Source organism: Daldinia caldariorum, assembly GCF_022478825.1.
Source record: "Daldinia caldariorum strain CBS 122874 unplaced genomic scaffold F4812scaffold_15, whole genome shotgun sequence".
Taxonomy (NCBI): Eukaryota; Fungi; Ascomycota; class Sordariomycetes; order Xylariales; family Hypoxylaceae; genus Daldinia; species Daldinia caldariorum.
The window spans coordinates 3,342-73,935 of NW_025953051.1; the positions used below are offsets into that span (position 1 = coordinate 3,342).

At 34.1% G+C, this 70,594-nt stretch overlaps 10 protein-coding genes and 1 non-coding gene across 11 annotated transcripts; 5 read left to right on the plus strand and 6 right to left on the minus strand.

The window, feature by feature from the left end:
* Positions 1 to 4,048: 4,048 nt before the first annotated feature.
* Positions 4,049 to 5,916, minus strand: F4812DRAFT_116537 (cyclin). The gene is made up of 2 exons (XM_047929409.1): positions 5,460 to 5,916; positions 4,049 to 5,347 (listed from the first exon to the last, which is right to left on the minus strand). Exons 1-2 carry the CDS (start codon positions 5,649 to 5,651, stop codon positions 4,319 to 4,321), a joined length of 1,221 nt encoding a protein of 406 aa, XP_047787602.1. The 5' UTR covers positions 5,652 to 5,916; the 3' UTR covers positions 4,049 to 4,318.
* A 10,799-nt stretch (positions 5,917 to 16,715) lies between these two features.
* On the minus strand, positions 16,716 to 19,632 carry F4812DRAFT_116725 (uncharacterized protein). The gene is made up of 2 exons (XM_047929412.1): positions 18,811 to 19,632; positions 16,716 to 18,747 (listed from the first exon to the last, which is right to left on the minus strand). The coding sequence occupies exons 1-2, from the start codon at positions 19,326 to 19,328 to the stop codon at positions 17,421 to 17,423; spliced, it is 1,845 nt and encodes a 614-aa protein (XP_047787603.1). The 5' UTR covers positions 19,329 to 19,632; the 3' UTR covers positions 16,716 to 17,420.
* A 305-nt stretch (positions 19,633 to 19,937) lies between these two features.
* F4812DRAFT_461595 (uncharacterized protein) lies at positions 19,938 to 24,845 on the plus strand (the record flags this gene model as incomplete). Its single annotated transcript, XM_047937898.1, has 3 exons — positions 19,938 to 21,688; positions 21,743 to 23,532; positions 23,629 to 24,845. The coding sequence occupies 3 exons, from the start codon at positions 19,938 to 19,940 to the stop codon at positions 24,843 to 24,845; spliced, it is 4,758 nt and encodes a 1,585-aa protein (XP_047787604.1).
* A 386-nt stretch (positions 24,846 to 25,231) lies between these two features.
* On the minus strand, positions 25,232 to 26,654 carry F4812DRAFT_116681 (GroES-like protein). The gene is made up of 2 exons (XM_047929410.1): positions 26,342 to 26,654; positions 25,232 to 26,265 (listed from the first exon to the last, which is right to left on the minus strand). The coding sequence occupies exons 1-2, from the start codon at positions 26,539 to 26,541 to the stop codon at positions 25,353 to 25,355; spliced, it is 1,113 nt and encodes a 370-aa protein (XP_047787605.1). The 5' UTR covers positions 26,542 to 26,654; the 3' UTR covers positions 25,232 to 25,352.
* A 363-nt stretch (positions 26,655 to 27,017) lies between these two features.
* Positions 27,018 to 32,853, minus strand: F4812DRAFT_438195 (uncharacterized protein). The gene is made up of 2 exons (XM_047934967.1): positions 27,722 to 32,853; positions 27,018 to 27,666 (listed from the first exon to the last, which is right to left on the minus strand). Exons 1-2 carry the CDS (start codon positions 32,347 to 32,349, stop codon positions 27,276 to 27,278), a joined length of 5,019 nt encoding a protein of 1,672 aa, XP_047787606.1. The 5' UTR covers positions 32,350 to 32,853; the 3' UTR covers positions 27,018 to 27,275.
* A 297-nt stretch (positions 32,854 to 33,150) lies between these two features.
* On the plus strand, positions 33,151 to 35,348 carry F4812DRAFT_116751 (IMP dehydrogenase). The gene is made up of 2 exons (XM_047929413.1): positions 33,151 to 33,820; positions 34,074 to 35,348. The coding sequence occupies exons 1-2, from the start codon at positions 33,328 to 33,330 to the stop codon at positions 35,210 to 35,212; spliced, it is 1,632 nt and encodes a 543-aa protein (XP_047787607.1). The 5' UTR covers positions 33,151 to 33,327; the 3' UTR covers positions 35,213 to 35,348.
* Positions 35,349 to 35,826: 478 nt separating this feature from the next.
* F4812DRAFT_116799 (MFS general substrate transporter) lies at positions 35,827 to 38,193 on the minus strand. The gene is made up of 2 exons (XM_047929414.1): positions 37,398 to 38,193; positions 35,827 to 37,344 (listed from the first exon to the last, which is right to left on the minus strand). Exons 1-2 carry the CDS (start codon positions 37,723 to 37,725, stop codon positions 35,978 to 35,980), a joined length of 1,695 nt encoding a protein of 564 aa, XP_047787608.1. The 5' UTR covers positions 37,726 to 38,193; the 3' UTR covers positions 35,827 to 35,977.
* A 1,071-nt stretch (positions 38,194 to 39,264) lies between these two features.
* On the plus strand, positions 39,265 to 41,696 carry F4812DRAFT_452278 (Zn-dependent exopeptidase; the record flags this gene model as incomplete). The annotated part of the gene is made up of 2 exons (XM_047936330.1): positions 39,265 to 39,585; positions 39,645 to 41,696. The coding sequence occupies 2 exons, from the start codon at positions 39,265 to 39,267 to the stop codon at positions 41,694 to 41,696; spliced, it is 2,373 nt and encodes a 790-aa protein (XP_047787609.1).
* Positions 41,697 to 42,293: 597 nt separating this feature from the next.
* On the plus strand, positions 42,294 to 45,151 carry F4812DRAFT_116853 (P-loop containing nucleoside triphosphate hydrolase protein). The gene is made up of 3 exons (XM_047929416.1): positions 42,294 to 42,723; positions 42,778 to 44,390; positions 44,540 to 45,151. The coding sequence occupies exons 1-3, from the start codon at positions 42,510 to 42,512 to the stop codon at positions 45,137 to 45,139; spliced, it is 2,427 nt and encodes an 808-aa protein (XP_047787610.1). The 5' UTR covers positions 42,294 to 42,509; the 3' UTR covers positions 45,140 to 45,151.
* Positions 45,152 to 45,520: 369 nt separating this feature from the next.
* On the minus strand, positions 45,521 to 47,159 carry F4812DRAFT_116845 (uncharacterized protein). Its single transcript, XM_047929415.1, has 4 exons — positions 46,505 to 47,159; positions 46,282 to 46,454; positions 45,840 to 46,231; positions 45,521 to 45,788 (listed from the first exon to the last, which is right to left on the minus strand). The coding sequence occupies exons 1-4, from the start codon at positions 46,913 to 46,915 to the stop codon at positions 45,757 to 45,759; spliced, it is 1,008 nt and encodes a 335-aa protein (XP_047787611.1). The 5' UTR covers positions 46,916 to 47,159; the 3' UTR covers positions 45,521 to 45,756.
* A 798-nt stretch (positions 47,160 to 47,957) lies between these two features.
* On the plus strand, positions 47,958 to 48,046 carry F4812DRAFT_t121. The gene has a single exon. It is a non-coding gene; the product is annotated as a tRNA-Cys (tRNA).
* The last annotated feature ends 22,548 nt before the right edge of the window (positions 48,047 to 70,594 follow it).

The window sequence follows — 70,594 nt, forward strand, 5'->3', positions numbered from 1 at the left end:
TAATTTTATATTTAACCTTAATAATTATTAAATTATTTTAAAAGAAAATCTTATATATATTAATAATTTATTATATATTATTATTTTATATATTAATATTAAAAAATATAATAACTTTATTTTAATATTATAATTTCGAATAAATAGTAAAATAATTATATTAAAAAAACCGTATAAAATATTAAATATAAAGGAATTAAATGCCCTTTTTAATAAAAGCATATTATAATTTAAAATATATAATATAATAATATATTAAAGCGTAATAATATTTAAATTATAAATAATTTATAAAATCAAAAGTAAAAACACTTTTATACTATATAAAAAATTATGCTTAATAGTTCAAAAATATAATAATCCTAATAAAAAGTTTATAATAATATATATATTTATTATTTAAAAAACTAATTAATAATTAATATTAATATTAGCTTTTATATTTTATTATTAAAAAATAAAAATAATAATAAAAAATATTATTATAATTTATATTTAATTTAAAACGTTAATATAAAAAATAATATTTATATATTTATTAATAAAATTAAAAAATAAATACTTTAAAAAAATATTATTATATATTATTAAATTATTATATAATTTTGTAAAAATTAAATACTTATTAATTTAAAACTTATTTACATTATTATTACTAAAAATTATATATAAAATTATTAACATTTAACTTTTATTTATTAATAATAAATATAAATCCTTTTAAATTTACTGGCTTTTAAATGGATAATACTTTAAATATAAGTATAATAAAATTTTTTGTTGCTAAAAATAAAGTACTTATTAAAGCCGGAATTAAAATACGTCCTTAAAAGATTTTAAATAATAAAACTAAAAACTTTAACGGCTTTTATATTACTGTTTATAATAAAAATTACGGGATTACAATTATTTAAAAGGGATAAGCTGAAAAACTAACGTTATTAAATGTTAAATCCCCGAATATAATTAAATAATTTATAAAATAAAAGGCCTAAAAAGCGTATATCTTTTTTATATATTAACTTAAAACTGCCTTTAATTATTTAATAATAACTTAATATTTTAAACTTAATTTAAAAAAAATAAAAGCTTTTAACGTTAAAATTAAGTAGCAAATAAATAATTAATTATAAAAACTTAATTACATTAATTTAAATCTTTAAAATTTATAATTATATATTTTTATTGATAAGTTATTTGTAAATAATAAAGACCTTAATTTATAAATTAATTATATTATTATTTTAAATAATAAAAAACTTATAAATTAAAATAATAAATTTTAAATTATTAAAAATATTATTTATTAATTTTTTATTAAATATAAATATATTACTTATAACGTACTTATTAATAAAATTTATAAAATAGTATAAAATTTTAACGTAAATTTTATTATTTATTATTTTATTAATATTATTTTAAATTAATTATTAATTTTAAAAGCTTCTTTTATTTTATATATTAATTCTTTTTCTTTATATTAATATTTAATATAAATAAAAAACATTAATAAAAAAAATTAATAATTAATTTAATAACTTTATAATAATTTTACAAAAATTAAAAAATAAATAATATCTGTTAAATTTATAACACGTATAACCTAATTAATATTATAATTAAAATATTATTAAATAAAATTATAAAATTATTAATAAAAAATAATTAAATTAATTTACGTTTAAAAGAATAAGTAAAACGTAAAAAGCTTAAAAATAATTATATATTATTATAATAACGAATTATTATAATTAAATGTAAGCGTTAATTATAATAAAAAATATTATATAAAAACTTATTAGTTAACTTAAATGTAAAATAGCACAATACGAATTAATATAACTTAATATATAAAATAACCTTTAATTTAAGCTATTATACTTTTAACCTTAATTTATTATAAAAATATATAATATATTAATATAAATACGTATTATTACAAATGCGTTTTAACCTGTGTATAAGTTAGTTTATATGCATATTAGCACATATTTAAATTAACGTAAATACGTACTATCGTAAGTTTTTTTTCTTTTTTTTTTAAAGATTTTTTTTTATTATATAATTAATTTCGTAACTAATTAATTATAAAAAAAAAATAAAGTAAATAATAATTATATAATATTAACGTGTAAGTATTTTATTAAAAATAAAATGCTTTATTACTAATATTAAAAAAAGGAATAATATACCCATTATTATTATATAAAAAAATATTATATTATTAATATATTAATTTTACCCTTATTATTATTTAATTTATTTATTTATTACTTTTTACCATACGTACGTACTTATTAACAAAAATAAAATAAAAAAAGAAAAAAGTATTAATTAAAAAAAAAGTTTTTAAAGATAAAAAAGCTGGAAAAAGAAAAAGAATAATATTATAAACTAATAATAAACGCAAAAAAAAATAACTTAAAATGCCTAAAAGCGGGGTTTAAAAAACACGAGGTATTAAATAAACTTTAAAAAGCATTTTTAATATAATTAAATTAATTAAATTTATTAAATTAAACAAATTTACAAAATATTATATAAATATATATAAAAATAAAAAAGTTTATAAAAATATTTAAACCATTATATATTTAATCATTCATTTACATTTTCTTAATTATTAATTTAAATTTTATATTTAATTTATATAAAGGGAAGGACTTTAAACCTTCTTAACAAACACTTTAACATTTTATTAACACTCGACCCGTATTATTATTATTTAGCTAAAATCAAGATCCCAGTTACTACACTCTAACGGACCTAAGTGTAGGTTCGTCACACATACTAGTTGGCTATAATAATATATAATGCTTAGCTAAAGCTAGTTTCGTATGTATTTTAACATTTGGAACTCCTTGTCCCATGTTGATCTAAGACTGACCTTGGTTGCCTAACTCTAGGTACGCGCCCAAGACAAGGCGCCCAGCCTGAATCTGGAGTCAATCGCAATATACCTAGCAGTTTCTTTCATCTTCCAGTCTTTTACTTTTTTCTAGATAGTAGATACAACATGGTAGACTTCAAAGTTGAATTTACTAGGCTGGATAATTCAACAAGGGGTAAATCGCGATTTAGGTATCCAATATCCAAACTTAGCTAAAAAGGATACCAAGGTTACGACAAACGAGCCTGACTGGATGAAATGGCGGTAAGGGGGGAACCAACGGATCAAGTGCTAGATTACTATGTATATGTATTATGCGCGGTAAATCATAATCTACCTACCTTCTTGCTGCTTGATTACGGGCCAAAGCCGTCCACTTGCATTAGCTTATTGCCCCCAAGGGAAATAGGTGGGTTTCTTTCTTATGCGAAGGAATCCAAGGTGGATATCAGTCATTCGGTCATTTCGAGCCAACAGCTCGGATCATAACTCCTAGGTCATCCTAAATATCTCGAAAAAGGGGTCTAGATTTTACCAGGATACTTGAAAAAAAAAAAAAAAAAAAAAAAAAAACTATACACGTAAAATCACATCAAATTAAACCAAAAAAGAATAGCGGCAGAAATTTGTAGAGAATTTTTACTCTTTTCCGTTTTATTTACGGCCGCGGCAGGCATGCTATGTGACATAACAGTCCACGATGAGAACGAAAAGCCATCTAAGGTATCGTCCAAATGCCAAAGGGGTATTCCGCAGTAAACGTCCTCCACAAGAATTAAGATACTCCCGACGTGGGGAGTCGAACCGTGTATCGTATCGTGCGGCGTGCATGAATATTACTTTCGCTGTTCGTCCGAAGCGCGGAGCGGTTCGGAACTTCTCTTAACATCTCGAAAGTAACTGATGGATTGCCCACCCGTAGCCGCGCCACTACGCACATGCGCCCAATTTTCGTCATCCTCCCCCCATTGTTCACAAATTGCCAGTTGTTTTTTTTTTTCCTTCCACATACAGCCTCGTCTGCCTTATGTATTGCCCCGTCTCAACGCTCCGTAGCTTCTTGCGCTGCAATTTGGCGCGCCGCCTGTTGTACTCGGATCGATAGTTGAAAAAAACGCCCGAACTCACACGGAGAAATCAGATTTTTTTTGTCGACAATCGTTCGCTTTAGTGGTTGACGCAACAACGGCACGCTGAATGGGTATGACTGAGAAAAGGAAAAAAAAAATAAAGAAGTATTTTGAAATAAAAACAAGTCGCTGATGCCATGGAGATGAACCTAAACCGTCAATTATGCAACAATCTTTTTCCTTCCAACGATACGCATCCATGCGATTAGCCTCAAAACGAGTTATTCGTATGATAGAATTGATAAGGTGAATCTACTCCAAGTCTGTAGAGATGCCCTCCACGCTGTGGCGACTATTATGAGACCATTGGACCACTGTATTCCTCATATGAGTAGTTGGAGTACTTTTGTGTGGAGGGTTGCTGCTGTTGGGGATACCCCGTCGCGCTGGGAGGTTGAGGTGTGGGAGTAACTGGACACCTAGGGGGAACGTATTTATTCATTGGGTCTGTGACAACGCCAAAGTCAACACCGTCGGGGGTGATAGGTGGTGTTAGATACCCATCCGCGACACCAATGGCAGCACCGTGTCCCTTCTGAGGAGTGCTATATATGTTTGAGTGGTGCGTTGATATGCTGGGCTCCGCGGGAGGAGAGGGCGGGCCTTGCGCTCGACGAGAAATAGCTGCCTGCTGAGCAAGAAACTCGGCAAGCTTCCCGGAAACACGGGAGAGGTGGTGAGACGAGTACTTCCTTGATAACGTGACCGACGGCTGATGCAGGTGCTGAGATAGTGCAAGCACCGTAACATTCTCCACATGATCCCATTCGCCGTCATTGACTTCGGGTCGTCCAAGTATCGCACGTGCAAGGGCGAGCGAGGCACGTGCCATGATCGACGGCTTCGTGGAAACAAAGTCTCGATGGTACAATGCGATCTCGCATAGATAAGCTGCCATATGCTCAACCTCGCGGTCATCCGATTCCTCGGCAACGATGAGTTGCGTAAAGAAGTCGACAGTCGGGTGCCCGATAGTCCACTCAAGCGTGTTAAGGACGTGCATCTCCATCTGTGTAAACATTCCTGAATCGTAAAGACCACAGCACATGTTGTTCAGCTCGTTGATCTGAGGTACGCGATCTTTTTTATCACCATACTTGGCGGCAATAAGAAGGGCAGCGCATCCGACTAACTGATAGTGCTGCTTATAAACCACTCGCTTTGAACAGTACCGGTCTAACAGGTTCACGGTAAGAAACAGGGTCTCCGGCAGGAGCGCGAATGCAGCGTGGGCCTCGATTAAAAAGTCAATCAGGTAAGGTCGCATGAACCATTGGATTTCTCGCTGCATGTCAATCAGATTGGCATCCGGTAGTGTCTCGTCCTATACTAATTGTCAGCCTTAAGACAACCCAAGATCCCAACCACCATCATTCTACTTGTTTAGAAATATTTGGATGGGGAAAAAGTGGAGTTTGTAATATTAAAACACCAACCTCCATATGCCTCATGTGCTGCATGATGTCCTCGAGATACTCATCGCCGGCCAGGCGAGACAGCTCGTTGGCAATCATCTCTTGCCTATTTCGGGCTAGCATCTTCGCCGCATCCTTCATACTGATTCGAGGTTGTCGAGGCTCGTCGGACTCGACGAAGAAGCCGCAGTCAGTTGAGTTGGAGTAGGCCATGGTGATAAAATGGTCGAGTAAACTACGGGTGAGTGATATAGCCGGGTAGGTTCAATGCTGGGGTGTGGTCTTTAAAGAGTGACGATTAGGTTCTCCAGGAATCTTGATACAGTTGAAGGAGTGTGTGTGTGTGTGTGTGTGTGTATTAGGGTGTTCGTCGCAGGTGGAATTCGAAAGAGTGTATTATTCCGACTGGATGAACAAAACGATTATTACGATATTAATGAGCGTGATGAACTGTATGCAGTAAAAGACGAAAAAAATAAAGGAATGACTATGGCCGAATGGGCTGCCGAAAGACGGTGAAATGTTGAGGTGAAAGAGGGCCGGAGGTGCGGCCGTTAAAAAAGAGACGTCGAGTAAAAGGGCTCTGCAGTGGAAAAGCATTAGCGTCAGAAACCAATAACCCAATTGAGAACAAGGAGAGACATGATGGACCGAAACCAGGCCAGGCGGAACAGGGCACGGTCTTCTGGAACCACACGATCAGGGGCAGAACACCAAGCATTCTGATTCGAGGGACAATGTGTGGGGATCTGTTCCTGGCACGCAGCAAAACGTCTGGCAGGTAAATGATCCTCAATGGAGTATTTAATGCAGCATACGTGCATATACAAAATGACGTTGGTCTGTGTTATAATTTCGCTGAAGAAGGGTCTCCCTTACCGCCACGATTAATCACAGGAAATTAGGTGATTCCTCGATGAATTGGTGGGAACAGCGAGTTAACGAGTCCCACAAGGGCAAGCGTCTTCTGCTCGACAACGGATTGAAGCGTACGTGAGTGTTCGAGTACACCGTTGGAACACTGCAGGTGGACCGTCGGTATGTACCTGCGCAGGGAGGGAAACCAATATCAGAATGTGAATCTTTTCAGATTTCGAATAACAATTCTCTTTTTTTTTTTTTCCCCTTTTCCTTTCGCTTCTTCTCACTTTTGGGGGGGGATCGATGTAATTATTTGCTATCTCTCTCAAACGTACCTTTGCACTTGCACGCTTCTAATTGATTATAGTCGAGCGACCGGGTTCATGTAGGGCTCGTGGATGTGATTCTCGAATCAGTAGTAGACCCGTGCGGAGTCTAATACCGATATTCTTCTGGGGTAATTGCGATGAGCCAGAGTCAGATTCCTGGTACCGTTGGCACGAAGGAGGATTAGGAGATTCGAATTGCCTTATGTCTGCTCTGCAAGCTAGACCAAGACTACTCTCTTTGGGAATATCTAATTGGACGGAAGGGGGGGGGGAGATGAAAAGTGCTCGGTCGAGGAATGGAGAGCAGGACGGGGTAGAGGGAATCGAATCGCCTTGACGGATTAAAAGAAGGGGGGGCTGATGGACGGGATGAAGCTGAGGTAGGGAGGGTTTTTGGTGGTGGTAATTGGGGGATTCCTGGCCTAGATAAAAAAGACCTAGGAATTCGAATTCCAGAAATATCGGTTATTACCTGGAAGGATTTCTGAAGAGGACAATATTATCGAAGTTCTAAAGCAAAAAAAAAACCTAGTTCTTCTTTTTTGCTTCTCTCTTCATCTATTTGACTTGCGTCTCTCCCTCTCTCTTCTGCTAATATCTCGGCCCTACCCTGTTCGTCTTGCGCTGTCGTAAAGGCCCGGGTTTCTCTCTCCTCCTTTCCTCCTTGGAATGGAAAAGGAGACGATAGTGAGGATAAATGTCGTGGAGGAAATGAATGGATCGGATGAAGAGGACGAGGAAAGGAAGGAGAGAGTTAGGAGATGGCCTCAGTTGGAGGAGGATGGAGGAGATGAAAAAGGATTGGAAGAGAGATGGGATTTGGTTGAACAGGTACTTTTAAGACATCGGCCCCAGCGCGGGTCAGAGCATCCACGCAAAATGTACTATGTAGAAGCGGCCTGCGAAAGAGCGAGAAAAAAAAAGCACCAGTATTAAAATCCACAGGTACAGTGGTATGTACACCAAGTATACCAGGTTTTGCAGGGCCCGGGGCCTCACAGAAGGGAAAGAGGCCGGGGGGGCTAGGATAAGCATAGCAAGGTACCGCGCCCGCGACAGCCTATGAGATTCGAGAATCTACTAAGGTTGGCTACCTAGGTTAGCTGGGAGTCGGGACCGCCTTGCAGGTACAGTACAACATTGAAGTTAGGTACTTTCTTTCCCAGCTTACTCGCGTGCGCCCGAAAGCAGGCTTTTTGTACGTACAATAGTACCTCTAGTCCTTCTTTCCCTCTAGAGGTCTCTCCCCGTGTTCTTCTTACACTTTCCCTGACACGCAGCCTGCTGCAGCACCTTGCCTGCCAGCCTGCTTGCACACCCTCTTCTTTTGCACATGAGGTCCTTGTAAGTCGCAAGCAACAGGCAGCAAGCATTGAAATCTCCTACCTCAAAGTAGTGTACACACTACATACTACCTCATACTACATCCGTACACGTACGTATTGTACACACGTAAGGTTTCAACCTTATTCCTTAATCTGATAGACAGTGTACATACATAGAAACTGCGTTATTCTTACGTATATATACTTCGTGAATCGTACTTAGGTAGATAGCGCAGTCCACTTCGAAGGGGTGTATCTTGAGGTACATTGTCGTACACCTATCTGATCTAGCAGGAGCCCGGTGTTGAAGCCTGAAGCACGGCTAGTTGGCTGTTGACTGTTGACTGTTGACTGTTGATTTTTTCCCCCTCTCTATTGATTGCGAACCCCAAGCCGTCTCTTTGGGCCGCATGGGTTTGGCGGTCGATAAACAAGCTCTGCTGATTGCTGCTCGATATAGACCGCCAATTCGCAGCGCCCAATGAACTTTGTGCTGATGATTTTCGAGATGGCAGGCTGCCGTGGGTGTGTGTACGCGAAACTGAACGGTACGCCCTCTCTACGGGTGCTACCGTACGGTTGGTTGTCGGAATATGGAATTTAATAATAGACTCAGATATGCATATGGAAATTTCAATGTTTAACTACTATGCGAGTTATCTGGTTGTTAATTGGTATTTTATAATGGGTTACATATAATTAACTAAGGATCCAAAGGATCCAAAAGGACCTCGAGACAGCATAATGGGACTTGTTGGTTGGCTATTTGTCTCGTGGCACCAGCCTTACATCGCAGCATGGTACCTACATAACCTAAAGTACCTACCTAGGAAATACCTAGGTAGCGGTAGATTAGGCGTATGTATGCACTATAAATTTGATCCAACTTTGACCTGAGCCTCTGCCCTTGCTATGATAATGCTGTGTTAGACAAGCTTTAGGTATGTATGTATTCTATTAATTTCTAACTTGGTACCATCTGTGTACATTTTCACCTGCGTAAGGGGTCCAGTAAATCAAAACCTTCTCTGTCGCGACTCGCGAGTAGCCTTTGCGTATTTGTTTGTTTCGTATGGCCTCTTCGGTATAGACCGGACCATATAGCACGCATACTACATACGCCTTTGTGTGCATAATGCATTGTAACTTTTAGAATCCTGGAGTTCGAGATTTGATAGGTGTATGCACGTGGTGCCGTTCTTTTAGGGCACTTAGCCGTTTTCTCGGCCGCCTCTCTCTTTCCGTCTCTCTCTGTCTCTTCCCTTTTCTCTTTCTCGCTGACGGAAATCAGTAATGTGCGGCATTGGAAAGCTTGCCAAATATCGTCGAATTATTACAACCAGGGCATGATAGACCTATGTTGGTTAGTACCTATGCATCCGTAGAATACATCGTGCAGGGACGGCGCAACTTGCAAAAAGTTCGCATACTACAAGCGGTACAGTACTTCAAACTGTACGTACCTGCTAAGGCGCTACAGTAGAAAAATTTCAAGATGCACCGAGCGTATTCAAAATGGAAATGGTAGGTAGAATAGTGGAGACTCCTGTAATTCCAATAAGAGTCACACTGTGTTTGTGCCTTCTCCGACTGCACTGTGCTACGATTTAATAAACGGACCTTTAACGTAATAAAGGTACAATAACCTACAATACTTTCGATATGATTACTACAGATCTGCCTTCAGGAATGCGGCCAGCGAAGTCGATCCGCAATACCCTAACAGACCTGGTAGTTTCGTAAGCAGTGATGCTAATAATTCTAATGCACGCCAAAAACGTGTTGAAAATTTATGTCCGCCATGACAAAATCATCCGATGATACCTCACAATAAGGCTAATAATATCTATTACATACCTTAGGCACCTTAGGTAGGTATGTATCTAACCATAGCATGTGGTCCCGTTTCATTGCCCCTTAAACTATTTTCCAATTTTGAGGGCAAATCCTACGCCCGTTCGCATAGAGCTGCAAAGGAGACTCAAAGCAGGGATTCTTCCATTTGGGCTAGTGTCGCCATTTCAGCCCATGGAAATCTGCAAGAATACAAGGCAGATGTCGCTCCGTCCAAGCCAAATCGTCGATAGCTCCTATCCAATCAAGCTCTGTTGACGCGGTCTTACACGGCTTGAAAATCAATTTACTCTGCGTGTCGTGTGTAATGGATCCTCGCCCCTATTTACGTATTTGCGTATTTGCGTCCGCCTCTCATTATCACGTCAAAAAGTACTAAGCCTGCTGCGCTTTTGCCTTGCCTTGGCTGCCTAGATCCCTTTAGTTACGCAGAACACACCTTATCGTCCCATCCACCTATTAATCCGCCCTAGGATCAGACTCGGGGAGCTAGGTTCGTAGGCCTACATATGTTACTATTGCAATTTTGTATATCACGCATGCGCGTTCGATGGTCTGACCCGCGTCAGCTCATCGCGTTTCCGGCTTTTGTTGCGAGTAGACCGTGGAGCCGAGCAGGCTATCAACGGCCGTCGACATGCAATGGTTAAGAAGCTTCTCACAGACCAACCCAGGAACCAGAAAAACAAAACGCGACGTCGACAACCCGTAGATTTTTGTATCTTGTAAAAGATGGCCATGTTCTGTATACTCGAATAGGAAAGACACGACATGCAACTAGAGACGGCCTCCCAAAGAGCCGCCCCCCCCAAAAAAAGACCATGATACCGGCATGATGGGTTACTGCTTGGCTGAAAGGTCTAGGCATGATTGGGTTGATCGATTGCTTCTACAGCTGCTGTACTCCCGCACCCCGTGGGACAGCTCATTGCCCACACCACCTATTCTAGCTCTACCTTGCCAACACTGTCCAACTTCATCTTGCTTCATCTTGATGGTGTACCGGCCGAGACCTTTGAGATAGTATATCGTTCAATCATAATGCTGCGATACGGTGCCATTATCCCCCACACGCGTCCCATTCTCCGTACTTACATATGTGTACTAATAGGGAGACGTGGAGAATGAAAGGTTGGTTACATAGAATAGACGGTACTATGACGCTATCACAAGCCTTCTGTCTGTCCTCCCTAGTCAGGACTACTATGTAGGTGTTAAGGGTAAGCATAGTCCCTAATTACTGTCGGCAATTTCTAAGGACCGCCAAATCCGTCGTCGGCTACTATCATAGTATACTCCTATTACACTTAGTTTCAATAGGGCATTAATATTCCTATTTCTACAATCAGAAATGGCCTGAATAGGTAGGGACAGTTTCTGGAGCACAATTTATACTAGTTTCCGGCCAAGCTGTCGCCCATGCCACTTTGGCCCATGTTTCGTGTCGCATTTAATACGATGACTCGCTTCCCGTGTTATGAAAGGTTATGAAAGTAAGTGTCAGGGCTGCGTTCTACTGATCAACGTAGATACTGTTTGATCCCACAGAGGTTAGAACAAGGTCGACATGTGTCACCAAATAATCGCATTCGCAATTATTATGTGACTAGTTATCATCGGCACCTATGGTGTTGCACAGCCGAAGGCGGGATACATATGTATGACATCCGCCGATATGTTAGTTGATGCTTCACTGCTGTCTTCTACTACTAAGCAGAAATGCTACTTATTCCCTAGAGAGCCACATGTTGTGATTCCTATGACTCAGTGCATTTCACCAGCCTATGTCTTTTTACTCTCGCTTGTTATTTCGAGACGGCATTTTGAATATCACTTTCTCTTATCGGCAAGAAACCGTAACGTGCCCCTCATTTAAGAAAGAGAGGGATGATGGGATAAGCTTGCTGTAGATCAGCCGACCAATCATTCCCAATATCACTCTGCCTACCTAGAAGAGCTACGGAATATCTACCCAATATAGGCGTTGTAATACGGGATATACGTAAATAGTCTAGACAGTCTTGAGCAATCCAGATTGTCCGCAAACGTGGAAGACAAGCCGGGAGCCAATAGGGCCTTGCAAGTATTGCTTTCCTGAAACTCATGGGTATCTCTCTCCCTCCATCTCAACTGCATGATATATATTCCCCTCTATACGGTATTTTCCTGGTAAATAAACAAACTAAATACATTAGGTACGTATTCTGCTATGTCGTTCATTTGTTATTGTACCTTTAGCAGCATTTATAGGTGTCCCATTCAAACATTATAAGGGAAGAAAAACTGTAGACGCCACAAGCGCGCAAGCCACATGTAACGATAATGATAGGTATAATATATGTACATGTATGTACCTAATCCGGAAGTTTGTACAACGTACAACTTATTCATCTTCAAGGAATTTACGGATTACCAGAGATCAGTTACTAGGTAGAGGTATTTCCTGCAGCGTAGAACCGTTGCGAATGTAAAAACGGATTTGTTCCTCGGAAAGAAGCCCCCACCCTTCCGTCGATCTACCTCAGCCTTACCGCAAACGCGGTATGCACTGTGCGCTATACATGCATCGGGTTCGTCACTAGCGCTTTCAATATTCATTTAACTAAAGGTCCACAGTTACATGTATATATGCAGTGATGCGCACCATCCACGCGAGTAACAAGCAACCCTACATGTACACTTTCTAATGCGGACTTTTACATAAATCTGATAATGACGTATTTGTACAATTAATTATACATATGTGCAGTCGTAGACGCAACTGTTTTTTTTTTCTTTTCACGATTACTCCGGTTCATCATACAAACTCTTAACCGATACACTGATAACTCCAATTACACAAGAAATCTTACAGACCGCGAGTGTCTAAGGCTCATACAAGCCGGCAAACTAGCTAAATCGAAATATACAACTATTTTCTCAACTAACCTGGATATTTCTACTTTTAAACGACAAAGACGTTCCTTCCCAAACAACTCTACAACAGTAAATCCAACAGAAAAGAAGGCCAATGCTTGATGCATCTTATTCGATTCCAGCGGTGAGGAACTAATAAGACAGGATACCTAGATCTAAAACTGCTAAGCGATCAGACTACGTGCTCGTTTACTCCGCTAATTTTTTTTAATTTTTTTTAGCTTCATGTCTTTACCCACGCGTCTGCTTCCGCACCAGACATATTTGCATAGTATGTACCTAATGTATGATCAGGTACACCGTCACAATCACTCGGGTCCTTCTCAGAATTTGCGACTGACTTTGTCAGCTTTAATTCGTGGCCTAGGTTGTCTCCTCATACACATCATAAAGGATAGCGAAACGGGTCTGCTTCATGCTGAAAAGCGCTTTGCCCACCTTAGTTATAAAGCTACCGAAGCTAAACTTTTCGAACACACCTCCAAGCACCGGTATAGTATAGTAGACATTTAGGCACATGGGTCCGAGTGACAGATTCTCTGAAAAGCTCCGCTGATGCTGTGCAAACTTTTACAAAGGACCGACACTTTAGTCATGAAGCGGGCCGCGGGACCATCCATCGCTGGGTTCGGCATGTTGGGTGCTGTTTTTCTTACGAACAGATCCTCTTTACTACGGTCGTAATGAGATAGTGTCTCCGGTTTCCTGGTCGACAACACTTACAGCAAAATTCTCGGGAGCCGGCCTTACCGCGATGATGTGTAGTTTATGAGTCTGGATCAACTCTAGTACCGCTGTCGGTACCCTTCTCAAATCCTCAAGCCTCAATTGGGGGAGAGAAAAAAAAAAAAGTGAGGTTGGGGACCGTCGTAGATAATCCGGGGACCAAATTAGATCTAGTAAATGCTCTAACGACTGCGCATTGTCGTAGGGTTATCCTTACTTCCCGAGATTATCTCGGAATCGGTGAAGGATGCAACGTGATTTATACGACATGGATTGACTAGGGATCTGCTCAGACCGCTTGCGGAACTAGACAATACTGTGTACGCACCAAGCAGCAGCGTAGACTGTAATACATACTACAGGTAGGTAGGTATGCTAGGTATGTAGTAATCGTAATAATCAAAAATAGGATCAAGTATTTAAAAGGTCATACACCTTTAATTTAGGTACTTTGATTGTTACACAATGCTTCGATGGATGATCTAGAAGCCCTATGTAGCCCGCTTCTCGGGTTAAGCCGCAATGAGGCTGGTGATTCCGCCGGTATGGCATTGTGGAACGCATGAGAAAAACAATTTAACTACTTTCCGGGGATCCACGGGAACTAGTAAACCGTGTATATACGGTTTGAAATTTTTAACTAATATAATATAATTAAATTTATTAAAATATTTTAAAAATTTATTATATAAAATTTATTTTATTTTAATATATTAAAATAAAATAACTTTTTATATGTACATATAATATAATATATAATATATTATTATAATTATTATTATTATTATTATTATTATTATTATTATTATTTTATTATAATTAAATTATAATATAATAATTTATATTACTTAAATATTATATATATATATATATATATATGTATTTATATTTTTAAACGCTCGATTAGCTATTCAAGAATTTTTAAGCATTTATTTTTTTTGTACTGTAATGTAACGGTCATAACACGGTTTATTGGGATCGTTAGATGCTGGTATGGTAATGCAACCCAGATCTTTGCTTTACTTACCTACGTACATAGTACTGTACCTAGCTGTTCGGTTACCTAATAATACCTACCTATCCTGTGCAAAACACCGTTAGGTAGGTACTAGTCCTTCGTCTAAATATCCTTAATAATCGTTTCCTTTTCTTATTTTACCCGGAGTTAACTGTTACTTGTGGAAGGTGAGGCTTTTTGCGTACCCGTTATCTTCCTTATTCGTCAAACTTGTCAACCGTTTGTTACAAACCACCACCGACGATCCAGGATACTGTAACATGGAAAGGAAAGAGAACTTTTAGATGCTACGAAATCCTTGGAGAGACATTACTATCAATTTCCACCAACCAGTATTCGGCGGCAACGAGCAGATATGATTTGGCATAATTTTGTTGCAAAGCATACAAAAGTCTCGTGAGTGACAAGGACAACCTAGGTTGGGTACGTGCAAAACCGGGAGTCATCCGTAGACTTCCCATCTGCGGAACAAGTCGCGGTGTTTCAAAGCGATGCATAGTAGTGTCGCTTCTAGATGGCAAGTGATATCTGTCTAATAAGCTAGCTTTCCCATACCGGCCATGCTGGCTTACCGGTGTTGCATCGTACTTCGCACTGATCTGACCATGTTACTCGCAGGCTATCCTAAACGCTTACAGCACACAGCGGTCCCATAACTCTCGTGCCTCCGCCAAGCCTATCATATTATGCATCTATTGCTGCTCAGCCTGCTGCCCGGCATACTTTTTTTTTTCTTTTTTTCTTCTTCCTGAACCCTGGTCGGACCTTCTGCTAATCATCAATGATGATACCACACTCCCGGGACAATACAAAATACCTTGAATCCGCATCAGAACTTATTAGTATATCCATCAAGAACTCAATACTATTACTATGTAACTAATAGTAACTCCGACTAAGGATCAAGGAATACAGAAGAAGTGTAGATTAGAATAGACTAGCCTGGTCGTTAAGCTATGTATGGGTAATAACGAATTCAGCTAACAGAACGCGAGTCAAATTTACGATGCAAAACTCATCGTTATTATCGATCTTTCTTTGTTTCCACTAAACAGCCAAACGAACACTGTTTCTGAATACTGCGAACTCCTGGTGAGACTGAAGCTTCCTTATTGAACGATTAACCGGTGGGATCATCTTGTTAGAGATCCCCTAAGCAAGGATAATGCGAGACTTTTAAGAGGGGAAGAGAGGAAAAAAAAAAGACGCGCTGATTTCGGGGCGCGTCTAGATCTGATGATGAATCTCAGTCAGCCGAAACCCCAAAGTACGCAGCCCGGGGAAACCCTAACCTAGCCGGGCTCATGCTTGCTTGTGAATCCCGAGCTACGTATCGGTCCCATCAACAGGATTTTCCATCCCTCACAAGAATAATCAGCAGCCAATATGAAGCGATTACCACTCCCCGAGACCGTGTATCTCAGCTACCTCCCGTTGCTCTGCTAACCCTAAAGCGTGTAGCTGGCTTGCTTCTGCACATACGGGCTTTATGATCTCCAGCCTCAAGAAACTTATAGATAACCTTTCGTCACGTTGATGGGATATATCAAAGCTGTCAACAATATTTCGTACTTGTACATAATAAACCAAATACGGCATCCCGAGTAACTGTAAAATGCTTACACCACACATTACATATAATAACTGTTCCCTGACACGCCGTTAAACTGCATGAATGTGACTAGGGAATCCACAAGAGCTCAAATGTTACATGCCACAACCGTAGTTCCTACATAATACCTCGAAAACTGCATAATGTGTGGTTCTTTGCAGTCTCATGATTCTGTAAATGCTACGCTTCGTGCTATCAGGATGGACCCTGGTATCAAGCATGCATCTCTAGTCAAAGTCTCAAGCCTACGTGACTTAAGCTTAGGTATGGTGGGGTATTGGAAATACATGATGACGAGATAGTTTATGTCTACCCAGCCCCTCGGAGGTGACAGTGTCTCTCTCCACACGCGTCGGTTTGGCGTTTTTGGAGTCCATCACATTAATAGCACGCTGCAGTCCACAACTCATGCAGCTTGTACAGCTTTTTAGCAGTAGGGTCCGTAGTTTAAAGCAGGCTTATGAGACAAGTTCCAAACCAAGACCTGTCTGGCCTGGATGAAAGACTTACAGAAGACGACGGAAAAAGAAAAAAAAAAAAAGAAAAAAAAAGAAAAAACTCTTTACGCGTCTCAAGTATTCTCTTAATTAGGATCTCCATATAAACGCGCCAAGGACTTTTCCTTCCTCTTTTTAATTCTCCTTTTCCACTACAAACCCTGCAATGAGTGATCAATTTCTGCAAGCCATCCCCTAGCCGTACGCCTCCTCATCCGTTTTGAGTTAGATAAAAAAGACTTTGCAAACATCTGAGCTCACTCTGGTCAATCGAAAATTTTCCTCGTTCTCCCCAGGAGCCTGTACTAAATCAATCAACAGCCGGAGATGAGCACACCTGCGCTGTAGGATCCTTTAGAACAAGTATCAATACTACGGCGCACACACGCACCCATACTTTTGTAGTATTATACCTAAATGGTAAGCAATCGTCGTAGTTAGACAGGCTTGGATGACCACAACCACATAGCCTATCTGGATGTCGCGAAAACCAGCTTTTGATGAGTGAGTCTTCATAATACCCAATTAGGGATGAAAAGATACAACGCTATCGCTGTTTTAGCTATCTACCGAACTGCGGAGATATATCCAATATACTAACCATGACCCAATAGTTTCATATGTTGTAGTATCCAGGCAGCTGGGTTCGTGAGAAGGAAATTCATCCTTTTTCTACGCAAGGGTAGTCTACATTTTCCTTTTTTCACATATGATATCTACTACATAGTATATAGCACGCAGAATGAACAACACAATAAAGCTAAACTAGGAATCTATAAACGCCGAAATCACTCCTGGCTTACCTACACAATACAGGTTTTTGTTTCGCCATGTCTTTTCCCTCTTAATTATCTCCAAACTTGCGTTTGGGCCTTTCCCGAGTTGGGTCTTCTTCCACATATGATCGCTTCTCTCCAATGCCAATATAGCCCGGCTTCGCAAAATCTTTCGAGGTTAGGAATTCCTCTCGCCATAGGGGCTCCGCCTTCATTACTTCCCACCGCTCTCCTGTGCGTGGCTCTAAGATGATGCTCTCCTGTGTTTTCATAACCACCTGCTGCCTAGCTTCGTCGAATTCTCTATCTAGTATTGCTAGCTCGCTCTTCCCACGAGTACCAGACCGGTCTGCATCGACGAAAGCCGATCCTTCACCTTTTGCCGGATCAAGGCTATGGATGAATACTACTTGGTCCGGTGTCTTTGCTTCTGCCCGCAATTTTTGGAAGTGCTTCGGATATACCAAACCGAGTTGCCTCGCTGTATCGTATCGCAAGAGCGATGGCATACGTCTTGCACCTAACACATCTCTACGATCTTCCCCCAGCCATAATTCTTTCGTAGTCGGCGCCGACCCTATGTAGCATGATTCAAAAGGTATCATGCCGCTAAGGCGGTTTCTGGAATTTGCTGGGCCCACCATGCTTTCGTTGATCCAAACCGGAACGAAACCTCCAAGAAAATTAGGTTCGTTAGGCCATACTGCCTGGTCGCCTTCCCCTACGAGAGATGCACCATCCATTGAGCATACCGAGACGCGCATTTCGAAGTGCCTCCGGTCCTGAATATCAGATACCGTTCGGATCCTCGTAACGCCCTGCGCAGCGTAATACTTCAAGTCGATATTCAGGCGCTGGAGATCGCTCAGAAGTAAGCTGGGGAAAGTGGCTCCGCTATCGAGGAGTGTCTCGAAGCAACACGAAACCTCAGTGTTCGGCCACCAGCCCTGGTCGCCTTGAACGAAACCTGTAGGTGTCTTTCTCATTACTAGTTTCCTGTCAACAGCAAATTTCATGTTTACCGCGTAAGTCCCGAAAAAGTAATTATGCTTATTCGCATTTTGAGTAAGGCACAGTGCCTTGTTTGCCATGGCTTCGAAGCCCGGGCCGGACAAGGGAGGTTCTTGCCAGAGCCAACCGGGACCATATCTCGCAAAATACCTATCTAACCTCTCCTGCCTGTCTATACAGAAAGACTGATATGAAGGACAGATATCAACGATATGTCCACCGTAAATAAGTGTGAAATTATTCGAATATGGTATCTCCCCAGATTGGTACCCTTGGATGGCAGCTCGAATGTTGACTTCCTCATCCTCACACTGGCAAGTATCAAGGGCCCAGTTCAAAGAATCTAGTCGTTCGCCGATGCGGTTCTTCTCTTCTCGCTTATCTCTGCAACTCGTTATTATGCGTACATCTTTGAAGGCAACGCCTCGATATGTACGTATTGCTTACTGGGGCGTATTATTTTCTTCATTGTCTGCCAATTCCAATCTCTCTTGTATTAAGTTTTCGAGGATTCTCTGATTGTGTGCGACTTCGTGCGGTGAATTTTCTTGGTGATATTTTATGATGTACCGTTGTTGTTCAATTGCACGATCTTTTTCTTCGATATAACTCAGATTCTCTCCAAGGTTTCCAATGACAAGTGTCTCCCAAGGCTTCCGCTCCTGAATGGCCTCAGCCTCCGTCGGGACTGGGTCATCGATGCTCTCTTGTTTAAATGTTGCCTGTGCAGCGTTTGAATTACCGATATCAGGTTTTCCATCTTCTGTCTCCTCTCTCCGTCTGTATTCGTTTGCGGGGTCTAGTCGGTCGCGGAATTGATGTCTACGTTGCAGCCGATTTCTGCGTTCCTCGTCTGGCATTCCAGACCTTCGTATACTCCACCCACGGCCCCGAGACGATCCGCTCCCTGGCTGCTGATCAGGAGATCCCTCTCGGGACTCCGGTAACTGGCTATCATCTGCCATTGCTATCTACCTATCCTATGAGCCTGTAGACTGTTTTAAATTTCGGTCGCTTCCAACATCTTCATCGATGTCTGGGGATAAAATTACAAACAGTTGTTGTGGCCTTCAGCAGTACTAACTATTAGCTAGCAAAGGATGGCGACGCCTCTAACACCGCAAACGGAAACAAGCAGAGCGTTTGTTTCATTTTAGTAACCTTGGGACTTAGTCTTACAATGGCATTCTTTGTCGAAATCGGACTATAGTGAAAGGATACCAGAAACTACCTCTGGAATGTTCAGCTCCTGCCCCCGTTAACTACGGAATTCCTTGGAAGGGAAGACAAGAACATGAGCTTCCAACCTGATCATTGAGAGCGAAAATTTTACCCATCTTTCTGTTTCTTCCTTGTTCATATGTTGCGGTCGACCGGCAGATACACGCTAACCCAACCAATTAATCCATCATCAACAAGACGTCTAGCTGACAATGAGCTTCTCTCAGTAAATTGAAACTACTGGATACTTTACTCACCGTCGTCTCGTGGAGTGCTATAGAACTCCTTATTAGCTGATTCCCATTCCAAGGACCCTGAAAAGAATTGCGGCTTGGAACGGCTCTCCAGACATAATGGGGGAGACAAACCCAACAACAGACGAAGCTTGGAACGAAATCTTATCACAAGTGCCCATAGGCCCTGGTGGTAGACATCCTAACATTGCACTGCCGCGAATCTTGAACTTTCTACTCGATGAAGACGTCTATAAACATCCGCAATGGGATCGTCGGCTGGAGGAGATTATTAAATATCTGAACGAAGCCGACGAGGGGCGTCTTCGAGGCGACCTCGGCTACGATGACCCTTACACACTCGCCGCGCTGGAAGATGCGCTCATCTTAGTCGATCTGCATCAGAGATATTACAAGCGGAATTCCAATCCAACTCCCTGGACGTCACGTATCATACCTGGTCAGCGTGTTACTGGACGCCTTCCAAACTTTCCTGGTCAATCTCTTACTCAGCCCGCCCTCGATAGAATGCGAAACAAGCATAAGCGTTACGACCAATTGCGCGAGGTCCAAACCGATGGTGTATTCCCTGAGTTGTCTGCGAGGGGAGGAAAAGCGGTTGAATACTATCAGAATGCAGAAGAACTTTACTTCGAAAATTGCCTCAAGCCCGGCACCTACGACAACCGTATTTTCAATGGGTTCAGAAATGAAAATGATATGTATGAACGCTGCATCGTAGGTGGAGTCGAGGAAACCTGCAAGTTGATTCCACCTCGCCCTGCAGACCAGGTTCCTACTGTTTTTGATGATGATCTGGATGCCACATATGGTACCGAGTCGGAAAGGTTACGCGACCTGACAGAATTTTACGAGGCGCGAGGGTGGCAACGGGCTGCGGTCCAGCAATGCCTGAATATGTTGACCAACTACGAGAACAAAGTTCTCAATACTCCCTGGCGCCGCGTGGTCTTGCCGTACGAGCAGCCGAATCCAGCATTGAAGGAGATAATTTACCAACCCCGGGCACTTCCCCCGGAGAGGGTCCATAAGAGTCTCAGGGAGCCATATCCTTGGGTATATTGGTACAACCAGCATGAGGAGCTTATCCAAGTCCTGGCTGGCTGGCAGCGGCGGCGCTATAACTTGGAGAATTGGACAGATTTCCAGAGGGCCGCCCTGCCAGCCAACTTCCACGGTCCTTACGTCGACAGAAATCTTTCGGTATACAACAGCCACTGGCTAGAAATGGGCGCGTATTTAAAAAGGCTACGTAAGCGCCTAGAGGACACCTTCGGCATAGCTCCTCGGCCATTCTTACTGGCTATTCTACGGGATATCCAAGCTGGGATAGAATGGCGCCCTAATCCGTTGGGAAATACCACGGAATGGAGCCCTGACGAGGCAGAATATCCTAGGCAAGCTCGTAGAGATATTATGAGGAGACCGAAAATCGATTGGGTTGAGTTGGATCCCTCTCTAGACTTACCTCCGACCATTTTGCTTCTCGATGAATCTGACGCGGCCTGGCTGAAATATCTCTGTCAGCCCTCACGTAGCGAGGCAATGTGCAACCCCGAGAAGCAACCAGTTGATAACCTAACCATCCTTTTCGATGAGCGGCTCCAGGATTTCCTCAACAACCCAGGCGCATCTGACAGCCCAGGGACGGCTGGGATAGATATTTTCGAGCCGAATGTACAGCAGTGGAAGGAGGAGACAAGGAACACTAGACCATTATTGGACGAGGCGCTCGCGTACATAAATGGTGGGGGGGACGCTGGAAAATCTCACGCAAACGAAACCTATCGGTTCCTACGCTCAGAAGCCATTTACCACTTAGAGAAGCTTCGTAAATTGGGCCGAGTTCAGTAAGTTCAGTAGTCACTGTATACAAAGTGGGCGAGTTTACTAACGGGAATCAGATACGTAGAGATATTTGACCGAAACAAGCCCCGAGAAGAGCGGGAAATTGCTATCATAAGACCGAAATACCAAATACACCCCGAGAATCGTGTATATTGGCGCCATGAAAGCCAAAGAGCATTCCGCACCAACCAGGATTTGTACCGAGAAGCAATAGTTGAGCATTTGGAAAACAAATATGGACTTAGCAGTTCAAAAGCCTCTATTGAGACGGAGGAGTTGAAACACATCCTCGATCACCTTGGGGATGACACGTTACCCGATAAGTTAGTAGGGAGTATCTCCAAGAATGGTAGGCCAGAAGAGGGCGAAGTTACCAGTCACGATTTGTTGCAGGCACAGATCCAACCAGAGATTGGCTGGGTCCAGGGCTCGTACCCGGAGGGAGGCCCAGAGGAGAGACGCAATGCGCCTAGCTGGTCTGACCTAGTTGACTGGGAGACATTAGGAAAGCTGTCAGTTGAGAGAATCAGTGATGATATCCGCAGTGAAATTCGCGAGGAAGCAATGAAAATGCGTCGTTTGCCAGTCCCAGAGAGGACTGTCCAGTTCTTTCGAAATCTTGCCTACCGAATGGGACGTACGATAGCGCACGTCGAGGAAATTGAACGCAGACTTCAGTACGCAGCTTACGATGACGGGTCGGGGATTCCAAAAAGTCGCGAGTGGAAAGCAATTTCTACAGAAGCATCTAGACAGGCTTATGAGCACTGGCACCTTACTATCCAGAACGGCGTGGGACCAATAGAGTTCCTACCGCCGACTATGGAGGATGTTGTCAACAAAGGTGACCCCGATGGGCTTATGAGGCGAGAGTTCAGGGGTCTAAGCGCGGCAGATATTATCCGAGAGGGCATCATTAATAACTGCGTCGAGAACCGCAACACGATGTACCCCGGCCGCATTGAGACTCTCGAGGATTCCTCAGGTTTCTATATTAATGACAGCAAATTCAAACCAAATAAGATACTTAGTGGTTACAAGCGACCAAGCCTGTTTAAATGGGCTACCCAAAGGCAAAGGCGGTACCAAGCTCCGTATACTAGGGGTATATTCTTCCATATGCTGCGTTGGCCGGTACATCTTCAAAGCGAACGCTTACAAGAATTTATCAGGCAACGGCAGGACGAAGTGGAAAGGGTAGAGCCAAGCCTCCCAAGCCAAAGCTACGGCATACTAATGGCTAGGTTTCCCGAAAGACTAGTAGAGAGAGTAACAAGTGGTTTGACACGGTATCCTGGGCCAAACAATCGTTGGTCTAAGGACCAGAGAACAAAGGGAACGACTTCGGAAAATGTCACAAAGACCCATGTGGACACAAAAGACCCAGAACGGAACGATGTCTCGGAACAAACAAAGGCCCCCATAGACACAAAGCATCCCTCAAGTACAAAGCCCGCGATCGAGACATCTACCCAAGAAGTTCCTCAAGCAATTCCCCCAGTAAACCATTCAGAAACGCCCCAAACGGCCCCCGAAGTGAAACCTCAAGATATTCCCCAATCGCGCGTTCAAGAGATCCCGAGAGGAGAAAACGAAGAAGGCCCAATAGCCGCATCAGCCATACCAGTTGAACCACAACGACCCAGTGCACATACTGACGACGCAGATAAGATGGCGGCGACACAAAAACCAGCTACAGCTACAGCTACGGCGGCAAACAAGCCTCTCAAGCAGCCTATGGTACCGATCACCAAGCCGGAAGAGCGCTTCGTGCCAGGGCCCGCCATCTTTCCTATGGCCGAGACTCCCTTACAAACTGTCGTTCTTAGTCGTCAACTTGAAGATGGTAAGTCATGTATCCATATATCCAGTTAGCTAGTAGACTTTGCTTTCGTTTGGCCTTCCAAGTTGAACACATATGATACTAACCAGGTCGCCGTAGTGGTTTACCCCCAGTCTCCCCTCAACCTCTGGGGTAAAGTACGTAAGGTCTACAAGGCTATGACAGACGTCGAGCCACCCCAAATTCCCCTGCTACCACCGACCCCAGACTCGGACATCCCTCGTAGCACTTCCAGGAAGCGCAAGATCCCGGCCGATTTCATCCTGGCCTCTGCAGCACAGGGTAATAAGAGAGCAAATACCGGAACTGACGTCAAGACCCCAAAGCCTACCGTACCGCCCGCAAATCGAAGGAACGTTACACCTTGGGCTACCCCTCGGCGCCATTCTCAGGTTGACCCTGTTGACTCCTTATCCCAGTCTAAAAAAACTGGTCAAGGTGGGCTCCCGACTCAACAGCAGGTTACGCCTCCCGTCACCCCGGCACGTCAATCGCAGACTACAACGCAGGTACCCCAAGGTCAGACTACGACTCAAGTACCTCATGGCCAGACCACCACCCAGGCCCCTCAAGGCCGTGGCAATACTCAGATCCCCCAGGGCCAGGTACCGGCTACTCAGCCCGCCCATCAACAAGCTACCGGTTCTGGATCCATTAGCCAGGCGCACCAAGACTGGCTCAACCGAGAATCCAGTGGGTTAGCCAAGGCCAAATCAGAAGCTTCACATCGTTGGAAATACACTCCCCTCCCTGGATTGGAGTCCAAGATGATAGCTGAGGAGCAGGCTAAGACTGGCCGCGTTGTAGATCAGCCATTCCCACCTGCACCACAGCACAACACTCAAGGTGAGAACCCACACGCGGACAACGAGGCCTTACGCCGTGCTTTCCCCAACGGTTGGGCTCCTCTAGGGCCTAGTTTCGGTCTCGATGGCGCTCTGCACGCTATCTGTAACAGCATGCGGCTCCAAGACTCGAAGAACCTCTGGCTTCCGGCTATGTCGGCCCTCCGTGCCTCGTATGATGATCCAGACTGCTTTGTCGGCGCAGATAAGACCGTCACGGACCAGAACCACTACGGCCTCACCATCATACAGGCCGAGGCTGCCCTGCAGCACTACGTCCGGCACGATGGACCCAACCCTCACCACGTCCAGCTATGCTGCATTATCCGCACGCCTCCTGGCGGTGAGTTCTACACCCACTTTGTACCGGCGCCGCCGTTCCCTGGCTCGGAGAAACCCCGCCAGGTGTGGATCTACTGCACGGGCGCCAACGAGTTCGGGGCGGTGTTCCCCGTCGTGTCGCCTCAGTAGAGCAAAGATTGAGAAGAGAAGGCTCTGGGTTGATGCCGGTGGCGTGTACATGCATGTGTATGGCATTTTATCATTAATATGTCATGTCATATTCTCATTTCGGACAAGCGAGCATACGACTCCCAAAATACGGCTTTTCTTCTTCTTTTTATCCTTCTGTCGGGTTGGGCTAGATAGTTAATACTTCCTTTTGTTGTTTATTCGGCAGATTGAACAGATTGGATTGTGAATTGTACGTAGGTCAGGGTTATGATCAAGGGGGCACAGAGTAACCTAAACCTAGTAAGTAAGAGAGGAGATTCGTCAATCTGTATTTCAAGGATTTTCTTCTTCTTTTTTTTTTATTGGAGTAGTTACCTTAGGTAGTAGTTATATTTATTTGCATTGCATTTATTCAAGTCACTTCTCTAGGTTGTCTTGTCTTAACTCTTGTATAATGTGATTTTAATTGTTTTTATATAACACACGTTACCTCGCTACGTGCTTATACACACTTCACACTTCCCGTCATTCGGCAATTTTAATAACCAATTTCCCGATTCCTCCCTTTCCTGTGGCCACTTTCTGCGCTTCCCTCCTGACAGCTTCGATGTCCTCGAGCTCAACAACGCGCTTGACCGTCTTGATCTTCCCTATAGCCAGCATCTCGCCGGCGCGATCGAGATCCTCACGAGCACCAGGGTTACCCGAGTGAAACTGGTACTTCACGTTAGTCCCTCTTAATTTAAATTTATACCACAGCTGTGCGAGTCCAGCAAGCCAATACACGAGAAAGGGCATTGGAGGTAGCATGACATGTAGTAGACCCGGCGTTGGTACGCCCGTGATAGACACCACCACACCAACATCTGGCTTCACCAGCGGGAACGTGCTCGCTAAAATCCACTGTGTGTTGTACACGAGGTCTACACTCCCCGGGGGGATAGCGTCCGCCAGTCTCTCCACGCGGGTATAGTCGACGACCTGGTCGACGAGCCCTGGGAGGTACTTCTCGACAAGCGGGACCTTAGCTGTGGATACGGTGGTGATGATCTTGCCCACACGATACACGTTCTTGAGCATCTGGATCGCGACGGAGCCAGTAGCGCTCAAACCACCAGACACAAATACCGTCTTTCCTTCGAGCCCGTCCGTCACGCCGTTCTCGCGCATAAGTTGTAGTCCTATCTCAATGGACTGCAGCGCAGTAGTAATATTGCCAAGGTCGCACACGTCTTCAAAAGAAGAGTTAATTGGTTTGGCGAGGGTGAGGTTCTCCTGAGCTACAGCATATTCGGAACAGAAGCCAATCTCAGCAGTGAAGTTCATTGGCCGGGATACCCCGAACGCGTAAACCTTGTCGCCAGGCTTGAATAAGGTCACTCCTGACCCGACTTTGACGACGACGCCCGCAGCTTCAATGCCAATCTTGTGGGGGAACCTATTCCAGGATATATCAGGTTAGGTACCAACGAACACATGTAATTCGCAAAGTAGAGAGAATATGACGAGCATACTTTAAATCCCCGACCATATATCGCATTGCTCCCCTTGCGAGCTGCGTATCTCCCGTTGCTATGCCCCCAGCATGTATCTTGATCAATACGTCCTTGGGGCTCACAACTGCAGGAATAGGCATATTAGTAACTTCCCAGCTGGTCGGCCATCCGTATCTTGGTGCCACAAGAGAGCGCATTGTTCTTGGTAAAGCAGCCATTCCAGTTTCCCTTTCCCGTTATTTCTTTGTTGAACGACCGTGTCGCAGTAATGTATATATATACCTAGGTATACATATAAAAGTCGAGAACTGACTGCCCTTGGAAAAGTAACTATGCGAAAGTTGACACGCGTTGAAGCTGGGAATATTCAGATCGGAGTCCCGAATATATATATATATATTATATTAGGTACCTATATATAGGTACCTAGGTAGAAGGTACATACATGCAGATACCCGGTAGATCCCGTTACTTTTCGGTGGGCTTTCGGTGGTTGCCCCACAGCTTCGCCGCCGAGTCGCGCCGAATGCTCCGCCGAATAAAACATTGGAACAGCGTTGAGAGGGATCAAGTAGATTACAAATATGGTCTCATTGCCATAACATCATGCATCTAACCCTAAGTACATAACTACCTACCTACCTACCTAACCTAACCTAATGCTAATTGACTCGCCGCGGCTGGTATCAACTTAAGGTACCAATAGTTGCGAAGAATAAAGTCGAGTTCCAATACCTATTCCCAGCCAATCCCACATCAGCGTATATCTCTCATTATTCTTAATCCGAGCCCGCAGGAGCAACGCGTTGCTTCACAAAACACCAGTGTCCCCCCTTTGTCCGAATACCATGCGTCCTATCCCCGTTGCTCCTTCGTATCCTGCGTCGCAGATGACGTGCCTTTAAACATGGGATTTTCGTGCAGGTTCTTCATAGAGAACCAGCTCCATGGCTTACTGCGTACGATAAAATTTCTTGTACAATAAATGCAGAAGGATGTTGACATTAAGCCTCAAGTTACCTTCAAACACATTCATGAACTGATGGGACTCGAATTGCGCCTGGAGGAGATCCTCTATCGGGATGAGGGCGCTCGCTCCTGGAATCTGGATGTGGCCGCGGCTACCCTCGAGGTTGAATACGCCAACCTCGTCACACGAGATGGTGAGGTTGATATTGCTCCAATCGCGTTCCGATACACCCTGCCAAGACACGACGACGCCCTTCTCAGCAAGAGCACGTACACTATACTTGTAAGAACCAAACTTGGGGACGCGGCCTGAACGCTCAAGCTCCCGTTGGTGGTTATACTGTTTCGTGAATGGAAGGAGAAATCGCTTTTTCCTACAACCCTGCTTGTCAGTACAGAAAGATCTTTAGAGGATTCCAATCGTCTTACCCTTTATTTTTCTGCAGCGTAGCCATGGCCTGCTCAATGTAGTCGTCGTAACTCTTGCGTTGCTGTTCCAGATATTCGGCCTTCTCGTGTAAATTTCCGAGAGTGAGTCGCACCCCCTCTAGCTCTCGTTGGCGCTGTATTCTGCGACGACTCTTTGTACGAATATCCAGCGCAATAGCATTTAAGATGTCTTGGTAATAATTGTGTTTCGTAATTCGTCCCATCTGTTCTAAGTGCATGATATTCTCCAGAGCGTTACGCTTCATGTCGTAGTATGACATTCGAGTCACATCGACCATGTTGACATCCGAGTATGCTCCCTTCGTATTACTACCAGACGCGAAGTCCTCTCTTAGGAGAGCTTGCCATTTATGCTCGTCTTCTTGAGTAGGTGGGCGAACGAGGATTTCGAGAAGGTTAGCGCCCGTCTGCACACGAATAATGTACAAGATGCAACGCTTGGTCTCCATGAAAAGAGCCTTGATATCCGCCTCCGGATCGTCAACATCATGAAGTTTCGGCGTCAAAAACATTTGAATGTCTGATGAGCCAGTCGCGTTCATTTCGCTCTCGTTATTCTTCGCACTGCCCAGGTCTTGCAAGATCTCACGGAGAACGTCGTCGCGATTAGGGCAGATCGTCGGTATTTCGTGCGCGACGAGAGAATGTATCGCAAAGATATCCGTCATCTTGATATATAGCGTTGGTCGGTTTTTGGCGTAGAGATCGTTGAATTCGTCGATGTCAAATGTGCTTTCAGCATCCGCAACAGAAATCAAGTTGTTGGTGATTTGTGCAAGTCTCTCGATAGACTCTCCTACGAAGGCGTTGAGAGGCTGTAGGTAAATGTTCTCGCCTCCGAACGGACGGCCAGAATGTATTTGGCCGAGGACTTTGGCAACTTCACCTAGGTTGCGCTTCTGGAGAGGGCTCAGAGTTTTCTCGATTACACCCACTTGTTCCGGGTTAACCAATGCTGGCTGCAGATAAAATCGCCAGATCCAGTTGCCCACGATTTGAAGCACATGATGTTGAGGTTCGCGCTGAAAGCGTTGGCATAGTGCTTCGAACATTTGCTGGCATATGAATCGCAAGCCGTAAGGCATGCGGGCGAGCAGATCCTCCAGGGCAAGGAAAAACTGATCAGAAATCTCTCTGAGGTCGCGGAGGTGATCAATGAATAACTCGCGTGTCTCTGGGTCCTTAATTGCTACATCCCGGGTTATGTCGAGCGGTCTCCGACTTGGGCGACCGGTGCGCAGCTCTTCATTATTGATGGCAGATCTGTATATTTGCATCGGGTCGCTCTCCAGATCCAAAGCGGGATCTTCAACGATATTGTCTCGTATTAGTGGGCCGAGCAGATCCCTCAGATATTTCCTGTCTCGTGGCGATCGGGAATAATTGCCCAATAGCTTTGACCAGAAAAAGTTACCGCGAAGGTACTCTTGGATAGAAGTACATGCGTCCACCTCCTCCCGTATCGACCTTGCAATAAGCTTGAGCAAGTAGTATTCTTCTCGTCTCTTTTGTGCATATCCAAAGAGTCCCATCATGAGAAGCTCAATGCGCTTGCATTCTTTCTCAGCTGTACCTAATTCTCTTAGTCTTCTGAAAAGCCGTGCTAGGTACTGTGGCTGAGTTTGGAGGTTGAAAAATAATTGCTGATACGATTCTAGCTTCTTTCTGGAGCTCTTATTGAGAGCTTTCAAGTCAAACTGATTAGCCGAAGCAATAGAGGCATTGGCTAGGAGACTGCTGGTATGGCCGCCAAAGGTGTTCTGATGTCGAACAACTTCGTCAAGGGTGATCTTGTTTTTCACTAAGAGGGCGATTTTAATATCCAACTGATCGATATACTGTTCAAGCATTTCATTCTGCCGGACTTGTTGGACCACTGTTTTTCGTAGCCTTTCAAATTCCACCTCTTCGTTAAAATCAAAGTCGCTGTCATTGAGAAGATGTACGAAGTTCTTTACTGCACCAACCGGGGGGTTTTTGCCGGTTGTAAGACTCCGGTACGCCTCTCCCTGGAGTTTAGCTCGAACGAAACTTTGAATTTTTACCACCTTCTGCATGTTTTCTTCGAAATGCTTCTTCTTGGCGGCGAACTTCTGTCGAACGATAAAGCCTTTCGCCAAGGATTGCAACTCAGCTATGGATTCTTCGTGCTCGTCGAGTTCAACTAGCAGTTGGCCGACATCACTGCGTAAAAGCATGGCTCGGGCAAGGGATTGCAATGCGACAATTTGGTCTTCGTGCGTTTGCAATTCATCGAGAAGTAGACTATGCTGCTCCCTGAATAGAGACCCACGAATTCTAGCCTGCAGGTCTGTGATGCTTGCTGCATGGCTTTCAAGAGAATCCAGATCGTCTGCGATCCGCTGTCGTTCGAGCATACCTCGAGCTAATGATTGAAGCTCAAGTATGGATAGTTCGTTATCACTCAAAGCATCTAACTTTTCAGTGATATCACGACGCACTGCCGCTGCGCGAATATGAGCTTGCAGGTTCCCAATCTCTGGCGTATGTTGCGCTAGTTCAGCTTTTGTTGCTTCGATATTCTGTCTGAGTAAATTACCACGACATATTGACTGAAGCGATTCCCATTTTGGACCAAAACTAGCCAGCGTCTCGCGTTGTTCATGAATTTGGCTTCTTGTCAGCATGGCCCTAACCGCAGCTTGCAAACTAGTGACTACTTGAGTCTCTTCTTCAAGCGAGTAGAGATCTCGGCTAACTTTCTCCCTCGCTAACATGCCTCGTATTGCAGACTGGAGTTGTAATACCGGACCGGACATGCGACTTGTTTCTTGTTGCTGGGAAATGAATTTCTTACGTGCTAGTTGGCCTCGGAACACAGCTTGAATGCTCCGTACAGGTCCATCCACCTTTGATAACTGAGATCGAGTTTCTCGTACTTCATTACGAACTTTTGCGGCCCGTACTAAGCTCTGTAGTGTCGTGATGTCTTTTTCCTTACTCTTCCAATAATGTTCCCTACGTGCCATTCTGTTCCGTGCAAGGAATCCACGAGCAGCACTCTGAAGATTGGTAGCAAATTTCCGCATTTCTAATCTGTAACCAATAACTTGCCGGGCCCAGTCGCCGCGTATGCGCGCTTGCAGGTCAATAAGCCAGTCCTCTGAGTCCCATAGTTGTTGCATAATATAGCCAAGTCGCATTCGAAGCATAGCACCTCGCATTTGTGCTTGGAGATCGAGGACAGCGGCTTCATTTTCCGACAGCTCACGATCGATTCGTTCCTCCTCAGTCTCTTCGGGCTCTGGCTCAGGCGCTGGCTCTACGCCGAAGTCAGCACCCATGTTTCCGAAGCTGGGCATATTAACACCGAGCTTATCCAGCCCCTTCTGCATAGCCTCTAATTCATGGTGCTCAAACTCTAGTTGACCAACTAGATTCCCTATCCTGAAATCCACGATACCCTTTCGGAATAAAAGCCAGCTCAGGGCGTGTATGCAGTATATGACCTTTGGGATATTCTTTTTTTCGTAGAGGTCAATTAGCTCGAATCGAAATAAATCAGGCAGTTCGACCTCATCCAGGTACCGGAAAAATGCAGCAACATTATCCCAATGCCTTGCCTGGAGCCGCGGGTGTCGGAATATGCGGTATCGTCGATTAGGGTTCAGGGCTTCCACCACTTCAGCTAAGGTAACGCCATCTCTCAAAGCCTCTTCCAGTTCTACGATTGGAGGAATCTGGCGATGAATGACATCCTCAATCCACTCTTTTGCCTCACCGATGTGGCAGAGGTATTCGTATGCTTGGAGAAATTGTCTCTGCTTGTCCATCCAATTGCGCCCTTCGAATCCATAGCGATCACAGCGTTGTCCACTCCTAGAGCCATTCGCGTTCCCAGCTCGTTGCAGTCTCCGTCGTCCACGCAGACCAACCACCTCTTGGGCCTGGGAAGTAAGAGCAAATTCGTCAGCAGAACTATCCTGGGCCAATTTGGATAAGGTGCGCAGCTGGTTGGTGGAAGAGCGACCCAATTGTTCCAAGTCGGGGGCAGCGAGAGTAGTAGGATGGACTATGAGGTGAGAGGAGTGCGTGGGGCTTCCGGGCAAGCTTGGACGTGTAGCATCGGATCGTGTGAGCACCATGGAAGTAGGCCGGGCATTTTGCGACTTGCTTAGCGGAGTTGAAGTAGGCGAGGTTTTCTCCTCATATAAAGAAAGCCTGCCAATGTCTACGCTCTGACCACGTTCCTGGCGGTCACGGCGTGGAGGCGTCTTGAGCTTTTCGGATCGCTGTCCTGAGGCAGGTGGCTGCGGGAGCGGGCGTAAGGATTGCCTAGCCAAGTTATACATGTTTTCTAGGTTCGTCTTGGGTTCGTCGTATATACTAGATCGCGGGGAAGGATGCCGAACTGCAGTTTCGCTCATGCCACGTTTGTGCGTAGAGACGGGTTTGCCATTTCCGTTGGAAGTTACCGATGATGCTGCGCTAGGTGGCCCAAAGTCAGAAGGGTCAGAATTGTTAGAGTTGGCCGAATAACCGGACGATGCTGACGACGAGGCGGTTGAAAGTTGCCGGTTGATAGAATTGGCAGTTGTGTAGTCAACGGTAAATGATTGACGGAGGGGATGGGGCCTGTGCGACATGTCGACTACTATGTGTGCATGTGATGTTGTTGCTCTACGTCAAGTTGAATAATACCACTGGTCGATATTGAAGTCCGCATCACAGCTATTGGAGCCGAAATATGCTAAGGTACCGTCGAAGTGATAGATAATTATTGTATGTGGTGCCAGTTCGTAGTCTTAAGCTGCTAGCAGCAGATATTATCTGGCTTTATTTGGATTTGGATTTTGAAATGGGTGTTGTAAACAAGATACGAAAGCGAAGATACCGAGACGAGAGAGGTTGTGTATTAGTAGGAAAACGCGGGAAACATGTTCCGGTAACACAAAACAGGTACCTATCCGACGACGGGATCCGCTTGGTTATTTACTTGCCCAGCGATTGTTGAGGAGCGGGGTGTAAAGTAGAGCATTCGATATTTTTTTTTTCTAATTAAACAATTAAAATGCAAGTCAACATCAACAAGTATTGGTCTTAATTTACAGCCTGACTTGTTTGGTGCCGGGTGCCCGGTGACGGGTGACAGGACCAAAAAAACCGATGACCTGTAATCCTGTTTTTGGAAGTTTGTTTATTTATTCGGGTGAGGAGCAACCTGTTGTGCCTGCCCCTCCTCACTTTGGACCAACCACAAACGGCGCCACGGACGGGGTACATAGGCGCACCAGCCACAAATTCTCATTGAAGCAGATAAGATGGATTATGTAGGTACACTGTATGTACATATGCTAATATGTAGCCACACCCGGCATGCATGATCAGCGCATTGCATTCACCAGAGAATGCCCCGCACGGTACCTAAAGTTTGTGCAGGGACCCCGCAGGAAGAACATAAAAAAATTTGGCGAGCTAGTCAAGGCTTCGATTTTTTTTCTCTTCTCCTTCTTCCTTTTACTCGGGAAGAAGAACATTGTTCAATTCGTCGACAGGTCAATTTCATTTCTCGACGTCGTCTTCAACCTCACCTCTCCAAGCCTTTTGTACTCTCTGTAGTCAAGATGCCGTCGCTTAACGGTTCAACTTCTGTCAACGGCAGTTCTAAGTTCTTGGACCCTTCTAGTGCCCTCGAGACGCTGAAGGAGTATCAATCTCGCGATGGCCTTGGTATTGAAGATCTTATTGATACCAAGCAGCGTGGTGGCTTGACGTACAACGATTTCTTAATCTTACCTGGTTACATTGGCTTCCCTGCCTCAGAAGTCGTACTTGACTCCCCTATCACCAAGAGAATCACGCTGAAGACTCCTTTCGTCTCATCGCCTATGGATACCGTTACTGAGCATGAGATGGCCATTCACATGGCTCTACAGGGTGGCCTTGGTGTTATCCACCACAATTGTTCACCAGATGCTCAAGCCGAGATGGTGAGGAAGGTCAAGAGATACGAAAACGGCTTCATTGTCGACCCTGTTGTCATCAGCAAAGAGACCACTGTCGAAGAAGCCAAAGCCCTTAAAGAGAAATGGGGATTCGGTGGTTTCCCTGTTACTGGTATGTTCTATCTTTTGCGTCTCATCTTTTTCTCTTTTTTTTCTATGGTTCATGTTCCACCGGTGTCGCCCTCCCATGGCCAGGTGCATGTATCACATCCTATGATTACAAACCTAATATTATAACTTTCGTTCCACCGTATAAGACAGAAATGTCATGGGGAATCAATTATGCTCTTTATGATGATGTCAACTCAACAAGTTTTTTAATTCTTCAAACTTGATGTGGTATCCTAGCTAACTAAAGCTTGTAGAATCAGGCAAGCTTGGAACCAAACTTCTGGGCATCGTTACGAACCGCGATCTTCAATTCGAGGATGACCTCAGCCAAACGGTCGACAAGGTCATGGTGACCGACCTGGTCACGGCCCAGTTAGGCGTCACCCTTCCTGAGGCGAACAAGATTCTTGCCAAGTCCAGAAAGGGCAAATTGCCTATTGTCGACAAGGATTTCAACCTGGTGTCCATGATTTCTCGTTCCGACTTGACGAAGAACCTGCACTTCCCACTTGCGTCTAAGCTCCCCGACTCGAAGCAGCTCATCTGTGCTGCCGCGATCGGTACCCGTCCGGAGGATAAGATTCGCTTGAAGAAGCTCGTTGATGCAGGACTCGACATTGTTGTGCTGGACAGTAGTCAGGGCAACAGTATGTACCAGATCGACATGGTCAAGTGGATCAAGCAGGAGTATCCCGGCCTCGATGTCATTGGCGGAAACGTAGTGACTCGGGAACAGGCCGCAAACCTGATTGCCGCAGGAGTCGATGGATTAAGAATTGGAATGGGTAGCGGAAGCGCTTGTATTACACAAGAGGTTATGGCTGTGGGTCGTCCCCAAGCAGCTGCAGTCTACTCAGTTTCCTCCTTCGCAGCAAAATTTGGAGTGCCATGCATCGCTGATGGCGGTGTCCAAAATGTCGGCCACATCGTCAAGGGTCTTGCTCTTGGAGCTTCGACGGTCATGATGGGTGGCCTACTCGCGGGCACAACTGAATCGCCGGGCACTTCGTTTGTTTCGCGTGAAGGCAAGCTTGTCAAGGCATATCGTGGTATGGGCAGCATCGATGCTATGCAAGATAAGAAGGCCGGTGCCGGCGGTAAGAATAGCCAGGCTAGCAACGCGGGTACTGCCCGGTACTTCAGCGAGGGAGACAGCGTGCTTGTTGCTCAAGGTGTGTCTGGCGCTGTGGCGCACCGCGGATCTGTCAGCAAGTTCGTACCATATCTAGCAGCGGGTTTAAAACACTCGCTGCAGGACTGCGGTATGCGAAGCCTGAAAGAAATGCACGAGAGTGCTGCCAACGGCTCCCTGCGATTTGAGATTCGCACCGCCAGCGCACAACTAGAAGGTGGCGTGAACATGGAGAGTTACGAGAAGAAGCTCTATGCTTAAAACGTTCGCTCAGTATGGAAAAGGGGGGGCTGGTGGGGTGAGTAAAAGCTGGTTACCACTCAGTGGCAAAATGGGTTGGTTGGTTGGTTGGCATGGGACAGACGAAGATTGGCAATTCCGAAATGTTCGGGACGTAATGATTTCCTCAGATAGTCTTCGGTGTGGAAAACAAAAACAAATGATACCACTTGATAGCTTTATGTTGCATGATGATGCACGGTAGCTTCATCTCCATAGGCGTTTTATGGCTAAGAGGGCAGGTCATGTCAGGTTAAGCTGCGGCGACTTGGTGGGGGGAATTTATGTCCTTTTTTTTTCCTTGGGAGTAAAACACGGAACGGTGGTACAGTCGGGTGAATACAAACAGCTTGGCTATTATCTGATACATGATGCAACGAATTGATTTCCATGTATGAACCAATAAATGAGGATTGCTGTTCAAGCAAAACGCGAAGGATATCATATAATGCTACCTATGTATCTTAACCATTGTCGTCAATGATAAATACTCTTTTGGCTCCGATGAACCCCGAGTCCGTTTTCGAATCCTTAACGCCTCCCACCACCAATAACGGCAGTAATCACGATGTTGCCGTTACTACCTAGGTACATTAGGTACCTTATAGTCTTGTTTATACGGCCATCAAATAAAGTGCCTTACTTTATACACCATCTAGCATATTTATTCCCGTTCTTAGGTGTATTAATCATCAAGAAGGACCATCGTATACCAAACTAAGCCGCAGTTCCATTCCTTGAAGCAACCTAAGAAACATTGTCTCTGGTTTCCAGCGTCCCATAATGATTGGCAGCTTGCGAGTTATTGATGCAGTGTATTAATGGGGCATCCTCTATTGGCTGCAGTTGTTCTGGCATGACGATAATGCTAGCCTGGCTAGCTCTAAACTCCTCATCGTCGGTGGTGAGCTCGCCATCACCCTCCAAACCACCTTCGTCCTCGCTATCGGATGAAGAACCAATGTCGCTCGGTCCGTCACCTTCCACAATCGACCAGGCGGGTATGGCACCCAGAATTGCGATGAAGGCTATGAGCCACCATGGCAACCCGATTATGCCCCGCTTAACACCATATGTGAAAACCGCACCTGTCATGGCAGGGCCGGTAGCTCGCCCAAGGGCACTGAATGTTGTCGCGAAGCCATTGAGAGTTCCTAGTATACTTAAACTCTTGGCGCTATTGGTGAATAGAAGGATAGCGCAGGGGAACCCGATAATGACAGCGAACGTCTTAAGAACTAGGAGGGTGCATAATGCAGTGTAACGCAATATCGTACCTTCGACTAGCACTGTAAATGGTGTAAGGAAGTAAACAATCGGAAATAAAAGAACGCTGGCCTTATAGCAATTCATGACGCCGAAGTGGGTACACAAAGGTGGAAAGACCAGAAACTGTACCAAACCAGATATAATACCTTCACCAGCGAAGATAGTACCAATGTGAGCGTGATTTAATCCAAACCCGCCACTAAATACAAATGGCCATGAGGTATTATCCGGTGTATGTTTTTGTGATGGATAGTTGAGGAACACGGGTAAAACTTGGTCGAACGAAACGGAGTGGAGAGCCAAGATCGTATAGGCCGTAAGAATAATAACGCTCTGGCGAGTGAACACGGAAAGAAGAGGTAGAATTTTAGGCTTTTTGACCCTTGACTCTACGGTAGTAATATTAGCTACCTTCGAGGATGTGTCTGCGTCTAACAGCGGTGCCGATGCCTCGATCGCTCGTACAGACTGTCGCCTAAGGCGTTGTGCTTGTCGGTGGAGGTGATTTCTGAATACGTTTACGACGCGCTCACCAAGGATTAAGCCCCAATCCCGGGAATTCCGTTTTCTATGAATAGTCTCTTCGAGAAACAGAAACCCCGTGGTGAGAGATATTAGGAAGAAAATGGAACCGATCAAGTTCGGGAAAGCGAATGGATATTTCCTGAAAAAAGCGATGTCGCCAAAAAGGCCAGGCCATTGTTCAGCGGGCTTCGCAAAGAGGCCGCCGAAAGCTGGGCCAAAAACTGAACCAATGCTCCAGACTAACGGCATGATTGAGAATGCTCTCGGTCGGAGCTCCTTCTCGGTAACCATCTCTGCAACCATGGTCCGAATAATCCCAACTACATGAATTAGCATGAAAAGTTCCTGATTTAGCCCGGTGACAGTCACAAACCATTTCCGTTACCGGCCCCCATCATAATACGGACAGTGATCGCCATTGGCAAGCTCGTTGACATGCCCCATGCTATAAAGCCAATCATCGTGAAAAGTAATCCAGTCAGAATAGCAGGCCTCCTCCCCAGCCGGTCTGAGGCTCTGCCCCAGGCTACAGCCGTTATACTCTGCGAAAGGGAAAAGGCCGAGATAGTAATGCCAGCCCATTTCGCGATCTCGTTCCTTTCGACGCCGAAACTGGATATCATCTCGGGTAGGTAGGGGAAGACGGACGTGTACGCAATCGGTTCGGCGAACCGTGCGATGGCTGAAAGCGGAATTAGCATGGAATTCGATAGGAGAGCGTACGGTTTCTAGCAGTGCGCGACATTATCGACTGATTATGAGCTCCTCATCACCTATTTCCACTTCCATCGCTATCTGGCTGTACTATGGTTTCATACGGAGTAGATGATAGTATGCTTCAACATGTCACAGGGTAGCCAGGCAAGATGCGTGAGCCAAAGCAACCCCTAGCATAAGGGCAGGTCATCTAGTACATGGTCTATTGACTAAGGCAATAGGTATGAATGATACAATATCCTAAACAAGACACATTCGTCCGGGAGCTAGGTTTCTCTGGCATAGAGTTATGGTATTGCCGGCTGTAAGAGAACATGACGTGATATGGACTTATTCAAGGGGAACGTTATAATAGAAGTAAACAAAAGAAATTCCGAGCTCACCCAATATAGTCAGTTGTTTGACTGGTAATTTTGGGCTATGGTCTGTATTGGTCATTTTCGGTCGTTGCGTATCGGAAGATGGGAAAGGAGAGAGAGAGATTGAAAGACGAGGACTGGTAGTCCAAGGGAACTCAAACAGCCACTTCCCAAAATTATATTAAGGTAGATGAATCTCGTCCAGAGTATGACAAGGTGGAGAGTCGAAATTTAGATACAACAGCGGCCACATCCACGTACGTCTAAGTTCTAACACTGGAGTAAAGAACGGGGAATAGTTGCACACGAGTGCCAACCAAGATGGAAACGATAAACCATCTAACCCGAAGTAGGTAGCAGGGAATAATACGGTTATGAAGAAGAAGAAAAGAAAAGGAGAGAGAAGAGAGAGAGAGTCAAGGAATGCTGCCCCGACGATACCTCCAACATCTACATCTCGTACCGAACATGTCTAGGCCATGGGTATATCGGCGCTTGTTACTCCAAGACAATGTAGTCTTCGGAAAAGGCCCACTTTCAGCTAGCCGTAGAGAACACACAGCTACAAATCGGAAACCAGGTCACCATCCGCTGCATAGCCCCACCAGATTTTGTACATAGTAGAGAACGCCCAAGATCGGTTCATATAAGCAAAATTGCCCGGTGTCGGATGCCAGAGAACATGATCCATACCAGTTTTTATAAGTTTGAGCAATTGAAGGAAGTCGATATTAAAAGAAGAAAAAAAGAAAAAAAGGTCACACGCCAACATCAAGCCTCCTGATCATGCAAGACAGGGTCAAGGAAATGATTTGCGCTGCAACAAGGGTGTTTTAGCTGTACTTGCTTACGAGGGATGTAAGGCTTGAACGTAACAGGTATCCAGTACCCGCTAAGACTTAAGACCTAGGTAAGATCGATAAGTCTCGTCGGCGGCCCCACGTAGGTAGGTACCTAGATAAGGCCGGAACATATGTAACCCAACGCCGAATCCGATTGCAACATTTCCGGGGTTCATTACGTGAGGTCCACTCGGAGTGGCAACACAGCCTTAACGTTCCCACAAGTAGCTTTCGTCGCCTTCATTTGTCACCGCTCCCAACTCAACCTTATCTCAGCTTCATCATGCACTTGGCCCAATCTAATGTCGGCCACGATGAAAAGATGGCAAATGAGTACACACCATTAATTACTACCGTTACCGTCGGCCCGGTACGACGAAGGTATCCTCATCAAACCATTCGCCGGTTCTGTACTGTCGCTTTAGGCTCATCGCTCATTGCTCTTTTCATCACATTTCTCGCCACCGTTGTTTTCGCACCTCAGCATAACACTTACCACGGATGGCCCGGTCACCATAAGAACCACCTCAGCTATGAAGACCTCAAAACCATCCTTTTAGAAACTCCAAGTTCATCGAAAGCCACGGAGTGGAGTAGGTATTACACCTCCGGCCCACATCTGGCTGGTAAGAACTTGTCACAGGTAAGACACTTTCAACTTATAATCGAGACCGAAATCCTTAACATCGAGCATAATAACAGGCGGAATGGACGCGCGACAGATGGAACGAATGGGGAATTAACTCCAATGTTGTAGCGTATGAGACGTACATAAACTACCCGGTTGGTCATCGTCTCGCTCTTCTGGAGAAGACCAAGTCAGGTGCCGCTGATGCCGGGACTTGGAAGGTCGCCTTCGAAGCTTCCCTGGAAGAAGATGTGCTCGAAGAAGACCCGACCTCGCAGCTAGAGGACAGTGTCCCAACATTCCATGGCTATTCCGCGAGCGGGAACGTTACCGGCTCGTTTGTTTACGTGAACTACGGTACGTACTGGGACTTTGAAGATCTCATTAAAGCCAATGTTAGCCTTGAGGGCAAAATTGCTGTTGCTCGTTACGGTGGTATTTTCCGAGGTTTGAAGGTTAAGCGGGCTCAAGAGCTCGGTATGATCGGAGTTGTTATCTTCACTGATCCGGGTGACGATGGAGAAACTACAGAGGCGAATGGGTACGGCACATATCCGGACGGTCCTGCGAGGAATCCTAGCAGTGTTCAACGTGGAAGTGTTCAATTCCTAAGTGTTGCGCCAGGGGACCCAACAACGCCCGGCTACCCTTCCAAACCAGGCGTACCCCGAGCCCCGGTTGATAAAGCCATCCCAAGCATCCCATCCTTGCCGATATCATACTTGGAAGCGCTACCAATACTAAAATCCTTGAATGGAATTGGACCTCGGGCTCAAGATTTCGGCCAATATTGGACTAGGAATATCGGTCTCGCTTATAAAGGAGTCAAGTATAATATTGGGCCCTCGCCGGATGACATTATGCTCAACCTGTACAACGAACAGGATTATACTATAACGCCGATATGGAATGTAATCGGCATCATTAACGGCACTATTCCTAACGAGGTTATTGTGGTTGGCAATCATCGAGATGCATGGATAGCTGGTGGTGCAGGTGATCCCAATAGTGGATCCGCCGTTCTAAATGAGGCTATTCGCAGTTTTGGCAAGGCTTTAGAAAAGGGGTGGAGGCCCCTGCGGACTATAGTCTTCGCCAGCTGGGATGGTGAAGAATACGGTTTGGTCGGTAGTACTGAATGGGTTGAGGAGTACTTGCCTTGGCTAACAGCCGCCAATGTTGCCTACATCAACGTCGACGTTGGCGTTCGCGGTCCAATTTTCTCTGCTTCGGCCGCACCTCTGCTACACAAGTTAATTTATGACGTGACCGCCTCGGTACAGTCTCCAAATCAGACCATCAAAGGCCAAACTGTACGTGATTTGTGGGACGGGCGCATAAGTACAATGGGGAGCGGTAGCGACTTTACAGCCTTCCAGGACTTTGCAGGAGTACCCAGTCTTGACATCGGCTTCGGTGAGGAGACTGTCAATTCCCCGATCTACCATTATCATAGCAATTATGATAGCTTCCATTGGATGTCTGAGTTTGGCGATCCTGGCTTTATATATCATAAGACAATGGCGCAAGTTCTTGGTCTCATTACCGCGAAACTTGCCGACGTACCGCTCCTCTCCCTTAACGCAACAAACTATGCCGACGAGTTGAAAGAGTATATCAAGAAGGTCGAGACAAAGCTGACGACCTCTCAGCCAAAGCTATCTACCGAAAAAGACGTATTCGAGTTTAGAGCCCGTCCTGCTGGCACTGGGGTAAAAGGCGACCCCGATAATCTGAAAAACTCACTGGGTCGCTTATACCAGTCTGTGGATGCATTTAAACTATCAGCTATTAAACTAGATACCAAGTCGGAAAGGCTAGCGAAAGAAGTGAGCAGACACATCCCTTGGTGGAAATGGATTAGCAAGCTCAAGCTGGTGCATGAGATCCGGTCAATCAACACCAAGTACAAGAAGGTTGAGCGCGCCTTCCTATACCAACTTGGGTTGGACGGTCGGCCTTGGTTCAAACATATAGTTTTCGCTCCCGGAATTTGGACCGGCTATGCAGGCGCTGTATTTCCTGGACTCGACGAGAGTATCGACAAGGAAGATTACGTGAACGCTATGAAGTGGGTTTACATCATTGACGATTGTATCAAGACCGCTACCAAGACAATCGAATGATTGTAGGGTACACGGAAAATTGGATTCTATTAAGGTTTAGATTATAGCCGATTTTTATAAAATAGACTACTATATCAGATATCATGTAGCAAGTCAATGGACGTTGTTGAGCCACAAATGCATGTCTGCGCTTGATGGGTGTGCAGATGCTTGTACAACTAAGGTTTGCTATACTGCATGGCTGTTGTATATGAGCGAGATCGAATAACCAATAATTGGCGTCCTGAGAGCATCGATGTGCAAGAAGCTCTTCAGTAGAAAGTGAACTATTCGGAAAACGCCGGGGCTGCGGGTTTTATCTATTCAGGCGGTGACACGACTAAGGTACCTATTTTCACGTTCCCATATACCTACTACGTGATGTGCTGGTCAAAGTGGTAGATGGCACGCTCATTCATGAGCCAACTCTCGACTGTCCATACACTCTCTTCCTCTACACGTATTGAATACCTCTTACTAAGGTTCTATATACCTACCTAATCGTATTCCCTTAATCCATGATATGTCCTAGATCTTACCGGCCAAAATTCCCGCTTGCTCCCTACAAGATAACGGCGCCACCGCATCATCTTATTGGGCAATTACGCATTTGCCACGATTGACTTGGTCAGCCTGCATACCTGCTAAGCATTACTGCTTTGTAACGTTGTAGAGTCCCCGCAGCCTACATATCTAATGAAGCAAGGCTATACTATATGGCGAGTCGAAAATTATATATTATTTAGCCCTCTTCCCGTTTAGGTCCCAGTCTCTTTCATTTTGTACCCTATATCTTTCCACCTCAAAAAGCTCCCCTCTCCAAATATTCATACTATGGATGACAGCAGTTCCATGGCTAGTTTCGAAGAGATTGGCTCCTGTCATAGGGCTCTTGGGTTGGGCGAGGATAAGAACACTGAAAAACTCAAGACTCTCGTTGCGAAGTCAGCTGCCAATGGCACCACAGCCACAGATGTCGCCGAGGATGAGGTTTCTGATATCTGTTATGTGCTTCAGTACAAGGGATTCGGTGGGAAGCTTGTGACTTGTGAGTTATCTTGTCGTAAGAACTAAGATCCAATCAAGTTGATAAATTTGACAGTACATCGTAGTCGAGAACCTATCAATATCGAGCTAGATGAAGTTGAAGAAGGAGGATTTTCGAGGGAAAAGCCTATTCTTGAGGTCGTAACTCGCGTCTCGATCTCTGTGAAGAAGAACAGATCGCAACTCGGCCATCTTCCTTATCCACGTCGTCACCAGTGGGATCCTGTTTACGACTTCAGCGTGAACAATGAGTATTCCCATCACCACACTCGCAAACAGGAACATGATAAAAACCCAGGGATGAATATAGTCCAGGTCGAAAAGAAGTCCATGGTCATCCACTCAGTCCATCTAATCAATGCTCTAAGAGCCATGTTAGGGTATTATCCCGATACGTCCCTTCTTGGAGACACTGTTACTATCAACGCACCGTATCACATTCTCGCCCGTCACCAGGTAGCGCTTGCTCGCTACAGGACTAACCAACCAAATATCCATGATGAAGAATATGCCTTAACAACTGCAAAGCACATCGACGTACTTCTTAACTTCCTTGAGGAAACATTGGGTGCCCAGACCCGTGAAGAAGAGAAGAGACATGATAACAAGATACCCACGGCCACCTTCGACAATCTCTGGCTGATATTGAAACCTGGGGATATCATATATGCCAAATACGATGATCAGTGGACTCCGTTTATGATTTCTAGTGTTGTCGATGGTTCATCTGCCGACGATAATAGAACCCCATATATTATCAATTGCTGGAATATTTCGTATATTTCTGGAAGATTCTGCCGTACCATGCACTCATTTGATATTGATCCCTTCAATGGAGAGGAGATAATCAAAAACCTTGCCGTCATACCTTACCGTTTCTTTCAGGGCGAAAATAGCGATGTCACTCCCCTAGAAGCTATGGCCAAGCAGGTCCTACTCGGAAAGAGAACCTGGGAACTTTCAAAGGGACCAAATCACATGTTCTATAACGGGCCTCTGGTTGAAAAGAAGTCGGACTTTGACCGGGATTATCCAGGTGCTACAGGCCACTTAGAAGGCCGTGTCATTGTCGATGGTGTTGGGTTCTCGCATTACTCTTTTGATCATCCTGAAAGAAACAATATCCGGTCACGAGCACGCTCTCCTCCGCCTAATCGCACACCGCCGCGCAAAGATCAACTCCCCTACTTTGCCCCAAGATGCACCTGTAGTGCTTGTACCAAAGCAGATTTAAAGGAGACGCTGAGCCTATTTGTTGCCTTCCAGGACCTTGACCCAACTAGAGACTCGGCGCCGGAAGTCGACCTCTACTACGTACTGTTGAGTAAGATTGTTTCCGGGTTCATACTTCGCGATCGACGCTGGGGTCATTTCAATGTTAAGCATCTTCAATACGTAGAGTTCGACAAAGAAGCTTTCAAGTACCTCGTACTGGATGATGAGGTAAAGCTTACGGTTCGGTCACTCATTGGTAGGTTTGCCAATACCCATGGCCAGGTCAGTCCGTGGCCAAACGACTTCGTCAAGAACAAGGGTCAAGGTCGAATCTTCCTCCTCCACGGACCTCCAGGCGTAGGCAAAACTTGCACCGCCGAATGTGTTGCAGAGCTCACCTGTCGTCCTCTTCTCTCACTCACAAGTGGTGACCTTAATATTGATTCTTATAATGTCAGTGTACCGATGCTTCCTCGGCCCATATTAGAAGCCATCTAGCCCATAAGTTACCCAAGACATTATCGAATGATTCTATTTACACCCGCTAAGGAGGTATGATCCGCAATATCTAGGCTGCTTGCTAACCTTGCGTGATGGATTAGGTTGAGAGAAGCCTCGAATATTTCCTGAAACTGGGCGAACGGTACGGTGCCGTTGTATTGATCGACGAAGCGGACGTGTACCTCGAAGCGCGACACATGCTTGACATATCACGCAACAAGCTAGTCTCAGTCTTCCTTAGGGCGCTTGAATACCACCGAGGCATTCTATTTCTTACAACGAATCGAGTGCAGACGTTTGATTCAGCCTTCACGTCATGTATCCACGTGGCCTTACACTATAAGTCGCTGACAGATGCCGACCGAGAGAAGATCTGGCTCAATAGCTTTGAGAGGTTAGAACGCGACAGCGGTGGCAAGGTATATATTAGCGTGGCGACACGCGAGTACGCCTACGAGAGCCATGATGTAAAGAGCCTACGCTGGAACGGCCGAGAAATCCGCAACGCGTTGCAGACGGCCGTCGCCCTTGCAGAGACGGAAGCGGTCGAAGACGACAGGGATAAAGTTACGGTCACCGATAAGCATCTAAGGGCTGTAGTTAAAATGAGCCGTGGCTTTAAAAGTTTCCTGAGTCAGCAGAAGAAAAGGACCAATGATGACGTCGAGAAGGATGACGAAGAAGAAATCGAGGATAATTGAGAAGGCTCCGCCGTCCGCGTCAACTAACTGACAGCGTCTTGGCTTCCTTGCCCACAGTTGCTAATCTGTAAGCATGTGTGATGATTCGAAATGGGGCTATAAGTTTGGCTATGGTTCTGGTACCTATTACACAGTATTTGGGTCGGTGCAAATTCCATATGGAAATGAGACGACCTACAGATTTTCATAGCTCAAAAGCTGAAAGCCAAAGAACCCCCCCATTCATTGTGTATTAGCTCTACGAATGACTTAAAGGAAGAATCCCATTAAATGATGTAGGTGATAGTAGTATGGGTTACCTTTCTACGCTTGTAGGTTGTGCAGGTAGTGCAGGTACACGTTGATAGCAGAAACCTGTCCACGCCATCTCGCCAAATGATTAGCTGGCGGAATGGGGTTCATAAGGGCCATGGAGTCTACGTGTACTTCACGTACTAAGGACACAAAGGATAATTTCTAAATAACTACTTAACCTAATGTAGGTACCTAATGGGTTCTCTTTAGTCAAAGCAGATCATGACACTACCCATTTATACGACGAAACGAACGAGCTTATACTTCAAATCGTGGGGCCCCGCTACGATTTCCATTATACCATCTTTACTTACATGCTCCTCTTACATCGACATACCCGGAAGGTGGTCGAGCCCTGTAATAAGTTAGCGCCTGAGAATTATTACTGGGAAAGTTGGAAACTCACATCCATCAGTTTCCTCACCAACCATATCAGGGACGGTACACTTGTTAGCCGTAGACATGACTTGCTTCGTGATGGAACCGCAGCCATCGTAGAAGCATTCAGACTTGTTCATAGCACGCTGCAACGAGTCGCCCTTCCAGCCGAACATGTAGTCGGCGTGAGTGCCGTAGCCGCTGGTTCCGTGGAAACTCCATACAAACGGATTGGGGGCTCCTGAGGGCCACATGCTGTTGAACTTGGTCGTGTCCCAGACCGTCTCATAGGTCAATTGAGGCATGCGGACGGGGTGAGATGCAGGACATGGCGGGGCATTCGTAAAGCCGTCGTACTTAATGGTGTTATACATGTGGGATTGGTGGTCGGGGCTATCAAGGTTCTTGCCATCCCAGCATCTGACTATTGTTATTATAAAACACCCGTAGAAGAACAGTGGACTACTAACGCTGGGAAGTGGTGAACAGTAAATATACCACCCGGGCAGGGCCTGGTAGGGAAGTCCACCATCTCCGGACCTCGATTAAGAGTGGTCTGCAAACAGTTGTATCGCAGACCAATGTGGCCCTTGGCCTTGTCCAAAGTTTCTGTTGTCGGGCTGCCAACTGTCATACGGAATCCCTATAGAGTGTTAAAATCCAAAGCCCTGTTATAGTGCATAGAAGACTTACTGGCTTGAAAGCAGTAATAGGCTGATTCTTCAAGTCGTCGGTGGTGAAATCATGCTGGGTATAGTAGATAGTCATGCCACCCTTGGTACCGGGTGCCAGAGCAGCGTTGTTAGTCACTGGGACTCGGTGGTAGCTACCGTTGGTCGGGTGTTTAAAGTACAGCACTGCGGTCCAGTAGTTGGAGAAGTCCTCCGACATCTCACAGGTGGTGCAGGTGGCTCTCGCTCCAACATCGCCAGTCATGGTGGCGTTGAAGGCGTTCCCACCTACGATATGGTGGACATGGGCCGAAGGGTTATTTCCCGGCTCAACAACAGGATCAATACGTTGGATGGTCAATGACGAGCACCCAAATCGCAGACCAGCCTGAACTGGCGCAGCGAGCGCTAATGCAATGGATAACGACTTCATCTCGGCGACGTATTTATCTTAGCAGTAGAGGCATGCAGAGATAGGCCGTGCAAGTCTCGCAGCCCGGTGTCCAGCTCGCTCTTATAAGTAAGGTTCTGCCCTTGCAGAGACGTGAGGTTTCATGCCCAGCCACTTATCTCACTGCCCGCCCAACCTGGGTTGAGGTAATATATTCCTATATACACAGCATGTCACGGTAGTTGAAAACTGAGCTTGAAATGGGGATAGACTGGTACAGATCGTCCCCATGGGGAACTAGGTTCCATCCGCAGTACTATGATTATTTTGCCGGCGACAAGGGTATGTAATTTACACATGAGATGAGTGGCAAGTAAGGTCCCTTTCACTACCCGGCAAATATATAACAAGCGGATTCTGAAATCGCGGCAAAAGTCCCTGTTCGCAGGCGAGTAAAGAGTATAGCTAGCGCCAAAGCTGAAATTGTATTACATCGCATCGCGTCGCATCGCATCTTAGAAAGGTCAAATATAATACAACGAATGAGAAAAGTAGTAAAACCATGGATGTATATGAGTTGAGCATAAGACACTTAATAGCAAGATAAGGCCTGGGGAGCCCATGAAGTACATCTGTAAAGTCTGGCCCAATCGAAAGTAAGGAAAGTATTTGGAATAGTGAAAATTGAAATAGCGATATGAAAGCAGAAGGGATAACAAACAGGTAAAGTATGGATGAATGGAAAGTCATGTTGGGAGGGCTGACCAATCCAACCATAAGAGCATTCCATGCCAGGAGCTGCATAAGGCTAATGTGGGCGGCGGTATTGAAATCGAAGACAAATTCATGATGCTAGGCGAAATAGCCATGTATTGTACAATACGCGAGTATCATGCGGTAGGTCTGGGAAGCAAGAGGGCTTTATGTGCATTACTAATGCATTTTTGGAAGACAAGGTGTAAGATAGTACATAAGGTAACAAGAAATGATGATAAAAGGGACCAATGACAAAACCGGAAAAGATGTAAGGGGGGGGAGTGAAAGGCATATAGGGTCAGTCTGGAAGTAGAATTAGCACAGCAGGGGACCGGTAGCTCAGCGGTAGAGCGTGGGATTGCAGTTAAAATGATGACAATTATCCTAAGGTCACGCGTTCGACCCGCGTTCGGTCCTTATTTTTTACACTTGAAAAAATGTTTTTTTAAAAATTATTTTATTTAAATTATTATATAATATAATTATATAGTTTAAATAAAATTATAAAATAATTCATTTTTTTAAAATGATTTTTAATTTATTTTAACTTTGTTTTTAATATATATTTATTATATAATAAAATTAAATTTATATTTATATTTTTAATTATATTGTAAAAACAGTTATATTTATTTCGGATAATTTTAAGAAAAAGATTTTAATTAAATATATTATTAATAAAAAGTTAATTTAAATTATAATGTAAATTTAAATAAGGATAATAATAAATTAATTTATAAAAAATAAAAATAAATTGTATTATTTATATATTTTAAAAAGTTATATAAATAAGATTTTTTATTTAATATATAATAATAAATATTATTTTAGCTTAAAATAAATAATTTATAATTTAAAAAGTTTTAATATTAAATAATTATTATTAAAATTAATAAAATATTTTTATTATTATTTAAATTATAATATAAATTATATTAACTGCTATTAAATATTAAATTAATTTAAATTAATTTATAAACTTCTGTAATTATTTTATATTATTATTATAAATTTTGTTATTAATTTCCTTAAAGTTTTAATAATTAATATTATTTAAAATAAAGTAAGTTTTAAAAAAAATATAATATTAATTATAATTTACAAATTTAGTAAAAAATTATTATTTATTTTCAGAAATATAAAATATATTATAAAAGATTAAGTTAATATATTATTTATTGTAAATTAAAGTTTATTAATGAAAATAATATTAAATAAAAATTTAAAGTTTATATTTAATTTATGGTAAGTGCTTTAAAAGAATTATAAAATAACTTTAAGAATTTTAATAAATTATTATTTATAAATAAATAGTTAAAACGAATAATATAATTAAAATATCGAAATTGCTTTAAAATATTATATAATAATAAAATAAAATATAAATTAGATTTTTATTATTTTAACTTTATAATATAATTTTAATAATTTTAAATTTATGGTATTAGGATATTTATTTAATAAAGTTATATTCGGTTTTAAAATAAGGTCCTCTTTATTATTTTTAAAAATATTAAAAAATTTGTTAAATTTTAAAGTTTAAAAGAAATTATATTAATAAAAGGTAAAAATATTCTTAGATTTTACTATTAATAATGTTAAAATTAAATATAATAAAAACTGTAACTTAAAATTATTTAAAATTAATAAAAAGATTTACTTTTATTTTTATAAAAAATATTATTTATTAAGGAAATTAGAAAGAAAGTAGTTTCTTTAAAAAGTTGGACTTTTTATTATTATTAAAAAGATAAGTAATTTAATATATAAATTTAATTTCTTTAAATATTAAAAAATGTATAAAATGGTATTAGTTACTTATTTAATATTAATATTAAAAAGATTTAATTTATTTAAAGGGTTAAATTAAAATTTAAAAGAATTTATATTAAAAAAATATAAATAAATTAATTTCGTTTAAAATTAAGTTTTGTATAAAAAGATGGATAAATAAAGTTAATAAAAAGTTAATTATTAAATATTTAATTAAATAAAAGGGTTATAGTTTTAAAAAGGATTAGTAATATTTAAAAGAGCTTTTAATGAAAAATGTTTTAAAGTTTATATATAAATATAAATAAAAATATTGAAAAAAAGTAAATATTAATAATATTATATTTATAATATATATAATATAATTAATAAAAATAAAGTTTATTAACTTTATTTAATAAAATGAATAAAGATGTGTTATATTTTTATAATTTTATTTTAAATATTAATATTTTTAAGAAGTAATACTTTTTTAGGTAATATTTTTTAATTATTATTTTTCTTTTTAAATATAAATATATTTTTTATTTAAATTTTTTTTATATTAATATATTTTTAAGTAATATTTTTTAAAAAAAATTTATATAAATAGCTTATTAAGTAATATTTATTAAATAAATATCTTTTTTTAAAAAAAGTATATTTGTTAGACCTTAGTTTTTAGATTGAATAATTGTTGATTAAAAAAGAGAATTTAATAGATCTTTCGGATTTGTTAATTCTCTTTTAGATTAAAATAAAGCTTCTTTATTTACACTTTTATCTTTCTTATTTTCCTGACAATATTAAATAATATATTTAAAAGTAATTATTTAGTAATTTAATAATAAGCGTTTAATATTATTTTAAAATTAAATTTTCATTATAAAAAAATGTAGATTTATTTTTAAAAGCTTAATAAAATATTAATAAAAATAGTTATTTAAATAATTAAATTATTAATATAATAAATAATTATATTTAGAAAAGCTTAGTTACTTTAAATAAAAATTATTATTATAAAATTATTTAAAATTTAATATTAATAAAGATAAATTAATAATTATTAAAAATTTTATTATATTCATAAATTTATGTAAAATTAAATATAATTTTTAATTTAATAATATATTTAATTTTAATTTTCCGGAAATAAAAATAATAAAAATATTATATATTTATAATAATAAAGACCTTTTTTATAATTATTTATTATTTATTAAAGGTAATAAACTTTATTTGGTTAATAGGTAAAATTAAATAAATAAAATAAGTTAAAATTGTAAAAAGATAATATTATAATTGAAAAAAAAAATAATAATGTAAATAAGTTGTAAATATAATTATTATTTAAAAAATCGGTTAAATTTAAATCTTTATTAAAAGTTACTAATATTCTTTAATAATGCGTTCTTATTTTTACTTTCTTATTTAAAAATAGCTTTTTAGTATTACATTATTTATATTTAAATTTCCTTTATTTAAATCTCCTTTATTTAAATTTCCTTTATTTAAGCAAAATTTTTTTTAATAATATTTTAACTTTTTATAAAATGTTTATTAAGTTATTTAAAAATTCCAAGATATAATATTTGATTATATAATTAATAAAGTTAAAAAAAGAAATAATAATTATAAAAAAAGTACTAATTTTAATTAAAAATTAATTTAAACTTTAAATAATATTACCTAAAATTTAATTGCAAATATAATAATTTAATAAATATTAATTAATTCCTTAATAAGTTTAAATAAAAGGGTAATTATTAATGGTTATTATTAAATTAAAAGAAAAGAATATATATTTATATTAATAAAAAAAAATAAAAGTGTAAATAAAGAAACTTTATTTCAATTTAAAAATTAAGATTTAACTGTTAATTTTTTTTAAAAATTTTAAAATTAATAACTATTTTTTCTTTAAAATTTCTCATACTTTTTTTTAAAATTTTAAACTTAATAATTATTACTTTTTTAATTATATATTTTCTAATTATATAATAAACTTAATTTTCTTTAATAACTTTCTCTTTCTTATTAATCTTTTATTTTTTTAATATTAATTTTTATTTTCTTTAATATTATTAATAAAATCCTTTAACGATTTACTTTCTTAACCTTATATTTAATAAATTTTTAAATATTATTAAATTATTACCTTTTTAAATAAATATTTACAATTTATTTAAATTCGTAAAATTTAAAATAAAATAATATAAATTATTATTTATATTATATTTCTTTTAAATAAAGTAAAAACTAAATATTAAATTCTACCTTTAATTATTTAACAAATAAATTAAATTTAAAATTATAAATTAAAAAATATATCTTATTAAATAAATTTTAAATACTTTTTAAATTAATAAATAAATTATTTAAATATATAATAAATAAAAATACTTAAGATTTTTAAATTATAAATTAATTTAAATTTTAAAATATTAATTATATAATAAATTTTTTATTATAATATATTAAATTTTATTAATTTAAAGGATAATATCCTTTTATAATATATTAATAATTTTAAATTACTTTTATAAAGGTTATATATAAGTTTAAATCTATTAATAAAAAGCTTATTTAATTAAATAAAATAATTAATATAATAATTAAAATATATTATATAATTATCTTTTCTTATTAACTTATTATTCTTTTTTATTAATTAATATTTAAATTTATTACCTTCTTTAGTTAATTAATCCTTTTTTATAAACCCGCTTATTTAAAGTTACAAAAATTACCTTAAAAAGAATATTTAAAAGAGCTTTTTAAATTAAAAAATTATTTAAAAATTAAGAAATAACTAAATAAATTTAAAAAGTTTAAATAATATTTAAAACATAATAAATATTAATTAAATTATATAAATTTTAATTCAAATTATTATTTTAATTTTAATAAATAAAAACTTTATTATATTAATTACTTTTATTTAAATATAATTAAATCTTATAAAATAAATAATTATATTATTTTTTAAAAAACGTTTATTAAAAAAACATTTATTTATTTATAAATTTATATTAAATAATTACTATTAATTCTATTAAATAAAATATTTTCCAAAATAATTTCCCGTAATTACATTACGGAAATGTTTAAATATAATAGAAAATTTATTTTATAAATATATAAAAAGTTTTTATATTTATTAATTTAAAATATATCTTAAATTCTATTATTGAAAAGTTTAAAATTAACTTTATAAATATATAAGTAATTATGTAAATTATAATATATAATTGCATTTAATTGGTTAAAAATGTACTTATTATATATTAAATTATGGAGCTTTTTTAAAATATAAAAAGCATGTAGTTTTAAATTTTATATATAATAAATAAATTAAATATATAATTTTATTTATTTAAGTTTAAAAACCTTTATTAATAAATTTTATAATATTATAAATTTTAATAATTATTTTATTTATATTAAAAAATAAAAGGTTTATTAAAATAATGTTATAATTAAAAACTTATATATAAAATCAATTTTATTTATTATATTAATATTATTAATAATTTTTACTATTTTAATATTTTTGATGGTAATTGTTTTTAAGCTTGTTAAAGTAATAATAAATATTATTTATGTTAATGAATAAAAAGATATAAATTAGAATTAAAAATTATATTAATTTAAAAAAAGTAATTAATATAATTAAAATAGAAATTATAAATAAAATAATTATTAATTTTATTAATTATGAGGAAAATTTTATAAATAAAGCAAATTTTGTAAATATGTTTGTTACAAAATAACTGTTCTATCGAACTTATTAATAATTATTTAGAAATTTAAAATAAAATATATATAAATATTGTTAATTTTAAAAAGGATTAAATTAAATAATAATTAATAATTAAAAAAATATATTATAATAAAAGAAATAATTAAAGAGGATCATAAAAAAGTATATATAAAAATAAATAAAAATAAAATTAATAAAAAGTTAATATTATATATAATTATTTTATTATTTCCTTTAAATATAAAATATTTTTAAATAATTATCAAATACTTTTTAATAAGAATAAAATTAAATCTATTTTAAATAAAGTTATAAAAGTTCTTATTTATTAAATTTATTATAATTATTTTAATAATAGAATAACTTTTTTTATATATAGCCTTTTTAAAACATATAAGATATAATTAAAGTTTTTAAACTTTTTAAAAAATATATAAATATAATTCCATAAAAAATAAACGTTTATAAAAAATAAAATTTATAATTTTATTATTGCGAAGCTTTAATAAAGCTTTTATTCCAATTTAGGCTTTATAACTTATATACATTTATAAATAAAAGCTATTTTAAAAGATTATTATAAAATTATAATAATTTATATAAATATAAATTGTTTTAATATTTTAATGAATAGATCTTAATTTATAAAATTTGCACTTTATATTTATATATAATTAAAAAATATAATTAAAAAAATCTTTTTAATAGAAAAAGCCATTTTCTAATTTAATATTGTTAAAATATACGGTTAAAATTATATTATAAATTAATTTATTATCAAAGTTTTATTAATATATAATAATTTATAATTTAATTTACTTTTAAAAATACCTTTTTTATAAATATATAATTAATATTTATAATTTTAATTAAATTATAATTATAAGTTTTTATAATTAATTAAAAATATTAATAAAAATAATATATAAACGGAATTTTATATAAAAACAAGCCTTAATAGAAATTAATATTATTATATTATTTAAAATTATATTGCAAATCCCTACTTTATATATTAATTTATTAAAATTAAATTATAAAAGATTTATATGTAATTATATTTTCGTCTTAAAAATAGATAACTTATTAACAACTTTAATCTTTTCTAAAAAACAGAAAATTATTTCTTTTTTTAATTTTACAAATAAACTAATTCGTATTAAATAAAAATATAAATTAGGCTATATTAAAAATTATTACGAAAAAAAGTATTTAATAATTATATAAAAAAAGGTAATTTTTATATAAACTGCAACAATTATTTTTTAAAATATTTATAAAAATTATTAAATATTATTAAAATTTAATTTTATTAATAATTTATTTTATATTTTAATTTTAAATAAAGATATCCCAAAAGATATTTAGAATGCTTTTAAAATTAATAATATAGTTAAAAAATTATTGCCCTTTTTTAAAGCTTAACGTCCAAAAGATATACTGTTTTGAAAGATAAAAAAAGGCATATATATTTACTTAAAAAATCTTTATATCTACTTTATAAAATAAATATAAAAAATAATTAATAATTTTAATATTTAGGATAAATTAAAATTTATTAATATAATTAATAATTAAAAAATAAAGATATATTTAATAAAAAATTAATAAAATTAAGTTAAACTTTTAATTAAAGTTTATAAATTTAATATTAATAAATAAAAAATGGTAAATAAAGTTTTTAATAATATATATTAAATTAATAAATTTAAATATATAAAATAACTTTTGCTTTTTAATTATTTTATTTTTATTATTTATTATATAATTAATAGTGTTAAAAAAGATAAAATTATTATTAATTTCCAATTTTTTAATAAATTTATTATTTTAAATATATATTCTTTTTTAATTTAAAAAAATAATTAATAAAATTTATAACATATATTATATTATTATAATAAATTGGTAATTATTTTTTTAAAAAGTTTAAAAATTTCTAATATTATATTAATAAACTTTTAAAATAATTTTAATTATCCCTAATATTATATAAATAAAAAAAATGGAATTATATAAGTAATTTTTAATAACATATATAAATAATGTAATAATTTTTTTTAAAATAACGAAAATGCATTTGTATTATTTAGTAATAATTTTTCAACTTTTTAAAAAATTAAACTTTTTTATTAAATTTAATAAATCTTTTTTAAAATATCCTATTATTTAATTTTTTACATTTCTTATAAATAACTTTAAAATAAGTTTTATTAATAATTGAATTAAAGTTGTGCAAAAATTGAAAATTCTTTTAACTTTAATAGATTTGGAAATATATATAAACTTTATAAGAGTTTTTAAAAAGTTTATGGCTTAATATTAACAGAAATTAATACTGTTTTAAAAGAAAAAAATAAAATTAATTGCAGAAAAATAAATTAAAAAAGAAATGCTTAAAATAATAATAAATTAAAAAAGATAAATTAAATTTATTAAATTTTAATTAATAAAAGAATAAATTAATAATTTTAATATTATATAATAAGATTTCATTAACTTAATTTAATTTATTTATTAAAACTTTATAAAAGTAACTTTTTTAAAAATAAATGCTTTTTATTAAAAAAGTTTTATAATAATAATTTTTTATAATAAAAAAGGATAAAATAATATATAATTAATAATAAATTTTATAAAATTTAATTTAAAATTAATAATTGTATTAATTTATTTATTATAATATAAATTAAATATTCAATATATTCTTAAACAAATAAATTTAGTTTTAAATACTTTATTTTAATTATTAATATATAATAATTCTTATAACGAATAAAAAATAATAAAAAAATATAAAAGTTAATTTAATAGTATTGTAAAAAAACTTTAATTATATTGTAGAAATATTTATACTTATTTTAAATAACTTTAAGAAAGAAATTTTAATTGGGTATATTATCAATAAAAATTTAATTTAAATTATGGTAAAGATTTAGGTAAAAATGGTAATAAATTAATTTATAAAAAATTTCTATTATTATTTAAATGATAATAATTTATTATATATAAAAAATAAAGATAAATTATATTATTTATATATTTTAGAAAATTATATAAATAAGTTTTTTTATTCAATATATAATAATAAATATTATTTTAACTTAAAATAAATAATTTATAATTTAAAAGGTTTTAATATTAAATAATTATTATTAAAATTAATAAAATACTTTTATTATTATTTAAATTATAATATAAATTATATTAATTATTGTTACATATTAAATTAGTTTAAATTAATTTATAAACTTTTGTAATTATTTTATATTATTATTATAGATTTTATTATTAACTTTTTTAAAGTTTTAATAATTAATATTATTTAAAAGTAAAGTAAGTTTTAAAGAAATAAATATAATATTAATTATAATTTATAAATTTAATAAGAAGTTATTATTTATTCCCGGAAATATAAGATATATTTAAAAAACTACGCTAATATATTATATATTATATTATTTATTATAAATTATTATTTATAAATAAATGGTTAAAGCGAATAACGTAATTAAAATATCGAAATTGCTTTAAAATATTATATAATAATAAAATAAAATATAAATTAGATTTTTATTATTTTAATTTTATAATATAATTTTAATAATTTTAAATTTATAATGTTAAAATATTTACTTAATAAAATTGTATTTAGTTTTAAAATAAGGTTCCCTTTATTGTTTGTAAAAGTATTAAAAAATTTGTTAGATTTTAAAATCTAAAGGAAATTATATTAATAAAAGGTAAAGATATTTTTAGATTTTATTATTAACAATATTAAAATCAAATATAATAGAAATTATATTTTAAAATTATTTAAAATTAATAAAAAAATTTATTTTTATTTTTATAAAGAATATTATTTGTTAAAAAAAATTAGAGAAAAAATAATTTCTTTAAAAAGTTAGATTTTTTATTATCGTTAAAAAAATAAGTAATTTAATATATAAGCTTAATTTCCTTAGGTATTAGAAAATGTATAAAGTAATGTTAATTACTTATTTAATGTTAACGCTAAAAGAATTTAACTTATTTAAAAGGATTAAATTAAAACTTAAAAGAATTTATATTAAAAAAATACAGATAAATTAACTTTATTTAAAATTAAGTTTTTTATAAAAAGACAGGTAAATAAAGTTAATGGAAAGTTAATGGAAAGTTAATTATTAAATATTTAATTAAATAAAAGGGCTATAATTTTAAAAAGGACCAATAATACCTAAAGGAACTTTTAATAAAAAACGCTTTAAAACTTATATATAAATATAAATAAAAGCATTTAAAAAAAGTAAATATTAATAATATTATATTTACGATATATATAATATAATCGGCGGAAATAAAGCTTATTTACCTTATTTAATAAAATAGATAAGGACGTGTTACGCTTTTATAACCTTATTTTAAATATTAATAATTTTAAAAAGTAACGCTTTTTAAGTAATACTTTTTAAATATTATTTTTCCTTTTAAATATAAATATACCTTTTATTTAAATCCTTTTTATATTAATATATCCTTAAGTAATATTTTTTAAAAAAATTTCTTTATATAAATAACTTATTAAGCAATATTTATTAAATAATATCTTTTTTTTAAAAAAAATATGTTAAATAACGCATCTAAAAGCAATTATTTAATAGCTTAATAATAAACGTTTAATATTATTCCAAAATTAAACTTTTATTATAAAGAAAATGTAAATTCATTTTTAAAAACTTAATAAAATATTAATAAAAACAGTTATTTAAATAATTAAATTATTAATATAATAAATAATTATATTTAAAAAGGCCTAATTGCCCTGCATAAAAGTTATTATTATAAAATTAATTATTTTAACATAAATAATGCAGATTTAATTATTTATATAAATTTATAAAATCTTAAATTATATTAATAAAATTATTATTATATTATAAGTTAAAAATAAAATTTAATTTTAATAAAGTTATTTAAAATTTAACGTTAATAAAAATAAATTAATAATTATTAAAAATTTTATTATATTTGTAAATTTGTATAGAATTAAATATAATTTATTAATATTGCGCTAAAATTAATTTTTAATTTAATAATATATTTAATTTTAATCTTTTAAAAGTAAAAATAATAAAAGTATTATATATTTATAATAATAGAAAATAATAAGGTTTAAGAACTTTTTTTATAATTATTTATTATTTATTGAAAATAATAAACCTTATTTAATTAACAGTTAAAATTAATTATATTATATATAAATTTTAAAGAATATATATTTAAGCTTTATAAAAAGTTAAAATTAAATAAGCAAAATAAATTAAAGTTGTAAAAAAATAATAATATAAATAAGTTATAAGTACAGCTATTACTTAAAAAATCGGTTAAATTTAAATCTTTATTAAAAGCTATTAGCGCCCCCTAATAATGCGTTCCCGCTCTTACTTCCTTATTTAGGAACAGCCCTTCAAATCTAACCCCATATTAAGCCTTAATTTTTAAATTAAAATTAAGTTTCTTTACTTATACTTTTATTTTTTTTATTTTTTTAATATATATCCCTTTTTTAAAAAAAATAAACATTTACATTTAGTATTTTTTTAACTTAGTAATAATTACTAATAATTACCCTTTTATTTAAACTTATTAAAAAGTTAATTAATATTTATTAAGTTATTATATTTATAATTAAATTTTAAGCAATATTATTTAAAGCTTAGATTAATTTTTAATTAAAATTAATGCTTTTTTTTATAATTGTTACTTCTTTTTTTAACTTTATTAATTATATAATTAAACATTATGTCTCGGAATTTTCGGATGGTTTGGTAAACGTTTTATAAGGAATTAAAATATTATCGGGGAGATTTTGCCCGAATAAGGAAGATCCGAATAAAGGAGATCCGAATAGGGGAGATTTAAATATAAGTAATATAACCCTAAAAAAAAGAAAGTTAAATATAATTAAGGTTAAACTTAAAAGGCCGTTCTTGAATAAAAAAGTAAAAGCGGAAATATATTATTGGGGGGCGTTAGTAACTTCTAACAAAAATCTGAATCTAATTGATTTTTTAAACAATAATTATACTTATAACTTATTTATATTATTATTTTCTTCTTAATTATAATATTATTTTTTCGCAATTTTAATTTAATTTATTTATTTAATTTTAACTTTTTATAAAATTTAAATATAATATAATTAATTTTAATTATTAATTAAATAAGGTTTATTACTTTTATTTCCGGAAAATTAAAATTCAGGATATTATTAAATTAAAACTTAATTTTAATATAATATTAATAAATTATATTTAATTTTATATAAATTTATAAATATAATAAAGTTTTTAATAATTATTAATTTATTTTTACTAATATTAAATTTTATTTTTAATTTATAATATAATAACAATTTTTATTAATATAATTTAAAATTTTGTAAATTTATATAAGTAATTAAATTTATGTTATTTATATTAAAGCAATTAATTCTATAATAACAATTTTTATCTAAAATAATTAAGCTTTTTTAAATATAATTATTTATTACATTAATAATTTAATTATTTAAGTAATTATTTTTTATTAATATTTTATTAAGTTTTTAAAAATAAATCTACATTTCCTCTATAATAAAAGTTTAGCTTTGGGATAACGTTGAGCGCTTACTGTTAAGCTACTAAATAATCGCTTTTGGATGCGTTATTTGATATGTTTTTGAAAAAAAAAATATTGCCTAACAGATATTACTTAATAAGCTATTTATATAAAGAAAAGATATTTTAAAAAAATATTACTTAAAAATATGTTAATATAAAAAGGATTTAAATAAAAAATATATTTATATTTAAAAGAAAAAGTAATATTTAAAAAGTATTACTAAAAAAAAATATTATTTCTTAAAAATATTAATATTTAAAATAAGGTTACGAGGGCGTAATACGTCTTTATTTATTTTATTAAATAAAGTAAATAAACTTTATTTCTGTTAATTATATTATATATATTATAAATATAGTATTATTAATATTAATTATTATACTATTAATATTTGCTTTTTTAAATACTTTTACTTATATTTATATATAAATTCTGAAGTATTTTCCATTAAAAGCTCTTTTAAGTACCACCGGTCCTTTTTAGGGCTATAACCTTTTTATTTAATTAAATATTCAACAATTAATTTTCCACTAACTTTATTTATCCGTTTTTTTATAAAGGATTTAATTTTTTTAAATTTTAATCTAAATTTTTTAAATAAGTTAAGTTCTTTTAAAACTAATATTAAATAAATAATTAATATTATTTTATATATTTTTTAATGTTTAAGGAAATTAAATTTATATATTAAATTATTTATTTTTTTAATAATAAGAAAAGGTTTAATTTTTTAAAGAAATTACTTTTTCTTTAATTTCTTTAATAAATAATATCTTTTATAAAAATAAAAATAAACTTTTTTATTAATTTTAAATAATGTTAAGTTATAATTTTTATTATATTTAATTTTAATATTATTAGTAACGAAATTTAAGGATATTTTTATTTTTTATTAATATAATTTCTTTTAAACTTCAAAATTTAATAAATTTTTTAATATTTTTAAAAGTAATAAAAAGGACTTTATTTTAAAATTAAATATAATTATATTAAACGAATATCTTAATATTATAATTATAAAATTAAAATAATAAAAATTTGATTTATATTTTATTTTATTATTAATATCTTAATTACATTATTTACTTTAACCATTTATTTATAAATAATAATTTGTTAAAATTTATTTTATTTTAAATAATGTTAATTATTATATATTAAATGAAAAATCTTATTTACGTAGTTTTTTGGAATATATAAATAATATAATTTATTTTTGTTTTTTACATATAATAAATTGTTATTATTTAAATAATAACAGAAATCTTTTATAAATTAATTTATTATTATTTTTATTTAAATTTCCATTATAATTTAAGTTAATTTTTTATTAGTAATATATTTAGTTAAAATCTTTTTTTTAAAGTTATTTGGAATAAGCACAAACGTTTTTACAATATAATTAAAATCTTTTATAATAGTATTAAATTAATTTTTAAATCTTTCTGCTACTTTTTGTTCGTTATAAAGGTTGTTATACGTTAGTAGCTGGCATAAAATATTTAGGATTAGGTTTATTTATTTAAAAATATATTAAATATTTAATTTATATTATAATAAATAAATTAATGTAATTATTAATTTTAAATTAAATTTTATAAAGTTTATAAATTTTAATAAAATTTAATTAATAATTTTTCTTATAATTTTATAATTTATTAAAATAATAACATTATATAAATATAATTATAATTAAATTTATATATTTTAACACGCTTATATAAAATAAGTTACTTTTAATTTTATAATTTAATATTTTTATCTAACTTTTATAAATATTTTGTTAAAGAGTTCTACTAGTTTTATAAAGTTTATTATTAATTATATACCATTTTATTTTCTTTTATTATAAAAGGCCATTATTGCAAAACTTTTTTTGTAAAAAGCATTTATTTTTAAAAAAAATTACTTTTACAGGGTTTTAATAAATAAAATAAGTTAAATTAATAAAGTTTTATTATATAATATTAAAATTATTAATTTATTTTTTTATTAATTAAAATTTAATAAATTTAACTTATTTTTTTAATTTGTTATTATTTTAGGTATTTCTTTTTTTAACTTATCTTTTTACAACTAATTTCTATTAATATTAAAATATAAATTTCTTAAGAAATTTTGTAAAACTTATATATATTTTTAAATTTATTAAAGTTAAAGGAATTTTTAATTTTTATACAGTTTTAATTTAATTATTAATAAGGTTTATTTTAAAGTTATTTACAAAAATATCAAGGAATTAAATAACAGGGTATTTTTAAAAAAAGATTTATTAGATTTAATAGAAAGATTTAACTTTTTAAAAAACTTAAAAATTATTATTAAATAATATAAATATACTTTTGCTATTTTAAAAGTTTATTAATGCGACGTTAAAGACTTTTAAATTTTTTAAAGAAATAATTATTATTTTGTTATAATGGTTTAATTATATAAATAATTAATAAAAGAATTTAGAACTATTTATTATAATAATATAATATATATTATAAATTTTATTAATTATTCTTTTTTAAATTAAAAAGAAATTTATATTTAGGATAATAAGTTTATTAAAAAATTAAAAGTTAATAATAATTTTACCTTTTTTAATATTATTAATTATATAATAAATAATAAAAATAAAATAGGTAAAAAGCAAAGGTTATTTTATATATTTCAATTTATTAATTTAGTATATATTATTAAAAACTTTATTTACTAATTTTTATTTATTAATATGAAGTTCATAAACTTTAATTAAAAATTTAATTTAATTTTATTAAGTTTTTACCAAATATATCCTTATTTTTTCGTTATTAATTATATTAATAAATTTTAATTTATTTTAAATATTAAAATTGTTAATTATTTTTTATATTTATTTTATAAAATAAATATAAAGATCTTTTAAATAAATATATATACTTTTTTTATTTTTTAAAATGGTATATCTTTTGGACGTTAAGTTCCAAAAAAGGGCAGTAACCTTTTAACTATATTATTAATTTTAAGAATATTTTAAATATTTTTTAAGATATCTCTATTTAAAATTAAAATATAAAGCAAATTATTAATAAAATTAAACTTTAATAATATTTAATAGTTTTTAGAAATATTTTAAAAAATGGTTATTGTAATTTATATAAAAATTACTTTTTTTCGTAGTAATTTTCGATATGGCTTAATTTATATTTTTATTTAATATAAATTAATTTATTTATAAAATTAAGGAAAAGAATAACCTTTTATCTTTTAAGAAAGATTAAAGCTTTTAATAAGTTATTTATTTTTAAAATAAAGATATAATTATATATAAATCCTTTATGATTTAGTTTTAATAAATTAGTATATAAAATAAGGATTTATAACATAATTTTAAGCGATAATAATATTAATTTCTATTAAAGTTTGTTTTCGTATAGGACTTTATTTATATATTATTTTTATTAATATTTTTAATTAATTATAAAAATTTATAATTATGATTTAATTGGATTAATAAATATTAATTATATGCTTATAAAAGAAAGGTATTTTTAAAAGTAAATTAAGTTATAAGTTATTATATATTAGTAGGGTTTTAATAATGAATTAGTTTGTGGTACGATTTTAATTATATATTTTAAAAATATTAAGTTAAAAAGCGGCTTTTTCTATCAAGGAAATTCTTTTAACTATTTCTTTTATTAAAATTAAGGTTATTAATTATATATAGATATAAAGTATAAATTTTATAAATTAGGATTAGCTAATTAAAATGTTAGAATAATTTATATTTGTATAAATTATAGGGCCTAGACTAGGGTAAAAGCTTTATTAAGACTTTGTAATAATAAAATCATAAATTTTATTTTTTATAAATACTTATTTTTTATAAAATCGTATTTGTACGTTTTTTAAAAGATTTAAAAACTTTAATTATATCTTATATATTTTGAAACGGTTATATATAAAAAAAGCTAATTTATTTTTAAAATAATTATAATAAATTTAATAAATAAGAATTTCTATAACTTTATTTAAAATAAATTTAATTTTATCTTTATTAAAAGGTACTTTATATTTAAAAAAATAATAAAGTAATTATATATAATATTAATTTCTTTATTAAGTTTATCTTTATTCATTTTTATATATACTTTTTTATAATTTTCTTTAATTACTTTTTTTATTATAATATATTTTTTAATTATTATTTACTATTTAATTTAATCTTTTTCGGAATTAATAATATTTATATATATTTCATTTTAAATTCTTAAATGATTATTAATAAAATAATTAAATCGGATTTATTATTAATAAGCTTAATAAAATAGTTATTATTTATAACGGATATGTTTATAAAATTTGCTTTATCTATAAAATCCTCTTTATTTACAAAATTCACTTCATAATTAATAAAATTAATAATTACTTTATCCACAATTATTATATCCATAATTATAACATCTGCAATTTCTACCTTAACCATATTAACCACCTTTTTTAAATTAATATAATCTTTAATTCCAATTTATATTTTTCTATTTATTAACATAAATAATATTTACTATTACTTTAATAAACTTAAAAACAGTTACTATTAATAATACTAAAATGATAAAGATCGTTAGTAATATTAATATAATAGGTAAAGTTAGTTTTATATATAAACCTTCAATTATAACATTATCTTAATAAGCCTTTTATTTTTTTTAATATAAATAAAATAATTATTAAAAATTATAATATTATAAAACTTATTAATAAAACTTTTTAAACTTAAGTAAATAAAATTATATATAAGATTTATTTATTATATATAAGATTTAAAACTATACGCTTTTATATTTTAAAAAAACTTTATAACCTAATATATAATAAATATATTTTTAATTAATTAAATATAATTATATATTATAATTTATATAATTACTTATACATTTATAAAATTAATTTTAAACTTTTTAACAATAAAGTTTAAAATATTTTTTAAATTAATAAATATAGTAACTCTTTATATATTTATAAGGCAAACTGTCCACCATATTTAAACATCTTCGTAAGGTAATTTTATATAATTATTAAATACCTTAGATTTTCTATTAAATTTCTTGTGTTCTGGGTTTTGTTTAAACTTATTATGTTCTAAATACCATTTAAACTCTTCAAACTTATTTAATTATTCCTTAATTTCCGAATAATCTTCCAATCTAAAAAGCTCTTTCAAATATTCCTCTTTAAGGTGATTTTCGTAACTTCGAATAAATAAGTTTATAAAAAAAATTAATTAATTAAAGAAAATAATAAATCCAAATATTAATTAATAAAAGAAAATAATAAATTAATAAAAGAAATATATATAACTTTTATAAAACTAATTTAAAATTATTAATATATTATAAAAATACATTATTTTTTTAAATTAATAAAATTTAATATATTATAATAAAAAGTTTATTATATAATTAATACTTTAATATTTAAATTAACTTATAATTTAAAAGTTTTAAATATTTTTATTTATTATATATTTTAAATAAAAAAGATATAATTATATACTTAAATAATTTATTTATTAATTTAAAAAATATTTAAAATCCATTTAACAGAATATATTTTTAACTTATAACTTTAAATTTAATTTTTATTTTATTTTAAAGAAGTGTAATATAAATAATAATTTATATTATTTCATTTTAAATTCTATAAATTTAAATAAATTATAAATATTTATTTAAAAAAGTAATAATTTAATAATAATTAATAATATTTAAAAATTTATTAAATATAGAATTAAAAAACTAAATTATTAAAGGACTTTATTAATAATATTAAAAAAATAAAAATTAATATTAAAAAATAAAAAATTAATAAAAAAGGGAAATTTATTAAACAAAATATTAAAAGAATTTATTAAAAAAGATTAAGTTTATTATATAGTTAGAAGATTTTGAAAAAAGCGTAATAAGTTTTAGGGGAAGAACGGTTATTAGTTTTAAGACTTTAAAAAAAGAATAACAGATCTTAGGGAAAGAAAGGTTATTATATGGCTTATTATAAAATTAATTTGCAACAAGGTATGGTCCTAAAGGTATATAACTTATCTCTCTTCGGGAAGGTGTCATCTTAATAAAGGGAAAAGTAGATATATCTTTTATAAAAAGGCAAGAAACTTCAGGTGTAAAAAGCTATCGTAAGAAAGTAAGAAATTATCTTTAAGGGTTAAAAAGTATAAAGTTAAAAAGTTAAGACCGTGAAACGTTTATTAAATATAATATGGAATTTAAGGATATGTTTTTATAAAAAGGATAAAATTAAATAAGAAATTAGTTTTATAATATTAAATTTAAGAATAATTTACCCTAATTGGTTATTCGGGCAGCTAAAAAAATTAAAGTAAGTTATTTACTCGAAAAGTTAATAATTTAATAGGATTTTCTTATTTGTTAATTAAGTTAATAATTAAATTAAAAAACAAAAGGAAAAGAAAAGGAAAAGGTACTACTAAGTATTAAACCTTAATTTTTAAATTAAATAATTATTAATTAAAAAAAAGAATTTAACAAATCTCTTAATTCTTTTTTAAATTAAAATAAAGTTTCTCTATTTATACTTTTATTTTTCTTATCTTTTTAATAGAGAGATTTTACCTGAATAAGGGAAATCCGACTATAAGTGGTGTATCGCTAAAAAAAGGAAAGTTAAATGTAATTAGACTTAAATTTAAAAGGTTATTTTTGAATAAAAAGGTAGGAACAGGAATATATTATTAAAGGTTATTAGTAACTTTTAATAAAGATTTAAATTTAACCAACTTTTAAACAATAATTATAATTGTAACTTATTTATATTATTATTATTTATTTAATTTTAATTTTTTATAAAGTTTAAATATATATTATTTAAAATTTAAATATAACATAATTAATTTTCATTATTAATTAAATAAAGTTTATTATTTTTAATAAATAATGAATAATTATAAAAGAATTTTTTAAACCTTATTAAATTAAAAATTAATTTTAATATAATATTAAAAAATTACATTTAATTTTATATACATTTATATTATTTATGTTAAAACAATTAATTGCATAATAATAACTTTTATTTAAGATAATTAAACCTTTTTAAATATAATTATTTATTACTTAACAAATATTACTTTATAAACTATTTATATAAAAAATGTCTTAAAAAATATTACTTAAAAACATTATTTTCTAAAATATTAATACTTAAAATAAAATTATAAAAATATAACATATTTTTATTTATATTTATATATAAATTTTAAAACATTTTCTATTGAAAGCTTTTTAAAATATTATTAATTATCTTTAAAATTATAGCCCTTCCATTTAATTAAATATTTAATAATTAATTTTTTATTAATTCTATTTGCTTATTTCTTTGTAAAAAACTTAATTTTAAATAAAATTAATTTATTTATATTTCTTTTAATATAAATTCTTTCAAATTTTAATTTAACCCTTCCAAGTAAATCAAGTCCTTTTAGCGTTAACATTAGGTAAGCAATTAACACCACTCTATATACTTTCCAATACCTAGAGAAATTAAACTTATATACTAAATCACTTATCTTTTTAATAATAAAAAAAAATTAACTCTTCAAAAAAACCATTTTTTCTTTAATTTCCTTAACAAATAATATCCTTTATAAAAATAAAAATAAATTTCTTTACTAACCTTAAATAATCTTAAATTATAATTTTTATTATATTTAATTTTAATATTATTAATAATAAATTTAAAAATATTTTTACTTTTTATTAATATAATTTCCTCCAAATTTTAAAATTTAATAAACTTTTGAATATTATAAATTTAAAATTATTAAAATTATATTATAAAATTAAGATAATAAAAATTTAATTTAATTTCTTTTTAAAATCATTTAAGATAAGTATAAACATTTTTACAATATAATTAAACTTTTTTACAATATTATTAAATTAATTTTTAAACTTTTTTATTATTTTTTATTTATTATAAAGGTTAATAATTAAGATAAAGCATTTAAAATTAAGTTTATATATTTAAAAATATATTAAATGTTTAATTTATATTATAATCAATCAGTTAATATAATTATAAATTTTAATAAAATTTAATTAATAATTTTTTTATAATTTTATAATTTATTAAAATAATATTATTATAAATATAATTGTAATTAAAGTTATATATTTTAATATATTTATATAAAATAAGTTATATTTAATTTTATAACTTAGTATTTTTATTTAGTTTTTGTAAAAACTTTACTAAGAAATTAAATTGGTTTTATAAAGTTTATTATTAATTGTATATTATTTTATTTTTTTATTATGAAAGGTTATTATTGTAAAACCTTTTTAATAAAAAATATACATTTTTAAGAAAATTATTTTTATAAGGTTTTAATAAATAAAGTAAATTAGGTTAATAAGGTTTTATTATATAATATTAAAATTATTAATTTATTTGTTTATTAATTGAAATTTAATAAATTTGGCTTATTTCTTTTAATTTATTGCTATTTTAGGCATTTCTTTTAACTTATTTTTTTGTAATTAATTTTATTTTTTTTTTAAAAAAAATATTAGTTTTATTAATATTGAGGTATAAACTTTTTAAGAAATTTTATAAGGTTTATATATATTTTTAAATTTATTAAGGTTAAAAAAACTTTTAACTTTTATGTAATTTTAATTTAATTGTTAATAAGGTTTATTTTAAAGTTGTTTATAAGAAACTTAAAGAGTTAAATAGTAAAATATCTTAGGAAAACTGTATTAAATTTAATAAAAAGGTTTAATTTTTTAAAAGATTTAAAAACTATTATTAAATAATGTAAATATATTTTTATTATTTTAAAAGAAATTATTATATTATTTATATATATTGTTAAAAAGTATTTATATAATTTTATTTTTTTATTTATTGTCAGGAAGATAAGAAAGATAAGAGTGTAGATAGAGAAACTTTATTTTAGTCTAAAAGAGAATTAGCAGATCCGAAGGATCTGTTAAATTCTCTTTTTTAATCAACAATTATTCAATCTGAAAACTAAGGTCTAACATTTATATAATGTTAAGCATAATTGGGATTATTTTAAAAGTTTATTAATATAATATTAAAAACTTTTAAACTTTTTTAAAAAAATAATTACCATTTTGTTATAATAGTTTAATCATATAATTAATTAATAAAAGAATTTAAAACCATTTATTATAATAATATAATATACATTATAAATTTTATTAATCATTTTTTTAAATTAAAAAAATATACATTTAAAATAATAAATTTATTAAAAAATTAAAAATCAATAATATCATTAACTATATAATAAATAATAAAAAATAAAATAATTAAAAAGTAAAAATCATTTTGTATATTTAAATTTATTAATTTAATATATATTATTAAAAATTGTATTTATTGCTTTTTATTGATTAATATTAAATTTATAAATTTTAAATAAAAATTTAATTTAATTCTATTAAATTTTTACTAAATATATGCTTATTTTTTTCATTATTAATCATATTAATAAACCTTAATTTATTTTAAATATTAGAATTATTAATTACATTTTATACTTATGTTATAGAATAAATATAAGGATTTTTTAAACAAATATATATATTTCTTTTCGTTTTTTAAAATGGCATATTTTCCGGACGTTAAGCTCTAAAAGAAAGCGGTAATTCCTTAGTTATATTATTAGTTTTAAAAATATTTTAAATATCTTTTAAGATATACTTATTTAAAGTTAAAACATAAAGTAAATTATTAATAAAATTAGATTATAATAATATTTACTAATTTGTATAAATATTCTAAAAACTAATTATTATAATTTATATAAAAGTTACTTTTTTTATATAATTAGTAAATACTTTTTTTATAATAATTTTTAATATAATTTAATTTATTTATAAAATAAAAAAATAACTTTCCATTTTTTAAAAAATTAAAACGTTTAAGAAACCATTCATTTTTAAAATAAAAATATAATGATATATAAATCTTTTATAATTTAATTTTAGTAAATTAGTATATGAAATAAAGATTTATAATATAATTTTAAATAATATAATAATATTAATCTTTATTAAAATTTATTTTTGTATGGAATTTTATTTATATATTGTTTTGATTAATATTTTCAATTAATTATAAAAATTCATAATTGTAATTTAATTAACATAATAAATATTAATGTTATATTTATAAAAAAAAGTATTTTTAAATGTAAATTAAATTACAAATTATATATTTTAAAAATATTAAATTAAAAAACAGGTTTTTTTATTAAAACACTCTTTTAATTATATTTTTTATTAAAGTTTTATTTATTAATTCTATATAAATATAAAATATAAATTTTATTTTTATTAAGAAATATCTTATAATTATTCAAAAGTACTTTATATTTAAAAGAAATAATAAAGTAATTATATATAATATCAACTTTTTTATTAATTTTATTTTTTTTACTTTTATATATATTTTTTTATAATTCTTTTTAATTATTATTTATTATTAATAAATTTAATAAAATAGTTGCTCTTTGTAAGGAATATATTCACGGAATTCGTTTTGTTTATGAAATATTTTTTATTTATAAAATTTATTTTATAATTAATAAAATTAATAATTATTTTATTTATAATTATTCTATTTATAATTATTTTATTTATTTTATTCTATTTATAATTATTTTATTTACAATTTTTATTTTAGCTATATTAACCACTTTTTTAAATTAATATAATTTTTATTTTTAAGTTATATTTTTTTATTTATTAATATAAATAATATTTATT

What these genes read in the sequence shown, in the direction of transcription:
- F4812DRAFT_116751 (XM_047929413.1), top strand. Translation starts at nt 33,328, where the DNA reads ATGCCGTCGCTTAACGGTTCAACTTCTGTCAACGGCAGTTCTAAGTTC. An exon ending in CGGTGGTTTCCCTGTTACTG is followed by an intron (nt 33,821 to 34,073) that starts GTATGTTCTATC and finishes TAAAGCTTGTAG; the next exon opens with AATCAGGCAAGCTTGGAACC.
- F4812DRAFT_116537 (XM_047929409.1), bottom strand. Translation starts at nt 5,651, where the DNA reads ATGGCCTACTCCAACTCAACTGACTGCGGCTTCTTCGTCGAGTCCGAC. An exon ending in AGCACATGAGGCATATGGAG is followed by an intron (nt 5,348 to 5,459) that starts GTTGGTGTTTTA and finishes CAATTAGTATAG; the next exon opens with GACGAGACACTACCGGATGC.
- F4812DRAFT_116681 (XM_047929410.1), bottom strand. Translation starts at nt 26,541, where the DNA reads ATGGCTGCTTTACCAAGAACAATGCGCTCTCTTGTGGCACCAAGATAC. An exon ending in TATATGGTCGGGGATTTAAA is followed by an intron (nt 26,266 to 26,341) that starts GTATGCTCGTCA and finishes ATCCTGGAATAG; the next exon opens with GTTCCCCCACAAGATTGGCA.
- F4812DRAFT_116725 (XM_047929412.1), bottom strand. Translation starts at nt 19,328, where the DNA reads ATGGCAGATGATAGCCAGTTACCGGAGTCCCGAGAGGGATCTCCTGAT. An exon ending in GAAGAAAATAATACGCCCCA is followed by an intron (nt 18,748 to 18,810) that starts GTAAGCAATACG and finishes AACGAGTTGCAG; the next exon opens with AGATAAGCGAGAAGAGAAGA.
- F4812DRAFT_116799 (XM_047929414.1), bottom strand. Translation starts at nt 37,725, where the DNA reads ATGCTAATTCCGCTTTCAGCCATCGCACGGTTCGCCGAACCGATTGCG. An exon ending in GGGGGCCGGTAACGGAAATG is followed by an intron (nt 37,345 to 37,397) that starts GTTTGTGACTGT and finishes TAATTCATGTAG; the next exon opens with TTGGGATTATTCGGACCATG.
- F4812DRAFT_116845 (XM_047929415.1), bottom strand. Translation starts at nt 46,915, where the DNA reads ATGAAGTCGTTATCCATTGCATTAGCGCTCGCTGCGCCAGTTCAGGCT. An exon ending in CTATTACTGCTTTCAAGCCA is followed by an intron (nt 46,455 to 46,504) that starts GTAAGTCTTCTA and finishes AACACTCTATAG; the next exon opens with GGATTCCGTATGACAGTTGG. An exon ending in ACTGTTCACCACTTCCCAGC is followed by an intron (nt 46,232 to 46,281) that starts GTTAGTAGTCCA and finishes AACAATAGTCAG; the next exon opens with ATGCTGGGATGGCAAGAACC.
- F4812DRAFT_116853 (XM_047929416.1), top strand. Translation starts at nt 42,510, where the DNA reads ATGGATGACAGCAGTTCCATGGCTAGTTTCGAAGAGATTGGCTCCTGT. An exon ending in CGGTGGGAAGCTTGTGACTT is followed by an intron (nt 42,724 to 42,777) that starts GTGAGTTATCTT and finishes TAAATTTGACAG; the next exon opens with TACATCGTAGTCGAGAACCT. An exon ending in TTAATATTGATTCTTATAAT is followed by an intron (nt 44,391 to 44,539) that starts GTCAGTGTACCG and finishes GTGATGGATTAG; the next exon opens with GTTGAGAGAAGCCTCGAATA.
- F4812DRAFT_438195 (XM_047934967.1), bottom strand. Translation starts at nt 32,349, where the DNA reads ATGTCGCACAGGCCCCATCCCCTCCGTCAATCATTTACCGTTGACTAC. An exon ending in ACGCTGCAGAAAAATAAAGG is followed by an intron (nt 27,667 to 27,721) that starts GTAAGACGATTG and finishes GCAGGGTTGTAG; the next exon opens with GAAAAAGCGATTTCTCCTTC.